Source organism: Eleutherodactylus coqui, chromosome 4, assembly GCF_035609145.1.
Source record: "Eleutherodactylus coqui strain aEleCoq1 chromosome 4, aEleCoq1.hap1, whole genome shotgun sequence".
NCBI lineage: Eukaryota > Metazoa > Chordata > Amphibia > Anura > Eleutherodactylidae > Eleutherodactylus > Eleutherodactylus coqui.
Genome location: NC_089840.1, coordinates 173,769,424 through 173,836,115, shown reverse-complemented (window position 1 = coordinate 173,836,115; position 66,692 = coordinate 173,769,424). Strand labels below are relative to the sequence as shown.

Sequence of the window (66,692 nt, the reverse complement as noted above, 5' to 3'; positions counted from 1 at the left end):
TCCAGTAGCCCAACAGATAACTAAGCCTGTGAGAAGTCATACTGAGTAATTTCTTAAGTTCCAAAGAGAGAGGGCGCGGCAGAGGAGGATTGTGTCTTACAAGTGATTCAACTGTACTGCATAACTGTTTGATCTGTGATCATCTTGCAAAACTGAAATTGTGAATTGTACTATTTTTCAACTATTTTAAAATACTGAAGTAAACTGTGCACTTCCAGTTTCCTAACAAAACAGTTACCAGGACTCGTGTCAAGTTATTTCCTGCGATTGACTACCATAGTCCCGGATGAAGTGACAAACCACCGTTCATCTTAACACTTAAATTGTGTTCATTTTGTGTCACGGTGCTGCCACTGAGTGGGACACCTTTGCTGCCATTGCTGGGAGAGATTGCAGTGCCACCTGTGACATCCATCTTGCAATCCCTGTGGTCTCCCCCACTTTGGCGCGTCTCGCTCGGGTGCTGCACTTGCATAGTATTGTATGCGTCCTCTCAACCATCCTTAAAGGGGTTGTCTCGCGAAAGCAAGTGGGGTTATACACTTCTGTATGGCCATATTAATGCACTTTGTAATATACACCGTGCATTAAATATTGGCCATACAGAAGTTATACACTTACCCCCTCCGGTGCTGGCGTCCCTGTCTCCATGGCGCCGACCGAAGCCGCCTTCTCCCTGGATTAGACGCGCCTGCGCTGAAGGGGCCGCTCCAGAATGTGATCCTGGTCCCCTCCATAACTGTCACACATGTATTGTCTTCTGTAGATGCGCTGTGCAAAGCTTGTCTTGTTATTTACATTATGTGCTGCACAGCTGCAGTGAGTTAACAAATAAAGTTCTGGTCTGTATGTAAATGTACCAGTCTGTCATGTGACATGGTGTGGATGAATCTATAAATATGAGTGATTGGGTTCCAGCAAGAGAGATCCATCTTGTCTGCTGAGGAGCACCCATCTTCCATCTGAGGGTTTGCTACCACAGAGGTGCATGAGGGTACCATAACATCGTATGTTGCTGAAGATGGAAGAGAGAGAAAGACTTCACGTTCAGGGCTTCTGCCCACTAGCGTTTTTTTTAACACGCCGCAGCGTCATGTGACACGCCGGCCACGTCACATGACACGCCCACCGCGTCACATGATGCGGCCGGCCGTGTCATATGACGCGGCGGCGGTAGGCGGAGAGGCGATTTCACGCTATCTTCCACTGTGCTACAGCGGAAGATAGCGTGAACGGACGGCTTCCATTGACTGCAATGGAAGCCGTCCGCGCGTACACCCGCGGCAAATAGAGCATGCCGTGGGTGAGGATGGGTGATTTCACGGTGTGGAATTCCGCGATGGCATTCCGCACCATGAGCATTGAGCTATTAGGTTCAATAGAATCTAATAGCTGCGGGCAACGCAGCGGATTTCCACCGCGAAATACGCGATGGAAATCCGTCCATGGGAAGGAGGCCTCAGATAAATCCTCATCTAAGGTGAGAAAACAGAATTGGGCTAAAGTTCATAGTTAGTGTTGTATGACACAAGACAAAATGGAGTTTAACAGAGCTTCAGTCTTAACATTCCCCCATTTAACCCCTTAGTGACGAAGCCTGTTTGCGCCTTAGTGACGGAGCCAAATTTTGGAAATCTGACATGCGTCGTTCAACGTAGCATAACTCCGTAAAGGCTTTACATATCCAAGTGATTCTGACATTGTTTTTTCGCCACATGTTGTACTTCATTTTGGTGGTAAAAAGAGACCAATATAATTTGTGTATATTTACTAAAAGCGCCAAAATTGGGAAACTTTTGAAAAAATTGTCATTTTTTCACATTTTCAACTGTAATATCTCAAATATGTCCAAACATACTGTACAAATTTTCGATAAGATATATATATTTCCATCTATTTACTTTATTCTGAATGCACATTTGAAAAACTTTTGTGTTTTTTTAACCATTTAGATGACGTACAAATTTAACAATACTTTTCAGCATTTTGAGGAACACTGTTTTCCTGCACCAAGCCAAGTTTGCAAAGGCTCATTAGTGTCAAAATAATAGATACCCCCACAAATGACCTCATTTTAAAACCTACACCCCTTAATGTATCCACTGAGGGGGAGTCAGGAGTATTTTGACCCCACCATTTTTTTTCAGGAATTAATTAAATTTAGAGGAGAAAAAATAAAATTTCATATTTTTGCAAATATGTCATTTTAAAGACATATTTTTTTCCTATAGTGCCCATGAAAATGAGGATTTACACCCCAAAATGGATACCCCCGTTTCTCCCGTGTTCAGAAATATACCCATTGTGGCCCTAATCTTATGTCTGGATGCACAACGGGACCCAAAATGAAAGGAGTAGTCAGTGTCTTTCCGAACATAAATTTTGCTTGAAGGCGTCTTAGGCCCCATAGCACTTTTGTAGAGCTCTTGAGCAGCCAAAACCAAAGAGAACCTCCACAAATGACCCCATTTTGAATACTAGACCCCTTAACGAATTTATCCAGGGGTGTACTACCCATTTTGACCCCACAGTATTTGAATAAATCTAAACAAAGCAGAAGGAAAAAATTACGATTTTCATTTTTTTGGCAATTTCATCAATTTAAAAACAGGTTTTTTTGTACAGTGTACATAGGAATGAAGACATTCACCCCAAAATGGATACCCCCGTTTGTCCCGTGTTCAAAAACATACTCATTGTGGCCCTAATCTACTTACAGGAAACATGGCAAGGCCTATAATGGAGGGAACACCCATTGGATTGCAGGCTACAACGGAATAAATTCCAGGCCCCATTGCCCACTTGTACGGAATAAAAATTGACACCTTAAAAAAATAATCCCCCCACACACACACTCCGCGCCCTTTTCAGCGTTCCCCAAATCTTAGATAAAAGTAATAATGTGAACTGTGTAGTATTTCCGAAGACAGGGGTTGGGATGGGTACATGGGGCAATAAAACCGGGTATCCCCCCTCCTCTCATGCTTTTTGGGGGTATTTCATGACCTCAGTAGCGGGTATGGGGTGTAAAAAGTGGCACTCTGTGAGTCTCCGTAAGCTTGCTGAGATGTGGCGGTCTCACACAGAAGGCGCTCAACAAGGTGCTCCTGGAACTGCAGGAAGGCGAACGTTCCCGGGGGTTCTTGTAAATTACGTATTACAGGTGGCGGTCTGAATAACGCCGGGCTCACGCAGCCGTAGGCGGAATCCGCTTGCGGAGGCCCGCAGAGGATCCCAGCTGTGAGCCGGCCGTGACCCTGCGTACGCCCGCGTAATGTACTGCGCATAGCTGCCTATTTTTTTGTTGTTTATATTTCCCGCACCATCGCTTAGCGATGACATGGGTACCCGCAGTCTGTACACAACGTAGTTCTGTATGGACAGCGGATATATTCACGACCGTAGAGCACAATGGGCTCTATGTTGCGGATATCCGCGGTAAAATAGAACATGCTGCGTTCTCTTTTCTACGAGTGGATTACGCAATTACGACCCGCTAATGTGAGCGGAATTGTGTAATCCAAAGCGATTGATCTGCGTATTACCGCGGATGAGACGCATGCGGAATCCATAATTCCTATCCGGTCATGTGAGACCGGCCAAAGGTAGATCGCTACCTTTTTATCACGTGATCGGGGACCGCTCAACGAGGCCACCCGTCACTGCTCCAGGCTTTCAGCGGCCGTTGGTCGCTGGGAGTAAGGAGATTTTAAATTTCCTGGGCTCCCCGACTCCTGCGCATGTGTCCGGTGTTTTACCGGCGGTCGCATGCGCAGAATCCGGGAAAGTTCACAGAGGAAGATCGCGTCGGTGTGCAAATACGGAGGCCTCCAGTAAAAAGTTTCATCTCCTCTCACCGATCGCATCGGTGAGGGGAGATGAACCTTCACCTTTTTTTACTTTTACGTGATAGCCATTATCCATTGGATAACGGCGAACACGTGATCAGGAATCGCTCACTGCGGCCCCCCGTAAAATCTCCAGGCTCTCGGCTAAGTTTTGTAGCCAGGAGCAGGGAGATTTTAAATTACCATAGCTTTTGCGCATGCGCCTGCCATTTTGGCGACAGGCGCGTGCGCAGAAGCTGAGGTAAAGTCCGCGGATAAATCCGCGGGCCTGAGGTACGTCATTTCATCCTCCCTCACAGATATGTTCCGTGGGGGGAGATAAAACGCAAGCTTTTTTTTACTTTTTTACACTTTTTTTTTTTTTTTACTTTTTACACTTTTTTTTTACTTTACATGATAACTGTCATCCATTCGATGACAGTGATCATGTCCCCAGTGACATCCCTCTGCTCCTGGCTACACATGGCAGCCAGGAGCAGAGGAATTTTAAATTTCCTGGGGCTCGAGCCCCTCTGTGCACGCGCCCGATGTCAATCATGCATGCGCAGACGGGGACATCGGGACATCGCAGAGGACCCGAGGTGAGTATTTTCACCTCCCCTCATGGATCCGATCCATGAGGGGAGGTGAAACTTTACTTTTTTTTAACTTTTTCACGATTGCCGCTATCTAATGGATAGCGGCGATCACGAGCCCGGGGACCGCTCACAGCGGTCCCCGGTAACACCTCCTAGTTCCCGGCTACCTTCAGGAGCCGGGAGCCAGGAGATTTTAAATTTGCCGGGGGCTCCTGGGCTTCTGCGCATGCACGTGACGTCATCATCTGGCGCGCACGCGCAGAAGGCCGGCGGCGGGTCCGGGAGGACCAGATCTCCGGGGGACACCGCGGACAAGCCGGGTGAGTATATTCAGCTGCCCTGATGGATCTGATCCATCAGGGCAGCTGAATATCTAACTTTTTTACTACTTTTATTTACTTTTTTGCGATTGGCGCTATCCTCAGGCAAGTGGGCATTAATCCTAAGAGGACGCATAAAGCTACGTCCTCTAGGATTAAAGCCCACTTGCTGGGGACGTAGTTTCCCGATGCGGCAGTCGTTATGGGGTTAAAACAGTTCATCTGAAGATTCTTGGTGATGTTGCATTAAAGGTACATTCAACTGTGTCTCTGCCATATTCCCACTGTCACCGACTCTTCAGTGGCTGTTGTATTTACAGGTAGACATTCTGAAGTCTCCTTGCTTGTCTCCGTACTCAGCAGAACCAAAATGTTTAACAAACATAAAATTACAAAGAAAAAACAAAACAAAATTACCATAGCGTACAATAACAGATTGCATTATTATTACTTCTGTTTAACGTGTGGTTAGGCTAAGGGTTATACATTGTATGCAGCAACACAGTAATATACAGATGACCACCACCCCGCATGCTTTGTTTTATTGATTGCACTATGTTCTGTATCCCCTGTATCTTTTTATGTATAGATTTTGCATTGTTAGTCAAATTAAAACAGCACATTTCCTCAAACTCCTCACACTGGTGATTTAAGGCCAGCCACGTTTAGTCAACAGTGGTCCTGTTCTGTAAAGTGGCTTTACGCACCCCTTGTACATCTAGAAGCAACAAGTCCAGGACTTGAGAAGTAGCATTCAGAGCCTTGGCCATGTCACATGCTATTCTATTTATTGCTCGTCCGTTGTATATTGCCAAGCCCCATACTCCTATTATGGAGGCCCCCAACGCTATCACCTCAGAATTACTTAAAAGAGCTGGAGGGCCTTCACAGTTCAGTCCTTTTGTCTCTCTTTTATTTCTGTGCAGAGGTTCTGGCTTCTGATACATAAAATACTTAGACGGGACAATGCACATGGTCCTCCTGTAATATTTGCAGGGATGTAAGTATATGTACTATTTCCGCATGAAAAGATCCAACCCGTAGGTAATTTCACATGCCTAATATGGCTAGGACTTTTTACAATGTTGTTACACCTCACACCATGGGTCATATTTTGGCACTTTGTTTGGTTACACTGAATCATTGAGTCATTTGTCGGTGTTCCTATCTGGGCGCACTTCCCTATCCTGGATTTATTGCAGGTAAAGTGGTAGCAGACGTCTGCTCCTGCCACCTGTCTGATTTGAAACGCGGTCATGTTTGCCCACTGGGTATGTTCTACTTGTGGGCAACCTGGGCAGTAATCATAGATATTTACAAAATTCTGAATGTCATTTTCCTCTACCTCGGTGTCATTATGAATTACTGAGAATACACTTTTCCTGGTCGTCATCCCAACGGCCCCATTTACAATGGAGGTTGCCCTCTGACCTCGGTAGGGACAGGAAGAGCCCTTAAAAGCACCTCCCTTTCCACCATTCCTCAGTGTCTTCCTGTCCCTACAGTGGACAGATGCAAGCTCCGGGGGAGATTACTTACCAAGGGCACGTAGTGCCAAAGAATCCCCTGGAGGGAAGAGGTTGGGGCGGCATACCACGGAGTCCCTGCGTCCCTGGCCTGCGTCGCCATGGAGCCGTCAGTCGCCGAGCAGCGCAGGCCTCCATGAGCGGGTCAGCACCTTCTGACCGCCGCTGCCGCGATCGGGTAGTTTCTCCTGGCAGGGGAACGGCGGTGGCTTCCTAGACCAGCGGGGCGCATATTGGTGCATCATCCGGGCGCAAACCCAGAAATGGCGCCAGATTTAAATCTGCTTCCCAGGACAGGCTCTACTCCTACATAGAAGTTATCCTGCAAACTGCAAAGTGCCTCAGCATATCTACACGCGACAGCTCAGCATGTGAAGGAGAAGCAGATGCCCTACAAACCGTGAGTGGCTATATGCCAAAAAAGGAATATGCAAAACTTGTCTCTGTGATTGATTAGATGCATATATGTTCCCTTTTCTCCCCCTTTCCCCCATTCTTGTGTATGGGTTAGACTGATAAAGAAGGTCCAAAGACAAAAGCGGACCCAAGAAAAAAATCTAGGAAGTGTGTTATCTGTAGCAAGAGGCTTGAAGATAGTTACAAAAAGTCTCTATGTGAAGAGTGCACTGGGAAGATCCTAGCGGAGGAAAGGGCGGCTTTAAAACGGATATCAGCTGCATGATTAAGGAGGAATTGCAGGCCTCCTAAAAGGTCAAGGCAGGCAGAATCGGCAAGTTATATCTCCGGGGAGTCCCTGGAACCTCTATCAGAGGGGGAACTAGAAGATTCGCTGACGATAGTTGAGGACGAGAAAAAATACTACTTTTCCTCAGATGACATGGGACACCTCATAAAGGCGGTGTGGGAAACGATGCAAATCGAGAAGGACCGTCCACCCAGAACTGTCCAGGACGAGATGTTCGGGGGACTTCCGTCAAGAAGGAAAACTTCATTTACGGTTAACCAGACCCTGCAGCAGGTTATCACGGACGGGTGGCAGGAACCGGAAAGAAGACTATCTGTCTCAAGAGAGATTAGAAACAGTCTGGCTTTTTCTCCGGAAGATGTCCGTCTGTATAGGGAGACCCCAAAGGTCGACATGCAGATTGCCAAGGTAGCCAAAAAAACTCTGCTACCTTTCGAAGATGCGTCCCAGCTCTCAGATCCTATGAACAAAAAAGTCAGACTGATGAGAAAGACCTAGGAAGCAACCGCCTTCACTATTGAGGCTAATATAGCGGCAACCTCAGTAGCCAGGTCTATGGTCCTGTGGCTGAACAGGATGGAAACCTCAATTAAAGAACGGGCTCCCAGGGAAGAATTAGCCAGCTGCCTTCCCCTTCTGAAAATGGCCACAGTCTGTCTTGCAGATGCGTCAGCGGAATCCATTAGATATGGCGCAAGAACTGCGGTCCTCAGCAACACCGCAAGAAGGGCGTTGTGGTTGAAATCGTGGTCAGCTGATGTGACGTCCAAAAATAAGCTCTGTGGAATCCCGTTCCAAGGCGAATATATGTTCGGACCTGTCTTGGACAAAATTCTTGAAAAAGATTGTATTGGCCCCTCCCTGTAAATACCCTTCTCAGACTCTGGTAATGGGAGGAAATCTCTTCTCTGCGTCGTAGAGGCGTCGAGTGGTCAACAAGCTCTACACAAGTGGAAGAAGAGGTCACTACACACAAGGAGCCTCTGAGAGCCTTTTATAGGCCAAGGGGGAACCACTTTTAGGGTCTCAGGTGACAAGACCATTCATCTAATCACTCCACAGTTCTAATCATTTATATATCTGCCTAAGATGGAACTGCATGCTGAGTTTTACAGCAAAATGACAACTTCTAGGAGCTTGTTTTTTTTTTTTTTTGTTACAAAGTGTGTATAAGTTTGGAGTTTAGTTAAATATATGTAACATTCAAGTATAATACATTCACATTCAGTCAATTTATTTTATTTTTAAAAAGTACACTGCCACCGTCTGTCACCGCCACACCATATACAACCACCACCTGCTTCATGGATTCCCGATTGTGTTACAGCACAGTGTGCCCTGTAGTTCACAACAGAGCACATGACTCTTGGGGATAATAGTCCACACCACTGCCCACCAGGACCAGGCTGTACACTAGTCATCAATCTCTTGCATAAATGCTGTTTTTTTCTTTGTCAAAAAAAGATGAGGCATTGCGGCCTTGTTTGGATTTCAGAAAGTTTAGGCCCCCTGTCCACGGGCGTTGCAAAGTCCCGTGATGAATCTCCAGCGCGGGAGCCGCTGCCCGAGAGCAGGAGACGGCAGACGAATCTCCGCCGGTTAGCCTATCTGACAGATAGGCTGACTGCGGAGAATCGCTCGTAGCAATGCTATGGAAACCTTCGGATGGCTTGATTCGCCGGCGATTTACTGCCACTTCCGTAGATAGGGGGCCTAAGTAAAATTACCAAGTAAAACCTGTACCCATTGCCACTCATCCCAGATCTTTTTAATCAGTTAAGGCAGGGGTCCCCAACTCCAGTCCTCAGGAACCACCAACAGGTCATGTTTTAAGGATATCCTATAGTAGGAACACCTGTGGCAATGTCTGAGGCACCGACAATAATTACATCACCTGTGCAATACTGAGGAAATCCTGAAAACATGACCTGTTGGCGGTCCCTGAGGACTGGAGTTGGGGAACACTGAGTTAAGGGGTGCCAGTTGGTTTACCAAGTTGGATTTATGTAGTGCTTATAATTTAATTCAGTTCAAGGAGGAAGAGAAATGGAAAACGTCTTTTAACACCCTGGAGGGATATTTGAAAACTTGGTTATGCCTTTTGGTCTGACTAATGCGCCCGAGATATTTCAGGCCTTGAAAAATTACGTTTTGTACCAGTTTATTGGTTGCTTTGTACTGGTGTATCTGGACGATATTCTTATCAGGATAGACCCAGAGAAGTTTTGGGCGGTCTAAGACTGCGTAAGACCAGAAAATATTAAAGCTCTTTAGAGATTTTTGGGATTCATTAATTATCCTAAGTTTGTTCGAGGATTTCCTGGTTAAACCTCTGACAGACATGACCAGGAAGGGTTGTTTTCCATCTAAATGGTTTCCAAAGCATTACATTCTTTTTTGACATTGAAAAGAAGTTTTGAAACAGCTCCGGTTTTGGTGCAACTAGATTTATCCATGATATTTGTAGTGGAGGTGGAAGCTTCGGAGATTGTGCCCTGAGAAAGAACAGCCCCCACCCCAGAAACACTGCGGAACCTTTATCCCTATTCATTTTTCTCGCAAAAGTTTTCTGCAGCAGAACAAAATTATGATATAGCGGACAGAAAACTGTGGGGCATCAAGTTTGCCTTTAAGGAGTGGCGTCATCTCCTCGAAGCGGCACAACATAGAGGGACAGTGTTCATTGGCCACAAAAACTTGATCTACCTTGAGTCAGCTAAAAGGCTTAATCCAAGGCAGCCGCAGCCGTCATGATTCTTTTCATGATTTAACCTTATGGTCATGTACCATCCCAGCAGTAAAAACATCAAGGCGGATACTTTGTCCAGGAGCATGGCTCCAGCAATTTTAGATGGATTACCTGTTTTGTCAGTGGTGGCACTGGAGTTGAATCTTCCTGAGAAGCTTTTTGTGCTGGTACATTTGTGTTTGCAAATTGTGTCGGAGGTACATAGTTCGATTCTGGGGGGTCATTCTGGAATCAATAATACTAAGAAACTACTCACTAGAATTTTTTTGGTGCCCTGCTTTAAGTTTTTCGTCTTGTTTTCACATCTGAGATGTGTGTGAGAACTAAAACTGCTCAGACTCTTCCTGCTGGAATTCTGTTACCTGTCGGTTCCTGAGAAGCTTTGGACTCATTTGTCTATGCATTTTATTACAGATTTGCCGCCTTCCGAGGGAAATACAGCCAACTGGGTTGACGTCGATTTATTTAGTAGGATGTACTATTTCATGGCATTACCCAGTCTCCCTAATGCTCAGACTTTAGCAAAATTATTTATTTCACATGTGGTGAAATTACATGGGTTATCGGCTAACATAGTCCCCTCTTGGCCCAGTGGAGGTTGATTGAGATCTTCAATTTGTGATCAGTTGCATTGTAGACTCCTTTTATGTGAGAAACACATTACAGTACTTTGTCTATTGGTGGGTATGTTGGCCAGAAGAAAGTAGTGGATTCCGGCTGCACATGTTAATGCAGACAATCTCATAAAGAACTGGCAGACGTAATCATGGTAGATCAGGGCCTGATGGTCCAGAGGCCCTTTCTAAAAGAGAAGGTACTGGTGTGTCGGTTTGAGATTGACTTTGCTGGTCGTTTTGGATTTCTTTCAATTTGTCTCCTCTAACACTGGTGGGAGTTGTGATGGGTGTGTTTTGCTGTTGGAGTACACCTGAGGGCAATTAGGGAGGGTTTTTATTTCCACTTTGCCTTGGTTCTGTGCTGTTCAATTTATGCCGTCTTCTTTGTTGGATCGGGGTTCTGTTATTCACCCAGCAAATGCTAAGTACTGAGGTTTATTTTGTGGGGTTAGTTTATGTAGACAGTGGTAATCATTTGTTATAGGTTACAGGGTTAAGGTGCATTTACACAGGACGAATGTCGGGCAAATGATGCCAGACACTTGTCCCTGTGTCTCTGCGCTCCTGCGCTGTAACACGGGAGCTAGCCGAGCTGACTCGCTCACAGAGCGGCCAGGAGGGGGGACAGGGGAGGGCAGCAGATTTCTCTCATCGCGCGCCCCCCCCCCCCCCGCCCTTCTCCATTGAGTTAACACAGGCGGCCGTTCACTACTCAATGGCGGCTGTTTAAACTGAACGATAAGCTCATCGCTGATCTTTTATCCTGCATCACCGATGAAAGATCAGTGATGAGCTCATCATTCAATTTAAACAGCCGCCATTCAGTAGTGAACGGCCGCCTGTGTTATTGCAATGGAGAAGGGCGGTGTAGCGAGAGGCGAGAAAGCTCCTGCACTGCCCCACCCCCATGCTGGCCTCTCTGTGAGCGAGACAGCTCTGCTAGCTCCCAGGCAGGAGCATGGGAGCAAGGAAACACAGGGATGAGTGTCAGACATCATTTGCCCGATGTTCAACCCATGTAAAAAGACCTTTAGGGAGTGTCCCTAGGGAAAAAAGGGTGAGTGCGTCCTTATCAGGGCCATTCACTATTAGGTAGGGACTGTCACCATCTAGTGCCTAGTAGGAAAAGTTCTCCTCTTCTTTTGTTTTCTTTACCACATCTAACTTGTTTCCTTGGTAGTGTGGTATGAACAGTGCCAGAGTGGTTATTTTAGTTTACAGCTATAACACGTTTGTAGCGGATGTGACAATACACATTGTAGTATGGATAGCAATATTACAGATTGTTTAGTAGTGATATACAAAGTCTGGGTGCAGCACTTGCCTAAATGCATTTTAGCAATTAACATGTGAACACATTTAGCATTTTTGAAGGAAAAAAAAAAAACTTTAATTGTAAGTTCTGTGATGCCTTCACAATCTAGTCTTGGCAAACATAATATATACATAAGTGTCTCACTCACCTTCCCAGTTTTCCTCAGGATCTTCTCATGTGGTGGATTCATACATCAAGCAGAATTTCTGTTGCGGAACGTGCACCAAATGTTTGCAACAATGTGAGGACAGTTTCATGGCGTTTTTAATGCTGTGTGTGTACATAGCCCTAGTGAGCATGTACGTCGTTCCTGAGAAAGCATTATGGCATTCACCAGTAGGCAAGAGGTGTGATACATACAGTATCACACACAAGCTAGAGGGGGTTAGCTCACTATATGGCTCTTACACAGTGGGAGGTATACTGCATATACATTATATGAAAGGAAAGATGTATTTTTACTTCACAAAAGAAATGCTTTAATTTACGCAATCGATAGCGGGACACTCAAATTCTGCAGCATAGCTACTGCAGCATTACAGAGAACTCTAGCCCAACTGTTCATGGTCTAGGTCCAGTTCTCCATCTAAATAGGCAGCAGCAGTCCGACTAGTCGCTCTGCTTAGTAGAATCTTTGAGGCTCCTGGTCTTCTTGCTTGTAACCTATGGGGAGGGGAGAGGGGTGTTGGGTTTGGCTACAAGGAGGCCCCTGGTTACATCCACAGAGTGACCATTGACCACCAAGCAGACAGGAAGAGTGTGGATCAGGAGGTTGCCAAAGAACAAGCCAAGCATCAATACCAAGTAGTCAGAAGAAAAATGCCAAAGATATACAGGAGGCAAAGTTAGGAATGAAGGAGGGTCAGAACTAGGAGGACAACAGGCAGAAATCCTATTCGAAAACAGAGTGGTCAGAAACACAAGTAGAGTAGCAGAGTAAGGGTGGTTTCACATCCGTGTTGGCACCTCCGGCAGGACATTCTGTCGCAGATCCAGCTGAAAATAATGGAAGTGAAAGAGCTGCATGCAGCACTTTTAGTTCCGTCCACAAATTGGGCAACCGGGGCGGAAAGCAGGTGGACCGCACTATAGTCAATGGGGTCCAACTGGCACTGTTCAGTTCCATCAAGTACAGAACCATTCGGCAGCTGGGATTCCACTTTGTTGCTTCGTGAACGGAGCAGAAAAGTGGAATCCAAAGCGCAGATGTGAAAGCATCTTAAATCACACCAGAACACACAGACTAGCAGCAACACCAGCTGGCAAGAGAGGTCTGGAACAGCCATACAGCCAGGTAGGCTAGCAGAAGGGTGTACAGCTGAGTAAAAGCAAGGAGCAGACTTAACCACCATCAATCTGGAACCCTTGGTGCGGTAACACACATGATCTAGCAAAGCTGAACAGGTAATGAGGGAAGGAAATCTGCGATCATCCACATCGACCACACCAACAACTGCTTGTCAACGTGCGGCTCTTGACACACAACCATGTGGAATATGCACTTCGTGTAATGTCTAGGCTACTCCGACATCCACATGCTGCAATAGTAATATAATAACGACACTCTGTCCATAGCAAAAAATAATTTTATTCCTTCATGTACTTGTGGCGACACAGAAAAAAAATCTAGTCTTGTCTGCAGAATTTCTACAACCATCTACTAAAAAGCAAAAGCTCTTTGGTAAATGCAGGTCAGTCCGGTGGTTATAGACTTCCAGAAATGATGTTTAGAACTTTTAGTCCAAGACACTAAAATGGCAATTAAAAATACAATATAAAGTACAAAACGATCCTTCACGGGACTCCAGTCTTCATTTCTTGCCTTTAATTTTAATACTGCTGTCAACAGCCAGGATACAGTAGAAAGATACCAGAACTCCAACATCATCCCTTCATAGCAGGATTGTGCCAGTAGAAAAGATGACTGTAATAGGATCCATCAGTCTAAGTGTAAAAGGACTCTACTTATATAACTTGTACCCCTCCGTATAGTAATTAATTAGCAGATTACCCCAATATGTAATGTTTTGTAAAACCTGGAAAGTTGGCATAACATGTGTATACCAAGTGTATACAGATGTAGCAGAGCTGACTTTGGCATTCAAGTAAACCTCCTAAATTTTAATTTGGAGTTATGATGGAAGATCAATGCAGTCAAGAGCTGAATAACCAACTGAGCTCTGCTATAAAATCAGTGTGAATGTGGCACTAGAGGAAACTGCCTACAAACATCCTTTAATTCAGTGCTCACATTGCCCACAATGCAAAGTTCCTGGAATAGTTTTAGAAAATAGACCCTGCCTTGAGCAACGAGAACACTTTATGTAGAAGTCAATTGTGACGACACGCCGAACGGTCAGAGTAGCTACGATTATACCTTGCACTACAAAGTAAACTCTTCCTAGACTGGGTGTGACGTTTAGCCTGTCTGGGTGCCCTAATATAGTGTCCAGAACTGACATTTTTTTTTACACCCTGGACTTGTGCAAAGATATAGTAAAACGTGGAAGAAATTTGGTTCCACTTCTAATATTTCACAAGTTGAAACCAAAAAAATTAAAATTCTAGTTTAACAACTCTGTAAATACTTTGCTTTACAGTTTTTGTACATATTATATCCTTCAACTATTAAGTGAAAGCCATCAAAATATCAAGATAAAGCCTCACACTTGAATGGAAAACATTCCAAATCAATACTAGAGAAGTATTTACAAAGAGACTCAACATTGTGTTTTACTAGACTGTGAGCCGTGGCAAACTAATACTGGGCAACAATCAGTTCCTTGCACCGCGATAATTTCCAAGCTTGCAGTGAAACCGGGAAGGTCATTGGTTTCTGGCAAATCCCTTCATCGGTTTGCATGACCATTATATGCAGCCATCATCAATGGCATCTAGGGCTTTACTATTGTGCTTATATTGTGCCGGACTGGGGGGCTTACAATTTGCACAAGTCGGTACAGCAAGTGAAATGTGGAGGGGGGGATTCCTGACCCCAGTACCCTGTGCCAGGGGTGTATGCAGCATTATAAAGCAAAATAATCATATCAATCCAAGGATGTGCAGGTACAACATGATGCGCATGTACAGACACACTCCTACATGTACAGTACACTTCATATACAGCACGGAGTCCACAGACTCTTCTGCATTAAGGCACACGGAAGCCGCAGGCTACCAGGCCTCAAAGTACCATTATGTTCCCTTTTCTGCTTTGATTTATGGCATTCTTAATGTCCATTCCTCATAAAAGAAAGGTGATATGTCTTTATCCTCATTTCAACACTGTTAAATATTAACCATATAAGACATATGTGCACGTTCGGTATTGCTCTAGATAATCCCTGCTCTGAAAGCTTTCCAAAACCATCGAACCGGCATAGTAATGACCAGTACCAGACTCCACTAAATAAAAGGATATTACGATTGGTTCCGCTTTGCGCAGGTCCCACATCCATAAATATATAGTCCACTTATTAGCAGCTTGCAATTTAAGCTTCCATTACAAATGGAATGGCTCATGCATCCGATTCATTATTTGTCCTGAAGGCTTGCTTGCGCAAATGGGCTTCAATTTCCTCACGGAAAACCAGCATGCCGAGGTGCGGGTGGGATGCCTCATTCATGGCCTTGGACTGAATGCACATCCGATATTGCTCCGGGGTCAGTTCATCCACACAATGCTTCTCATGCCACAAGTGGAAGAGGCTAGGCACGGGAGTACGGACTACAATCAAATCCCCGTGCAGGTACTTCCTGTAAAGGTGGACATCCTCTCCTCCCCATCCTCTCACCTCCAAGTCAAATCCACCTGCAACAAACAATATGGGGATATGGACAAGTCAGAAATAGTTCCAAAGTCATGAAACGTATCTGTATGCATGTTCTGCACCTGCCACTAGAGGGAGACCAACTAAGAATACGTCAAATTATTGTTCTAGTTCCTGTACTTTAGGAGACGATACAAAAGAATCCCATGAAAAGGAGTAAGCTAAAATACGTAATAGAAGACAGACATTTGTACTTCATAGAACTGGATTTCAACTTCCACAGTATTTTGAAATTCAAATGAATGTGAATCTTGATCTTTCTGCTGCATTTCGTGGATTACATGGATTTACACTTACAGATTTTGGGTGATACCTTTATGTTGCATGCATTTTTGAATTAAAAAAAAAAAAACACCACATTGGTTTTCTGTGGTTTGCTACTTTTTTCCCTCCAACTGCAGCCCATCTGGTCTGTCCCACCGTTGCTGTAGTTTTTTCCTCTATTGACTTCAGTGGGAAAAACTGTAGCATTGCACAGCGGATGTAGGATTAGATTTACTGAAACGGTCGACAAACAAAACGCTGCTGCAGATCAGATCAGTGCTTCGAGTTACGCCAAATGCAAAATCTAAACTTGACTAACATTCAACGCATCTGATTCTTGTATCATCAAATCAATCCATAATAATCATTAACTTTTCAAATAACTTCTCCTTATAGCTACCAAAAGTAGAAAATATCTTCTTTACCTAAAATGACCTTTTTAGTGCCGAAAAATCACTCTTAGGGCTCTCTTACAGCAGTGTATTGTACTGCGTGCCGACAATCCCCATACATTCTCTTGGCATGTCTGTACGTGTAATATGTGCCCAGGTACCATACGCTCGTGTGAGAGCCCTTAATTGGTGGTCACTAGGGTTCTCCTTTAGCAAGGCCAGTCTCACATGACCGGATTCCTATTGTGGAATCCACGGTCCGCATCTGCGCAGAGGATCCACAGCAAATTTCACGCATTAAAAAAAAAATAAAAAAAATAAAATCGCAGCAATGGAGGCCATCTAATCTGCAGCCCATTCGCAATAAATATTGCACATGGGCTGTGGGTTCCCAAGTCATCACCTGGCGATGGAGCAGGAAATGCATATATTTAGAAAAATATCTGTACTGCGCATGACAGATGGCGAGAGCCTGCGGTCATCCATAATTCAGACTTCACAGGTATGCGGGAGTCGCCGGCCGGAGTTACAGCCAGATTCTGCTGCAGGTTCTGCATGCGAAATCCAAACCGGTCATGTGATCCCTGCCTCACAATTTGCTATCCATTGTGTATTGTCAAGTGATGTCCATCATTTATAACAAAGATAATAAGATGGAACACAAAGCACAGGAGGAGAATGACTCATAGATTAATCACCGTGGCAGAAAAGACCCTAAAATCAATCATCAATTGTCACTGGAAGGACCTACAGATTATAAAATATAACCTTTATTATTGCCACATTAAAAGTGTATCCACGTATATTATTTCCAAATTATTGTGACTGGAAAATGTCACTCACTGATACAGGCCACTTGGCTGAATGATAATATTCTAGTTGGTTGCATGACACTTCATCCCCTCTATGATCCTCGTCTTTGATTGGGTATGTATCTATACCAACATACTAAATAGCTTTATCGCTCACCCACCTCTTATACTGAGGAGGGTATACTCATTCAACCAAATAATAGCGTATGCAATGCCACTTCCAAGTACCAGATTTGATCACTTATCCGAGGTAGCTCAGGCTATCATATACATCAACCCCTAATATTTGGTCTGATTTACAAACCATTCATAATGTCATATGAGATGCTTGTGTATAAAGACTGGTTTTTATTCTTCCCCTGTACGTCATCGGGTCTAAAACTGTCAATCAAATCACCTGTTCCAGCTTTCTAGCTATGTCCTGACCCTGCTTGATAGTTCCTATTGAGGACCATTTTTAATTCAATAATGGTTTCTGACCACATTCATTGCTCCCATCAGAAAACAATGATTTTAAACTGCCCATAGAAGTCTAAGAAGAGGAGAGGGGATGGGAGCTGCTGGAGAGAGAATAACTCTCAAATATGTGCTATTGGAGCCAATGGTGAGTTATTTACTTTGTTACAGCTACTGGAATCACTTCTACACTGCTCAGTACTTCTCCGCTGTCCTCCTGGACGCAGCTGTTTACGTGTGCTTGATACAGAAAGCAGAATCTGCAGTCCTTTTATGTGCAGATATACAGTGAACACAGCAGAACAGTCTCTTCCTATGAGCTCAGAAAGAACTGAAAATATACAGCCTTCTGAGGAGGAAAATACAAGTTATATAATGCTAAGATAAAGTTAGACGTCATGTACAGTATCCTACAAAAGTTTGAACAGGCCACCATTTAACCCTATAAAGGGAACCAGTCACCGGGTTCATGCTGCCCAAACTATGTAGATATGTACACTGCACACATGTAGGTTTTATTCTGAGATGCTGCAGAGTTCCACAATTAACATACTATACTTTGAAGTTTGTCTCAGAATGGTGCTCCGAGTCACAGGGTAGACTGCATTGTCCGCTCCCAGCCCCAATCATCTCAAGCGACAGCTCCTCTTGTGTATAGAAAGAGAGCTGTCACTCTAGATCAGTGTTACTCAACTCCAGTCCTCAGGGACCACCAACAGGTCATGTTTTCAGGATCTCCTATAGTAAGGACACCTGTGGCAATGTCTGGGGCACTGACAATTACAATCACCCGTGCAATACCGAGGAAAACCTGAAAACATGATCTGTTGGGGGCCCATAAGGAATGGAGTTTGGGAAACACTGTTCTAGTTGATCCGGGCAGGAAGAGGCCGGCACAGCCCACCTACGTGACTTGGAGTGTCATCCATAGTCAAACTTCAAAGTATGTTTATTCTGAAATACTGCAGTGTTTCTGAATTAACTACACATGGATGCAGTGTACATATCTGTCCTGGGTTCATGCTACAAAAAACCTAGTGAAAGGTTCCCTTTGACAAACAGAAAAAAAGGAAACACAAAGATTGTCTAAGAGCTACAACTTTTTCATTTTTCCATCAACATAAGCCCATATAAGGGCTTGTCTTTTGTAGGAGGAGTTGTATTTTTTATTATACCATTTAATACACCATATATTCCATTGTAAAAATCTTTTAGGAGGTGTGAAATAGAAAAAAAAAGAAGCATAGAAAAGCAAACACATTTTTGGACAGCTTTTGCAGCATTCATGGTATGGTAAAAGTGGCACGTTAATGTCATTCTATGAGCCAGTTCTATTATAACGATAATGGGGTTTTTTTGTTTGTTTTTTTATGTTTTATGACTTCAAAACAATTAAAAACCTTTTAGAAAAGAAAAAAAATGTTTTTTGTTTTCATATCCAGAGCCCCAAAACTTTATTTTTCCATCAATGGAAGTGTACAAGGTCTCGTTTTCTTTCGGGGCGACCTATAGTTTTTAATGCTAACCATTTTTGGATGTACATCAACTTTTTTGCTCACTTATTTTGAATTTCTACTCTGAGATGGTGGCAACCAAAAAGCCCCACAATTCTGGCATTATGTTTTTTTTTTTACAGTGTTCACCAAGTGTTAAATAATGCAATATTTAGATAGTTCAGGCTTTTTTGGATTTGGCAATATGAATTACATTTATGATTTTTTTTTTTTTATTGTTTAGACGTTTTGTAGGGAGAAAGAGAAAGTGGACTTGAAATTTTTTTTTAAATAAAACATCTGACTTTAAAATAAAAGTGTAAAATTGAAGTTTCCTTTGGGGATTCAAACTTGTGATAGTTTGATCCCTTCTACAATATACCACAATACTTCAGTATTGCAGCATATTGCATTAACATTCACATATTAAGCCCTGTAACAGACAGGGCTTATTATGGATAAGGCAAACTCGGGAGACTTCATTAAGTCCATGTCTACCATGGGAACCACAAGGGACCAACGACGAGGCTGAGGCTGACATCTTACATACCGTGTTCAGGATTAACAGTGCATGTAAGCAGTCAAACAGCTGCGATCTGAGCCAACGCCGATTGTGGCTGTCTGCAGTGGAGGTCAGTTGTTTCAAAAAGCTGGCACCTACTTGCTGGCTATGCAGCGAGCTAAGCTCCTGAGCCTGCCTCATACTAACTGCACCTCTATGATATACAGTATGTCAAATGGCTTAAAGTGCAATTCGCTAGTCAGAAGCATCTCTGGGAGGTCTTCCCACCAGGAATGGAATGTTTCCCAACCGAAAAAAGAAAAACCACCACATACCGAGAGTAATGAAGGCAATCATACTGGCAAAGGGTGGATAATTTTTGAGGATACCAAAATTAGGAGTTATTTTTAAACTCGGCAAGAAGATTGAGCTGTTTTATCGTTTTTAGTTCAATGAAACATCCCAAAGCGTCGATATTTTTGATTATTTCTCCCTAATTCTACATTTTTAAACATGTATTTCCAAATTCCAGAGGTTACTATACACACAAAGCAGCTCATCTAAAACATTAGGCCCACTTGAAGTCATGTATCTTGGAAAGATGAAAACTAAGCTCCACCTTAACTCCCCAACAGCTCTTTCTCAATGGAAATGTTTTAGCTTTAGGAGTAATTAACATTTTACATTCCTCCACAGGTTTCAGTTTGCATACTCCACCCTGCCAACACAATAAATCACCACTACCAGTTAAAGGAGGTCTTCACCACCACAAAGAATCCCAGCTGTTGGAGGCAAACAAATTTACGTCATATACTACTAATTTGGCATGGATGTTTTTGGTGGTAAAACATCTTTGAGGAGGATGGAGTTTATGCATGTTGTGAAAAGTGAAGAACCAACGAAGTCTTGGGTTGCAAGCTATACGAAAGGAAAGTATGACTGGAAGAAGTCACCATGGTGGTCTGGACTGGATAGAAAAGATGGGTAAAGCGAAGGACTAAAGTCAGAGAGGACTGTCATCACTAGATATAACGGCGCTATACTCATATGTACAGTCTAAAGAGTGTCTGGGCAGAACTGGTATCTATCAGTATATAGCCTCTGTATGGTGGTAAAAGCGGCCTTTCTATAGTGTTGTTTATTCAGTAACAGTTTGGTAATATTCAGTCACTATGTAGTGATAATGGTACTGGTCATGGTGTGGCAGTTATATTTGGGCCTGGTATAGTGGCATTATTGCTCTTTGTATAGTGCATTTTTATTCAGTAACATTACTAATGGTAGTGGTCATGGTGGGGCAGTAATATTATTGGCAACATTCTCCTTTGTATAGTGGTTTTGTTCAGTACCAACACAATGGGAATATTTAATTGTATATAACTGTATGGTGTTAATGTTTGGTCTTGGCATAGTAGTAATGTTATGTGATAACTGTTTTTTGGTGGGGGAGGAGGTGGGTGGGGGGTGGACATATGCCTTAGAGCTTGTGCCCCCTGATGTTAAGACCCTCGCAACACCCGGCCAGCGGGACACAGGGTGGTATTCCGCTGCAGGATCCTGCATGCGGAATCCAACCCGTTCGCGAGCAGGCTTGAAGCACTATTAACCGTAAAATGGAGATCCTGCAAGCCCCCATAAAATCCAAGTTTCTTTGTTGCTGAGCCTTAAAGTGAATGTATCCTCAGACTATAATGGTCCAGGAGACTCCATGCTTTGTTGAGGAGTTTTAAAATGTATGTTTATTTAAAGAGATTGTACTGGAAAAACAAGTTCTTGCCTCTCCAAGGTTGTCCACAGGGTAGGGAATAACTTGCTGATCGGTGGGGGTCTCACTGGTGGGGCAGGGTCGCTTCTTTTCCAGCAGTGATGTCATTCTAAATAGCACGCAGATCGAGCATGCATGGTCAGCGCTCCATTCATTTCAATCAGAGTGACGGAAATATCCGGGCCGGTGTCACCCAGGTAACTCGGCAGTCCCATTGAAAGTGAATGCAGCGTTGACAGTGCATGCTTAGCTAGTGCTTCAGTCAGTCAGTCTCCTGCTTGCTGCTGTGGATATCCTTTGGAGCGGGGAGAACTTGTTATTCTGGTAAAACCCCTTTAAAGAAACTTGCATTTTGATGACTGGGCAGAATTTCTTTTTTGCTACGAAAAAATGAATTTGGATCAATTTTTGAATATATGCCACTAAAAGAAAAACAAATGCAGCAAAAAGTACAGAATACATTACCAGACTTCACCACTTCCACCACTCACCAATTGTCAGAAAATCTGATTTGTATTGACAAGTCATTCCAAACCCAAAGTCTCTCCAAAAGCCGGAGTCTTTCTTATGAACCTTGGATATTAAAAAGAAATGAAAAGGAATTTTATTCTAAACATAAAAACTTACATTTTCAAAAACATCCTTCTTATAGAATTGTACATTTTGACATTATTAATGTGATTGTTATTAAAATTGCGGAACAGGAAGGCCAACCTGCTACATTCTACCAGAAACCAGGTTACATGTTACTTACACGTAGAATTAACCCTTTCCAATCCAATTTTTGATTCAGGGTTTCCTAAAAGGCTTTTTTTTGCTGTTATACAACGGTGCCATCTGCTGGCTAAAGTCAGTGTGTGCGCCAGAGAGGCTCCGACAGTGGAGTGGCTGGCAATAGACTGTAAGAATATCCTGTCAAACGTCTTCTGACATCGGAGCTGTACAAGCTTCAATCAGAATGTAGGAAGACGTCAGACAGTGGATTGGAAAGGGTTAAGGCACCTTTACACGGGACGACTGTCGGGCAGATGAGCGACCCTGAATTATTCTGGCCAGCTGAACAGTACATGGGAGTCACTGAAAGATTACGTGATCTGATAGTTGCTTGGATTCCGACAGTTGAGCAATGTGCTCAGTTCCTTGTCGGCAGCCACGTGTACATGGGCCGATTATCACCCGAATCCAGAGATAATCGTCCAGTGTAAAGCACCTTAACTGACTGTATCATGAGACAATTCAGGAGAATTTCCAAAATTGAAGGGTGGAGGGAAGGGAGAATATTTAAAAAAAAAAAAAAAAATGGTGATACATCCGCCTTGACTATCTGGTACAATGACATTCACTCCAGGATGTAGCATTTCACTTACAGCGCTCTTGTAAGTCACATGAGCCAGGACTAACTGTTCATGCTGCAGTGTTTGAAGAGGACACAATGCACTTCCAAGCTAATGAAAGATAAGTTTTCTTCTGGAACTTACCAGTTGTTGCTCCACGGGCGGTGGTACCTCTAGATTGGCATACACAATAGCAGGATTGTAAAGGCTAAACACAACGGGGTAGAACACTTTCTTACCTACAATGTTAAGGTAAAGAGAAACAATCAAATATTAATGGCCGAAGAAAGCGTGGGCTCCGAGACAAGACAATTCTCAGCCCCTCTTCTTGAGTGTGAAGCTTCCATAAAGTTAAGCTAAAGGGCAAGCGTGGAGGGAGAGTAGCATGTGAGAAGCAGATATCCAGGAATATATTATGAAATGGTCCTCAGAATACTCCAGGTTATATAAAAACACAATTTTAATTGTCAAAGGCAAAACATACCCATAGGCAATATCCCCTAAAATATCTAAATACTTTATTATTCAAAAAACACAGACATCGAATGGTATTTAAAAAATAGGGGGAAATAGTGGTGCCAATGAAACGTGACCAGCAGTCATCAATTAGTATCAGGTGTCCATAGGGGGAACAACAAGCAGGAATATAGGGAGTTATAATCAGGTATTAACTATAAAATGCATGTCAATGGAGAGCGACCGCTGCCGACGGCAAATATTTGGCTACACATCACATTCTGATTCCGGATGATTCCAGATGAGCTTTATTCCATGGACGCTGCGCAGCTCCTGCAGAAGAGGTTGATCTCTCTCCTGAGAAGGTCCTTCTCCTATGTCACATGGTTTCATGCAATGTTCCTTCTTTTAGGGCTTCTTCACTCACTATAGCCCCAAGGCAAAACATGTCGGGGTAGCTATAGATTAGATTTTAATAGAGTTTTGGTGGTGCTGATTTACTAATCTCTACATAGGCTTTTAGAAGTTGGCCATCCAGGCCTATGTTTTACTGTGTATATGCACACTATGCCTTTCTGTTGGAGAAACAGAACAAAAACTGAAAGCCAGGATAAGATCTCATCAGCATACAATTAAACAGAGAAAGACAGGATTAGCTGTGGCCCAGCACTTTTCTAGTCAGGGACACGACTTAAAAGATATGACAGTAATGATATGGAAGGGCGGCTTTAAGTCACAAAGCCATAGAAGAATTTGGGAATATAAATTTATAACAACTTTTAACACTTTCAATGGAATTATTAATGAGGATTTATGCGTGAATGGGAGGTGTGAGACATCTATAGCACTATAGCATAGATAAGACACCTGGCCTGGTAAACCCCTTCTTCACCCCATAAAACTTTCACTTCCTTATCGGTGTCTAGTTAAGAATGTTTGCTGCATTCCTTTAAGTGCAAACCAAATCACATCCATGTCTGTGCCTTGTTAGAAGTCTGTGTATATGTGTGCGCCTCTTCGGATCTATTTAATTTACACCTAAAGAACCCTGCGTTGGTTCGGAAGCTCGCTATTACATCACGTATTTTTGTTAGCCATTAAAAGGTATCACTTCTACCAGATTACATGGTTTCTCTTGCTAGGAACAATCACATTTGTTTTCATTATGCACAATTACACATGATACTAACTGATGACTGCTGGTCACATTTCATTCGCTACCACCATTTGCCCCTTTATTTTAAATATTATTCGATGTGGTCTCTGTCTTCTTGAATAATAAAATTGTGTAGGTTATATTTTAGGGGTTACTACCTATAGGTATTTTTTGCCTTTGGCAATTAGAGTTGTAAGAAGCAGATATCCGCTTTCCGCGTCTCTCCAAGTCCTGTGGGACCATGTTTTCAACTGACGTAAGGAAAGAGTACTGGAAGTGGCACCCTTCTGTTGCAATTAAGGCAAACCATTCGGGAAGTCATCCACCGTCATCTGCAGGAGATTCAGGTACCAGAATGTTCCATGCCTGTATTGCAGCAGAAGGAAGCCACTTTGAGTATACTTTCCTTACTTCAGTCAAAGCAGCGGTCCCACGGGACATCGAGGGACACTAAAAGTGGATTTCGCCTTCTTACATGCTACTCTTAGACTTTGCAATTCAGTTTTACTCTTTTTTTTACAGGGTCACAAACTGAAATCAATGTTCTGGGGCCCCCAGGGGCAGTGCACCATACCATCATGTAGCACATCCATGCCTTGCTATTGTTATTTAATATAGGACACCAGTAGTGAGATATGGTGCTGGATCTTTTGGACTACAGCTTGTACAGGACAGTATAGCCTGATGACTGATCCGCTTAAAATAAGCATGGATGGCTACTATGTATAGGTTAACATGATTGCAGAAGGGCAAGGATAAATTAGAACCCGATTACTTGTGATCCACAAATGTTGGCGCCGCTGATCTACCTCCTTCAGATGCATCCGGTGAGTTCAATAGATTGTATTTAGACACAGAGATGTCCAAACTGCACAGCAAGCAGGATCAATCGATGTCTAGTCTATGGTGGAGCTCAGTGGACCAACATACACAGGATATTATCTGGTGGTATACCAGTTTGCCTGTTTCCCATTTCCTCTCATAAGCAAAAAGGAACAGATCACCCAAGCTAGTTGAACATCCAGCCATGTTACGATATGTTGGACTATAGTACTTTGTCATATCAAATCATGGTCCTGATTCTTGGGAGAATTGCTTCATCACCACAATTGTGAAGTTTTTGAAATGACAGCAAGGAGAGATTTGTAAAAGTCCATTTAGACAACGATTATTGCTCAAAAAGCACTCAAAGCTTATAGTTTCAGCGATAATCATTGTGTCTAACTGCACTGACATCATGATGAGCCATGCTGAAAGACAACTATGAGCCTTATCAGGGATTCACAGCAGGATACAGCTGATACTATTGTTTCAGCTGTATCCCGCTCCCCAGATGACAGGCAGAGTATGAAGAATGCACATGCCCAGCTGTGTTCTCCATACCCAGCACGGTGCGCTCGGCTGTATAACAGCCGGGCACTCCATGCAGAAAACAGCTGGATGCACGAGACAAGCAGGGACACCCCGCTTGTCCTCTGCATCCCCCGCTGGGAGTGCAAGGTGTTTGCTCAATGTTTGATCAATCATGCGCTTAAATGACAATGATTATTGCTCAAAAGTCGCTCAAGACATATTTTGGGCGATAATCATTCTGTCTAAATGGGCCTATTGTGCACCCAAGCCCTAGATTACGCTTTTTTTCCACCAGCAATTGTCATTAAAAAAAAACAAAAAAAAAAAAAAACACAGCTATCTCCACTTCAGCAAAAACACATTTTTCCATCACTGCACCACTCATCTGATTGTCAGTCACCCCCTGGATATCTCCTCTGTATACTGCAGTCACTTCCTTACAGTGTAACCTCCTGTTTCATACTTATCAGACACCATCTTGAGGTTTAGATTTCCCCTTGCTTTCTCTTCATCTATGTGCACTAACAATCCCATGATGCATCAGCACAGCATTACAAGACCACCTAGAATTAATACCAACTCAGCCCGCTGAGAGGATGGTGCGATCATCACGTATGACCTTCTTTATTCAGCTAAATGAGCCAAGGACCACAACTATATAGTCAGAGAGGATGAACTGTGATCTTTTTTTTTTATTATAACCTTGCAACAGGAGCCTCTAACCATCCTCAGTAACTGTGATAGAAGTTTATGTACTCCGCTTGAAAAGCTTGTGTGGTACAGTCCATGCAGTTCCATCACACAGGAAGTTTTGGTGACTGAAATAATGACTTCTTGAGAGAGAAGTAAATGTTAGATAGTCACAATAATAATATGTGACCCAACTGAAGAAAAGGACTCCAGGAATCCAGATAGAAATGAATAACTTACAAGGGTAATACTACCAGACGCATATAATGTGAGGGACTAGCTATATAATGAATGTGGAAAAAAATGAACAGTCTAGCCCTGTAATATTAAACAAAATGCATACACTTACCGGATTCTGCATTTAGTCGACAGGTGTCCAGAAATCCAGGTGTGAAGTAGATGTCAACATCACAGAAGAAAAGCAGAACATCGCCCTTATCCCAGGCTCGAGCGCCGACCTCTAGTCCACGTCCCCTGCTGAACTCCTCTTTCAGCGGGATTAGGGTGAAATTATAGAAGTTTGTTTCACTGAAGTGGCAAAAGACAATTTATGGTTATTACATACCTATAATACATGATAAAGACAGAACGCAGACATTGATGTAGCATCCTGAAGCCAAGTTCCATGCAAAATAAATAATTGCCCTTAGATTTTCAAAAGTTAGAAGCAAACCTCTAAGATGCATCATGGAGATCCTGAAACTTCTTGCATTCTCAATCTGTTTGTGACAACCTCATACTAATGGAGGAGTGTAGTAATAACAACTAACAAAACCCCAACTATTCTGGAGCTTGTGAGGTCCAGCAGAGGGATTGTTCCTTTCTTACAGGTGCCTTTACGAGAGTCACGGGAATGTCACGTTTTGAAAGAAGACTAGTAATTATTAGGAAATTCTAGTACCAGTGTTTCTGGTGGCGCACTGCTACATACATTGTTCATCCCATACAACAGGGGTTTAGAAGCAGCACAGCACTGGAAACAAAGGACTTGCGATGACGTCACAGTGAGGAAGTTACATGCTCCGCCCCTGAATGATGGTAACGCTCATCCCAAATTAAGATTTTACATGCTCTGCCCCTGATAAAATGATGGTGACGTCAAACGTCCCGCATCGTTGTGCAGATTACGGGCAGACGACAAACCCCCTGTGGCCTCTGTTGCTACAGAATACTAACGAACACCTAGCCAGGAATAAAGAACCTTTGATGAGGTCACCATCATGTGATCAGGGGTGGAGAATGTAAGTCCCTCACAAACCCACTCACGTACGGACGGACAAGTAGTCGTTAGTATTTAGATGTAGGAGAATCCACCAGGACAATTTGCGCAAGGTTTTAATAGGTAACAGGCTGCATTTGAACTGGAATTTTATATTTTCCTCCCTTTGGTAACATCTTATTGTAGTGCACAGAAAACTGACACAATATTTAACTGATTACATTTAACTGGATTCAGACACTGCTCACGGGTCGTATCTGGTATTTGCAGCTCATCTCCATTCCCTAGCAGAGAATGCAGTGAAATACCAGATACAACCCATGGCCAGGAGGACAAAGAGACAAAGCAATATGATCTACTGCAGATTACATCAGTGCCGCTGCCCTAGTGACTATTGCCACCTCGACAACTACAGGCTGTATGAGTATTTAATGTCAATTTGATTTTACAATATACAACTTTCAACCCAACTTTATAAGGATCGGACTTACCTTTCTACATTCTTAAGGATATCTTGTACCTCCAAGAGTCCTTTCTCACCAAAGTAGACCACAGTCAGGTAGGTCCTTTTATCTTGTCGAATACACACATCTCTAAAACAGAGCAACTATATACTTATAATAGAAACAAAACGGTAAGCATACAATTACTTTACTGGAACTTTTTTTTTTTTTTTTTTTAACTACTATTTAGAAAAATTTTTCCACCCTAGGAGATTATACAAGAACGTCCATAGGGGCTTTGGGAGGAATCGGTTCCGAACAAGAAATCTCAGTTTACATTTGTAAATTCACCACCACCCTAAGGAGCCGAGTGTAATGTAAGGATACCGATTATCGTAGAATTGAACCACTGGTACACAGAATTAGTTTTCAGGCAATGCTCCATGGGGTAAAAACTGATGCAAATTAGCCTTCCTCCAGAAGGAAGAAAACTCTTTTGAGGGCATCAAATGGAACAAAGGTATCCTACATAAAACATAGGAAATAAAGATTTATTGTTTTCTTTAAAAAGTTTTTAAAGTTGTACGTTATTCTGCTCATTTAATGTGCCCGAATCTTAACAGGAACACCTCTGTCTGCTAATAAAATACCTGGTAAATACATTACAAATGATCTTCCCGACGAGAGCCCCTCATAACTCCCGTTTAGTGACACTCAGATACCGAAATTTGATATCAATGAAAGTTAAAAAGTTTTGTTGCACAACATAGAAAAGGTCTTCCCCCCCTCAGAGCTGTCAATGTGACCCCCTTTGTCAATGGACACACATGGAGTCTGTAGTTCCTGCCATACACGTTGTAGCAGATCACAATTGACTGATGCAATGGCTTCTGTGATGCGTCCTCGCAGAACATGAATGGTGGGTGGTAAGGGGGGCAGGTAGACTAAGGCTCAATGTCCATGGGCGGAAATGATGGAAACGCGTGGGTGTATAGCTCAGGTACCGCATGTATCCGGAGAAATGGAGAGCTCGTCTTCCGTTCTAAAGGAAATGAAAGCCCGGACATGATGGGCTGGGCCCAGGCAGGAACGGAAGACGAGCTCTCAGACTCCTCCATGTCTCCAGTCTCTACTCTTCACCAGACAACTTCTCTCACTCTGTCTTGACTAACTCCTTCCCCTCCTAACTATCACATGACCACACTTTTACACCAAATGCAGGACAAAAACAATACCTTTTTCAGACATCCTCAGACATTAAGCCATTCATGCCTGCAGACATCCAAGCCACATAAATCGGACTCATTCTTCATTCATGACAATAGTACAAGACATACATATAACATACTCTCTAAAGTGATGTAGGGGCCCCTAACTCTGGGCCACTACATAATTTCTTGCCCACGCTTGTTTTGACTTGGATATTAGGACACAGCCATGTAGTGTTAGGGCACTTTTATATGGGCTATTGTATGGAAAATAAACAAAAATGCTTAAACAAGCGATTCTGATGGGAAGTCGTCCCGTAGAAAAGTGGGACCCAACATGGCACTTGGCAAGACATTACTCAGGTCACTAGTTCCTCCGTTTCGGCTCACCAAGATGACTAATGAGCGAATTCTCACTCAGTATAAACAGGCAGTAGCTCACCTTTGAGCAACCACCTGTCCACAGTGACTAGAGGCAGGCAGATGTAAGAACTGACGCGTTCCGCCTCTATTCACTGACCAACCATCATTCACCTGTGAAAGTATAGAAGCCAAAGTGGTTAGGACAGCTGTTGGGCACCTAAGTGACTGATGTCTGTTCTGTGCAAAGGTACCCTTAGATGTGTGTATGGGAGTCGGTGGTGGGGGGGGGGGGTTGTTTGTGTTTCTTTAATACCAATAGAGATTTATTTGACAAAAATTACTTCAACTAAAGCGTGTCTAGAATATCTGATTTGTGTTCTTTTCCAGAAGAAACGTATTGGGCAAAATCCCTTTACATTACTGCATGTGGAATATAAAAACTCTTTTCCCACAAATAACCTACATGTTTGTTTATACACTTCTTATGCGCACGCACACATTACGTTATGATAAGCTTAATTGCAACAAGCGGATTCTTGGTGGGGCGGGACAACAATTTTGCTATGGGGCTTCGATTTCCATATGCGCCATCCACATACTTCTTCAGGGGTTTTATTGTTGCCTTCCTCTATAATCACAGGCAAAAACGGATTACAGAAGTTGATTTGACCTTTTTTGCAAAGTAAATAAAAAAACTAAGAAAGGTTTAGGAACTTTATACGAAGCAGCAATTATCAATCCTCTGCAGACCCGTAGGGAGCAGCGGCCATTGCTGTTGTAGATTCCCCGAGCACCAACCATTCGTGGATTCTATATCTAAGTGTCGGCTTGTGCCTGGAAATACTGTATATAACGTTTGTTTTCACAGATATTAACAACAGCAAAGCAATAAAGGAAATTACACACCACAGGCGCTCGGCTTTTATCACTACCATGCTTTATCACACTTCTGTATGTGCCGCAGGAAAGTCTTCTGACCAGCTGTATGTCGTTGTATGAGATACAAGGGGAAGACGTGTAGAGAAAGTGCGAAGTATTAGGTATATAATAGTTCAAGTTTCCGTTAACATGTCTGTAAATAATACAAAGAGGACGTTCTGCCACCAGAACCAGATGAGTATTAGGAGATGGGGGAGATTGTCTATATACATGATTGTAGGGGCGGCCATCTTGCTTTTGGAAAGGTTAGAACGGCACCCCCCAAACAGCACCCCAAGAGTATAGTGATGGGGAGGATGTGAACAATCCCCCCCAGGTGTGTGGTACCCGGTAAATAACCCGCTAAAAATCCAGTGCCAATGTCACCAGTGCCACCTCCAACAGGGTCCAAAGGAAACGACCAATGTAAAGGTCATGATATATTTAATTAATGGGGGCGCTCAGTCAGCCATGATATAAATAAAAGTAAGGTAGATGTATAAAAAAAAAAAAAAAACACACACACAATAATTGACATACTCTGGTGTGAGGAAAACTCCCCTCACCCTCCTTACGAATAATCACCTCCAGAGTCTGCAGGTTATAAACATGGCGTTGTATTCCTAAGCTTAGAGGATACAGCTGGAAAGAGAAACGCGTTGGATGACTTGCTCATAGCCTGCGGATAGGTTTATATAAATAGAGCGCTATCAATACTGGTTTTTTTTGCATGTGTCCTTAAGAAAAAGGGTCTCTCTGGCTGTACCCTGAAAAGCCTTGAAACAAAATATCCTGTTCATAACCTGTGGACTCGAGAGGCAATTGTTATTTAAGGGGATTTTTCCTCTACTCCATGTTATGCAAGTTTTTATTGATTTTCTTGAAGGGGTTTTCCAAGCAATGTCGGCTGTCAGTGTGGGATACACTGGTGTTGGAGAGGAAGCCGCTGCTCCAACCCCTCTGTAGTGGCCGGAGCTTGTAATTGCAGGCTGGGGTCTCACTGAAATTAATGGGAACTGCAATTACAAGAGCCGGCGACTACACAGGGGTCGAAGCAGCGGATTCCACTACGACCCTGGTGTATCCCAGTATGGACAGCCGATGCCGTCTGGAAAACCTCTTTAATATACCCTAATCAATTTATTTATATCATAGCTGATAGAGCGGGGCACTCAATGTACATATCTAGATTTTGGTGCAGAGATTTGCTTTAGGCCGCCTGCAGACGAGCGGGTCGGATCCGGCGGCGAGAATTCTCGCCGCGAGACCCGACCCGAGTGCTTGCAGAGACGAGCGCGTACTCACCCTCGCCCGGCGGCCCCGGCTCTTTCATGTGCCGGCTGCCGGGCAGCCGGCGCATGCGCAGACCAGAGCCGGCGGCCGGGTGAGTGACGTTCCTGTGCGAGGCTCTGCGAGCCCCGCACCAAAAAAAATAGGACATGCCGCGGTTTGTTTGCCATGCCAGATTTCGCGTGGCCAAACCACAGCCGTCTGCATAGGAGTGCGTATTGTAATGCACTCCTATGCAGATTTCCGCGGGATTTCCGCCCGTGTGCAGGCGGCCTTACAGATACTTTACAGCAGCCTCATGGAAGACTGCTAGAAGCAGGATCTATGACCTGTAGAGACTTGATTGTGCAAGGAGGGGGAAGATAAACTGATTATTGCCTATTGTGAATGTAGATCTTATGTTCTGTATGCATACAAGTTACCCTTCAGTGTAATCCTCCCTGTGAAGATTATGGGAGGACTGCTGAAATGTTTCTCTACAGAACATGAAGTGTGAGACTTACGGGCCATTTAGGCCTCCCTCACACAAACGTTTTTTACCACATTTATCGGCGCTTTCAACACTGTGCTAATTGTGGTATAACACTGTTTTCAAAGGAACCATGCAGTCAGTCGCTCATCAGAAGCACTTTCCAGCCCTGCGATTTTCGAGCGGTGTCGATTCTATTTTTGCCCCTTTAGTGCACCTCATCACTGTTGAGGTATGCTAAACTCTGTTGTCTGCCGCAGTTCCCTTGGGCGAAAGCGAAAAGTAGAATCATAGCACTTATCGCTCAAAACTCGTTCAAACAAATGGGGGGGAGGGGGAGGGAGGGGAACGCTCACTATTAGTTCACAGGTTTTTCAACTGATTTTTCAGTCAGCATAATAACCATCCCTGAATCGCTGGCTTGTCATTCCGTGTAAACGCTCCCCACTCAGCGCTTCACGTAGGTGAAACACGAAGCGAGAAGCCAGCGACAAGACTTTCAGTGTAAACAGTATGCACAAGCACCGACGACCTTAGCGGTGATGTCAGCGCTCGTGCAGTTGTTTACCCGACTATCGGCCCGCGTAAAGGGGACACTAGGGCACATTATTGTTCAGATTCTCGCTGGATCGTAGAAATCTGAACGATGATAGTTCAGTGTAAATGCTTGCAGCGATTGAATGCTGATCACTAATTTGTAGTGTTATCATTTGTCGTTTAGTTTATGTATGCATAAAAATTGAACAATGATTGGCCCGTATAAACAGACAAGTGTTCCTCTATTCCGGCTCCGCCTCCAATAATTTAGTGATGATCGCTCCTGTGCTTTTACCGCTGGGACAGTCCAATAGTTGTCCAGTATTACAGGGATTGTGACATCGAAATTAAAAGTATTTATAAAATCACCATACATTCTTTAAAAATATATTTACCATCAAAAAACGTAATATATACAATAGGTTATTTTCTGATGACACATTCTCCTTTCCATAAATATGTTCTAACATTCTTACTTGTAATTCTCGATGAACTGTGCAAAGGCTTCCGTTCTGTCTGACAACGGGACGATAATGTTGACAATTGTCCTGGAGATATCTTGGGTCTCCACCTTGACTTTCATTAGTGGCCCAAAAGGTCTGAATAAAGTGATGTGGTGATAACTGGCAGACTCAGTTTTTTTGTAGAACAGCTCGTAATGGGATCCTTTATCCCTTTCAGTTCGATAATAACCTAATAATGAAGAGGGCGGAAAAAACATGAAATAAAAGACGGACAATATTCATCAAAATTACCCATTCATAAAAAGGTAGAGGACGTCCAAAGACAGCTGTTGAAAGGGACAGTCACTTTAGATTACTAGCTATATTCAGCCCCGATAACCCTTGATTAGAAGGAATGCCCTAGTAGAGGTTATGTTAACCAGTAGCACGATCGCAGTGGAAGTCATGGCTGCATAAGTTCCCAGGACCTTTACAGTAGCACTTATAAACAATGAAGACAGCAGAAAGAGCCCATCTGGTGCATCCAGTCTGTCTTTACATGATTTCCTCTCTATTTTTTCATTCGAATAGATATTATTCTTATCCCAGGAATGTTTCCAACCACATCTGGTGAAAGTTAGTTCCAAGCCTGTTCTGTTACCACTTCCCTCCAGTGGCGATATCTTAAAAGACTGTGCTCTACTAGGCTAGAATGGAGTTGGCGGGACAGCTGGTAACAGCTCTTCAGTGCCTGCCCACCTGCTCCATTCTGATATGGCAGCTTGGAGGAGGAGTTATGGGGAATGGAGCCCAGACATGTAAAACCTCTGTAATCCAACCTACACATTATCTGCTCATTTAAGTTGTGAATATTTTATTTCTGAAAGTCTCTGCACAACTACTAATAACTATTGTCATGCATGAAAGAACATACCTTCCACAAAGTCAGATTCACTAAATATCAGTTTTTCCGAGCCTCTGTTCTCTTGTTCTTCATCATCTTCATCAGGGTTATTAATAACTTCAAGGCCAGCTTCTACAACTTCAACCAATTCATCTCTCCTGTCCTTTCTAATGGGTTTTTCCTCTGGATGGCGTGTTAGCCCCATCTCCAGCTGGTAAACCTTCATGGAAGTAAAACTTTCAAATGGCACAACTGCATATTCACTGGGAAGTTTAGCACCCACCACAACCTCTGCCTTGTCAATCTGTGAATGTAGAAACTCAAGTAGGTCATTAGGGGGCTGCTCTTTGGTACTTTGGTGCCCTGCACCATTGGCAGCCAGTTGTTTCTTCTCATGTGCCAACCTCAGCTTCTCACTCATTTCCTGAAGTTCCTGCTTGAGTTGGGCAATCTGTCTTTTTAGACTCGTTGCCCGACTTTTGTAATGCTCTTCCTGCTCCTGAAGAAGAGCTTGGTAGTACTCTTTGCTGTACATCTCTCCTGCAATCCCAGGAAGAGAGCCATTGCCTTCAGGAGTTGGGGCACATTCTAAAAGATATGTGAGAAGCATTAAGCTGAAAACCAGCGCAAGTCCTACAAATAGCCATCGGGTCCTGCCTTGGAGATACAACCCTCTCCTGGGCATTCTTTTGGAAATCAGTATTTTTCTTGCGCATGAAGACAATTTAGATAATCATTCAATGGAGTTCAATCTTTCTATCCAAACTTTTAAATCTCACGTCATTGAAGTAAAAATAGGTTTCCAGCAAGATCGGACCACACATGTCCGTTTAATCTGATAGCTCCATGAACATCACGGAAGACCTTGTAGATATCCACAGCAAATGAAACACTGTTGTCTATAACCTGCTGCTTGATGAAGAAAAGCTTCAAAATTGTACATTTCACAGTGTTGATTCAGTGTGCATCGATGCTCCAGCCCGTCAAGATGTAAAAGGAGTCATTTACTTCAACCTGCAGCAGAATGGATGGTAGAATTAAAGAGTATACCAAATACGAATACAGGTTATTATATAAGAAATATACGCTAGAATTTAGAGATAAGCGAGCATACTCGTTAAGGCGATTTACTCAAGAGAGCATCACCTTTTTCGAGTAACTGAAGATTCGGAGGGGCCGTGGGGGTTGCGCAGGGGATTGGGAGGGAGATCTCTCTCACTCTCCACCCAGTTCCCCTCCGCCGCGCCGCCCCGCCCCCTGCACCCCCCTTCCCCCCGGATCTTTAGGGACGAGCCAGCAATTACTCGAAAAAGGCGATGCTCTCTCGAGTAAATCGCCTTAACGAGTATGCTCGCTCATCTCTACTAGAATTCAGTCAAATCACAGTAAAAAAAAAAAAATGTCCCATTACAGAAACATGTAACATGTAACAATTTTAATGTTTTTTTCTATTGGAAAACCAGTAGCATTTGCATGCGTTTGGTAGTATGGGGGCGAGAAAGCTGTAGGTATACAAAGAAAAGTGTTGTTTCTTGCTTTTGTAGTCGCTCCTGCTTTTGGATCAATAAAGTTCTTGCTTGATTCTTGCGCAGTAGGTCTTGCTGCAGAAGAAAGCATCCGATTAAATAATAGAGACCGATCCAGTCAATGCTAAAATTTAGACCATTGCAAAATGTGGAAGAGAAATAATAAAATTCAATGTTCTTACAGTAACAAGATCTACGACTTTAGTTACGAACACTGTTGCTGATTTTTAGGCTTCCCCCGTGGCATTAACCAGTAAATGATGAGAATATAAAGTCTAGGAGAATAAAAGGGCTCATAGTTAACATAATCATGTTCCTGGGACTCATCTTGCCAGCAATGTGAAGCGCTTAGAAAACCTTAAATATCCCTTACAGACTTCAAAGCACACAATATTATTACACCATGGACTCTAAAGCCACATTTATGCAGCTTTACTCACTGTCTCCACATATGGCGGACTGGTAACAACATGGCATTCCACCAAAAGAATGGGCAGACACGCAATACTCAAAAGGTACGGAAACAGAAAGAGTCATATGGGAGATTAAATCACTTTACCAGAAGTCGAGGAAGGGAAGGAACAACAACGTAATATATTAAATGTCTGCCACAGTGTTTAAGAGTCTGTGTAATGTGAACCCTCCTGTGAGTAAATTTTTAGTCTATTGCCATACATGGAGCTTTTCGAATATGATGTACTCCAATTTCAAATACAAAAAGTTAATCCAACATGCAGTTTGGGGCCAAAAACAGGAGTAGATAGCAGAAATGCAAGTCTTTCCTTTATATACTGCATTTTTCAGACTACAAGAAGGTCCCTGCGTCTCAGACCACAATCAGAGGGACCCAACAGTGCCATACCTCCACTGACTGCTACCTTTACCTTGGCCTGATCTAACTATTGGTGCCCGGCTCGTTACTGCTACAGTGGATAAGTTGCTGCTCTTCTACCTGCGCTCTACAACCTTCATAGGAGGTGAAGTACAATCCAAACACCCTTCATAGAGGTCAACAGCACAATCCAAACACCCATCATAAAAGGTCAACAGCACAATCCAAACACCCTTCATAGAGGTCAACAGCACAATCCAAACACCCTTCATAGAGGTCAACAGCACAATCCAAACACCCATCATAAAAGGTCAACAGCACAATCCAAACACCCTTCATAGAGGTCAACAGCACAATCCAAACACCCTTCATAGAGGTCTATGACAATCCTAGCACCTATCATAGTGGTAACAGCACAATCCAAACAGCCATCATAAAAGGTCAAAAGCCCTCAGCAGTGGGGCTATGACGTAAAGTCCCACAGAACCAGAATCCATGGACCTAGAAGACAGCTAAGTACATAAATGTGACAATATCCCAGGTGAAGTAAAGAACAACCTTTATTACTCCATACGTTATACGTTTCAACCAATAGGTCTTTGGTCACATTTCTGTACTCGGCTGCATTTTCTGGTCATATTGCCATCCTTGTAGATAGTATGAGTACTCGTATAAGTACTGCAAAAGTATGCACGTAGCCTGGAGAACAGGTTGGGGTCCGGTATTTCAGGATCTTGTTCATGAAGGACAGTGGGAAAAGGCTATATATTTCACTTCATTTTTTTGTTTACTCATTATGGAAAAAAAGAATAGTCCTATATGGTTAGCCGCACCAGGCGGATCCATGTGGATTTCCCACAGCAAACTGCACAAATCTGCAGCGCGAAGAAACAAACCGAATGTTGCAGGTTTTTTCACGGATTTTATTTTGGAAAGGTTGTGGATTTGCGACAGATTTCACCGCTTCGCTCAGCACCGCAATATGTGCTGCAAATTTAAAGTCATAAGAGCCCTTTCACACAGGCACATGTGAATTACGCCTGAGATTCTTGGGTGCAGCTTGTACCAGGCAGCACACAGATACCCTGTCTGTGTGCCATATAGTCACAGGCAGTGGACATTACGTCTGATTCTGGTCCGCGATACAAGGCAGAATAGGACATACTGAGATTTTTTTTTATACAGACCATCAATTTACGTTAAAAAAGCTCCCGTGTTAATAACTTAACGGGCTGTGAGGAGTCCATGTGCTGTCTGTGAAGGTCACGGATGGCAACTATACCCATGTCAACGCAAGGCCAGTTTCCAATGAGCATATTGTAATACATCCGTAATATGGATCCATAATACAGACATGCTACAGATGACATTGCACCATGCGTCATCGGTACTTCATTGTTTATCTGTATTCACAAACATTGGTTTTATTTTCTACTGCACATAAAGCCGGCTGTCTCCTTTCCCTGCATTTTGCACAGTGTCACATTCTTTCCCTTGCGTATTTGCGCATGTGCCATAGACTTCTATGGGACGTTTGCTGTGCAAAACGCAGAAAGATAGAGCAGGTCCTACTTTTGTGTGCATGCGCAAAATGCATCTTTGAGAACAAGGCTATTGAAATCAGTGAGTTCCATTCTTTGTTTAGGACATGCTCGTGTGCCCTTAGAAGGACAAGGACAGCCTTGCTTCGGCATTGGACAGCACACAAATTAAATACAAGAATGTATAGAAATTAATACTGTATAAGTAACCATCACGTTATGGGAGTTATAAACAGCAGCAGTAACAATAAACATCACATTTGTTACTTTTAAAACAAAGATTGCAACATCTTGTTTAAATAAAAATGTTACAATTTCTTACATCTACAAGCAATCCAGTGATGTTACAGTTACCGTACACGGATGCCCGCCGCACTCGGTCTATCCGCAGTCAGTGATATCTCCAGCAAGTACCCCAACATCACCTCCCTCCCTAAATACCCCTCTGGTAGATCCCACAATTTCCGATCTTTTATATCACATCCAGTAACTACAAGTGCCTGGAGACACCCGCTCTCACCTTTGGGCGTGCTCAGATTGCCCTGTGATCCAAACTTTTCAACCTTTTATGGCGTCCTTTATTAAACACAGAGATACTATCCTAGAGATACCTGAGAGAGTCAAAAGACCTTCTGCAGCGAGTCAGTATAATAATGATTAGATACAGCCATTGATAATTCCTAGAAGGTCCACTAAACACAAAACATACATGTTTATGGCAATGTTCCCTGTATCCAAATGGTATGGCCAACTTTCAGTCACACGTCATCAACCTTCCCATGGCCTGTCACATAGAAGTGGGGAAAGCGGGCTGAGCGTCCCAGACAGAAGGCCCATTGGAGCTGGTGGGTTTGTGCGTTAGAATAGGGTATAGGTGAACAGACAAAAAAAAAAAGTGTGGATATAAGGTAGAGCAGCAGATGCCGGGTTGGTCACTGGGGGACTAAAGGTCTCAGCAGCAACTGGAAAGGAGGTGAAGACATTAGGACGCAGGTGCGTCCTCTGGTTGGTGTAGTCTTCTAGAACTGACAGGTTTGGACTCTATTGAGTCCCAGCAAATGTATTTGAAGCCAAATAAAGGTTTTGTAGAGTTTAGCCAGAGGTGTAGAACCCAAATAACATTTTATTTTGTAAAATCAAGCCAGCAATTTAACACATTTCGAGACACACCGACCTCTTCCTCAGACAGCTGGGCAATTTATCTAATGCTTTATCATCTTGTCCCAGATTAAGAGGAACAGAAGGACAGTTGGTCCACCAGAGTTTCACTTAGCGGACTTTGAGTAAGAGACCCATGTAACACGTTTTGAGGTACATTATAGCCTTCCTCCATTCCCAGTAAACAGGCAGTCGCTTAGAGATTGAGGGTCTCCTGTTTACACGGCCTCAGAGTCACTTGGTGTATAGTTTTGCCAAAAACCAAGCAACTCAGACGAGAGGTTTGTCACTCAGTACCCTGTTGGTGGCCGCTTGTACACAGATTTTGTTTCCAGCGATTATGAAGGCAATAAATCGTCCTGTATAAAGGTACCTTTAATAGATACATACATAGGGGGCTCCACTTGTGTGGCCCCTCATCAATTAGCAGAAGTGGAGAGTGGTTCTAAAAAGCACCATTGCTCTAGAGGACTCAGCGTGTTCAAGTATTAGGCAGCGTTCACACGTGGCGTTTTTTTGTTGCACTTTGCAACCACAATTACAAACCACATTAATAAACTGCATGTATTCTTCAGAAACTGTACAGGGATTTAAAATAAAAAAAAAACTAAAAAGCTTTATGAAACGCCACGTGTGAATGCAGCCTACACAGACAGCCCACCAATTTCAACGAGTTGCACACTTGAATCAATGTTCTCCGCAGGTTACAGCTAATCACAGGAGATTACAGCAGAAGACCCCCTTATGTCCAAAGCAGACAAACCACGTAGACCGACCCGACTGCACAACACTGGTCATTTTTCTGCTTTCTCAAAAAATGAATAAATGGGCAAGAAAAGCCAACAAAGCAGCCAACCTGCTCATCGCAGGTGTAGCGCGTGCAGATTTCACAGGCCTTAACACGATTGAGGTGTTTTTTCCTCAGCGGGACCCTGTTGGCTGGCAGATGGGGACCCCAAGGATCTGTAATCACGTTCCAAAGATTTTGCACAACAAAGGAGTGCTTACATTTTTTGGTAGTTCCTTTTTAAAACTAATTACTGAATGTTGGAACTTCCGCATTTCCCATCCCGGAACCTCTAGTACTTGAGCTCTAATATACCCGAGAGAAACTCAGACCGATAACGCACTCTTAAACTTGCGTTTTCTAAGCAAAAATGCATCGTGCTGGCACCTAGAATAGCATTTATATACACGCGTTTTCACCTGCATAAAAAGAAAAATTGCAAGCGGTTTCAATGGTAAAAATATTTACACTTGAATGGTATGCAAGCATGATGCAATTTTTTTTTTTTTTTAAGGTTTTCATAGGAAATAATGGCCAATTCTTTATGAGGAATCACAAAAAAGTGGGAGATGCAGGGAGTTATCAATTTTGCAGCGTTGCTGCGAGAGAAAAATTGCTCATGTGAATACACATTGAAATCAAGGTGTTATTGTCACACACAAGTTACATCCATATTGCCATTGGATGGAAAGCGCTAAAGGTGCATTCACACGGTCGAAAAAAATAGGCAAGTTCTGTGCATTGTGAGATATACGAAAATAGAACCCATTATTTGCAATAGGTGTATTTACACGGGCGATTTTTCTCTCGCAGCGATGGTGTAATGTTGGGCGTGACTCGCCATCGCCTGTACGAATGCATCCCGAGACCTGTGAGGAGCAGAATGCTGCATGAACATTAAAGGGTTAATCAGAGATTCTCACCAGTCAGACAGCTTGTGACTCAGCATTCATATGTAATCCGCTTTCCTAGTATGAGAGAACGGATACACATACGTGGCCGAGCAGAAAAAGTGAGCAGCACCATCTGTTTCCAATTACTAGTTCAGGCAAAGGGGTGCAACTCTGAGAGGAGACCCCCCGGAAGTGAGAGATGGGTGTCACCTCCCTATAGTGGCCGATCTGGAGTGGGAGACAGACTGGCGGTACAGTGACAGCGTAAGGGCAGCCCTCATCCACCCATACTGAGGATAAGATCCAGCGTGTTAACCCATTTAGTCCATGGAAGTTATCAGTGCTGGATTCATTAAGCTGCTTTCCTTGTACAATGCTTCAGGTTAAAGCAATACCGTACGTATCACGTGCGCGATCTCGCAACTAGTTGGGCTGTATAGCGTATTCCGCCATTACGATGGAGCGATACTGAACCTACAGTTGTAAATTGAGGCACACAGCAGGCGTTATCACAAGCCGAATTACCGCGGAAGACTCCTAGAGAAATTACTGCTATCAAGAGAAGTTCACAATGCAGTCACGGTCCCTCCGGTCTCATGCATACATCGTATTTTGTATAGAAGGCACCCATAGAGGTAAATGGGCACCCTGTTCTACTTGATATCAAAATACTTCGTTTCAGGCAACCACAGTTGTTTCTTTCTATTAGTTCCCTAACAGAATGGCAGACAAGAAAAAGCTCGGGATATTTTATCAAATGTTGTATTTTGGGGCTATTTTTCCCCTTGATGCATTCCTTCTACAGGGGGATCGCTCCCTGATAACCCTATGGAACATGAAATGGAGCAGGAATCCTCGTAGTCCATGAAGCCTAATTATGGCGAGTCATTCCTACTGGTCAATAGAGTAAACCAAACTTCTGCATCTAAAACTACCTTTGCACCTAAAAAAAACTTGCAAGCGGGTTATCAACAGGCATGCACAGCTGGAGTAACAGTAATCTGATAGCCAAGTGTGTTGCAACAGGCTTTCTTGCACATTTGCCTTTAACTACCAGAAAAATCATCCGATCCATAAAATGCAGAAGCTCTGAGACAAACAATAGCCAGAAGTCTCAGTGGAAGCAGTGCTGCTCATTAACACAAATTAACATCATAGACTTGTATGTATCAACAAAACTCAGCATGACTGATGATGGCTGGCACACTAAGCAGCCGCAGGTGGCAGTGCCAATGAGGTCCATCACATTTACCTTCTTGCTTCGGCTGCTCCTCTCATCAGGTTGTTTGTTCTCCGAGCCTCCATCGCTGCAGCAGCTTCTGTTTCTGTAATTCAACTCTACAGTGAAGTACGGAAAGTGCTGGTGAAGCATTTCTTCAGGCACACAGACCATGACCACAAAGACCAGCCAGAGAATTAACCCATTTCATGTCCTTTACTACATACAATCCAAAGACATTTTTAAAACGCAGATGAGGAGATGTTGGTCTCCTGCACAAGGCCACTCAAGAAAGGCAGAGGTTGTATGAAGATGTAAGACACTGCTTAAGCATATTATGGGGTCATACTGCCCCTCCATACACTTTATACACTGTTGGATTGTATATGAATACAACACAGTATATTATGTTCCACTGGATGCTGTGGGGAACCGAATGCTTCCATACGAGCTCAGCAAGTATCACTTCAATCTTCACAGGTTCTTAGACAGTACAACAGGGTACTAGAGCCTCCATGTCCGCCCTGTATCAGATCTTAAATCCAAGCTAGAGACGGTACAACAGGGTCTAGAGCCTCCATACCCTCCTGTATCAGATCTTATAACCAAGCTAGAGGCAGTACAACATGCTACTAGAGCCTCCATGCACGTCAGTAACACATCTTGTAGCCCAGCTAGAAGCAGTACAACAGGGTACTAGAGCCTCCATGCCCCCCCTGTATCGCATCTTATATCCAAGCTAGAGGCTGTACAACAGGGTACTAGAGCCTCCATGCCCACCTGTATCACATCTTGTATCCAAGCTAGAGGCAGTAACCAGGATACTAGAGCCTCCATGTCCGCTCGTATCATCTTGTATCCAAGCTAGAGACCGTACAACAGGGTACTAGAGCCTCTATGTTCACAGTATTATATCTTGTATCCAAGCTATAGGTGGCCCAACAGGGTACAAGAGCCTCCATGCCTACCTGTATCAAATCTTGTATCCAAGCTATAGGTGGCCCAACAGGGTACTAGAGACTCCATGCCCGCCTGTATTGCATCTTATATCCAAGCTAGAGGCAGTACAACAGGGTACTAGAGCCTCCATGCCCGCCCGTATCGCATCTTGTATCCAAGCTAGAGGCAGTAACCAGGATACTAGAGCCTCCATTTCCGCCCGTGTCACATCTTGTATCCAAGCTAGGGGTGGTACAACAGGGTGCTAAAGCCTCTATGCCTACCCGTATCACATCTTGCATCCAATCTAGAGGTGGTACAACAGGGTGCTAGAGCCTTCCTGCCCGCTTGAATTACATCTTGTGGCCATTGTAATGAATGGACAGATTGGGTCAACCAGAACATACTGCTACCAGTTTTCTGCTTTGGTTCAGAGAAAATGGTCTCCAGCAGACTGACACCTCTTCCCCCCAGGAGGACATAAGGCGTGTGCTTAGTTGTCATGACACAACCCTCTAATGACGGAAGGGAAGCTTGTGATGTTTAGTGACATGTTATATAACAACTATGGTTCAGTCAGGTTGTGCTGCTGGGATCTGTTGTACTACTGGGTTCAGGGAGCACACTTTCACAGGTAGGGGTTAATTGAGCAGGCTGGGTGTGGTAGTCTCCAGCAGCCAATCCCCTTTTAGTCTGCAGCATATAAAAAAACAGCATCTCTCAGTAGTTAATGCTGGTCTTTGTATTGTTTGGATATATCTGTTTTGGTCCCACTCAGAGCTGTGTTTGCATGTAGGTGTGTTGCGCCTCTCTGCTTTCCAAAGACGGTTTGGACGCCTATAGTCCTGGTCTGTATCATATGCAGACCCCCCCTCTTCCCTTCCCCGAGACAGTTGCAGCCTCCAAACGTCTTATTTCTCATTTGTGTGTCAGATGGGTGAGGTCTGACTCAGTTTCCTATGTCAGCTTGGTTGCTGACTGTCTATCCTCCTGGTATGAAGACAGTTTAGGCTTGCTTTGGAGTTTCTTCTGTGTGCATGTGAGTTCTGGTTGGGGGTCCATGTTGTATGCACTACCTGTTAGTCTGGTGTGAACAGTGACTTGTGTTGTATGTCTGTGCAAGTGCCAGACATGCGGTGTGAGCAGTCCTGTTCTGTGTACAGTGTGCGTGTCTACAGTGTCATGTCCATGTGTGTTTTAGTGTCTTGCTAGAGTAGGGACTGCAAGACACGAGGAGCCTTGATGTGGCTTGCAGCTTAGGTTCATTGGCCAATGCACGAACTAATTCCTCGCTTTTGATATTCACCTTTTCCATCTGCTGTAGAGTGCAAGGTTGGTGTGGCGAGTTTGTGCATTTTCTCAGTTCCGCCTGGTTGTGAGTGTTCCCCCTTTCAGGGAGAGCAGGGCCGAGGTTCCAGCGTGGGGCCGTCTTTATAGAAGCAATCGCTCTGCTTTGTTAGGTAGGGCCATGTTACCCTCCCAGCAGAATAGGGCAAGTTATCCCTAAAACCCGTCTTTTTGGGTCACGTTCGTGTGGGCCCGATGCTTAGTTGCCCACACGAACGTAACAGGTTCCAACTATTTGCAGCAGAAAACAAAATCCACTGTGAATTCACCACTAAGTTTGTAGTGAAAACTATGGCAGAAATCTGCAAAATCCACAAGTAGTCGCAGATTCTGCAAAGACATTTTGTGGTGATACAATCTGCAGCAGTCTGTCTTCACAGGTTTTGTCTGCAGCACACGTCTGTTTCTACACGGATTTATCTGCAGCACACGGATGAGGTTTGTTGGCAGCATATCTGTCCCAGGTGAAGATATCATTTCAGTGACAAAAAGTGGCAGTTTAAGACACGAGACAAATCCACTCGGTGGTAATTCATAAATGCACCCCATTAAGGTAAAAAAAAAAAATTAAACTGCACCCCAATATTTAACCCTAAAGCCTTGTGAATCTTAGCTTATTGTGAAGGCATCCACAGAGAAGTTTCCATACAGACAAAGTAGATGGTGACATGAGTAGCAAATGTACCAATGCATGCCACCACTTCTGAGGACTGCAGATGCCCCCCACCTGTGACTTCTGTACCCCAAAAGTGTCTGCAGAACTTCCTGCCAACCAAATGATATACAGAACTACAAGTCTAACGCCGGGTTAGCACAGCCCTAGGATATACAAAAGGCACACTAGTATTCTGCAGGGAGTTCTCCCTCCGACGGTTTTACTGGGATTTTCCATTTTTCATAACCTCATAAACAGAAAGAATAAACATTTATTATAAAAGCTAATGAGTAGTCTGGCAGAGACCATAATAAAGCTGTTACATCAGCGGAGGAGGTTCCCTTTACAGCTTCTGGAGCCAATTACTAAACTGCTGGATGATAGTGTTGCATGCGGCGCAGGAGGAAAAAAAAAACCAAAGCGCTGGTGTGAACAAGCCGGTAGTAGTCCTCGTGCTCAGTGTAGTCAGTGTCCCTTACAACATAGATGTAGTTAAGGTACATGTATTATGCTACACTTCTGGTTTCTTGCAGTCTTGGATGAGATGACGCTTTGTGCATAGGAAGAACTAGTAAAACAGTGGGTATTAGTGTATCTTGACGCCACCAGGAAGTCCTGGTGGAGTCAAGATTGACGGGGGGGGGGGGGGGGGGTTACGCCCCCTAATGCTGATTGGCTGCACAGTGCTGTGGGCTGAAGGTCCTGGCAGCGCAGTAGACACCAAAGCAAAATCCAAGGGCTTACTGTGTGAAGGATACATCGGGCTGCGGTTGTAGCCACGCAGCCCCAGGTGCAAGTCTTCCCCAGCGCCGGCACACAAGGCGGGCCCCCTTCCCCCCAATGTCAGTGTGACACTTTGGCCAGCAGCATGGAGGCCACAGCACTGGCAGGGGGATGGGGTGACTGTGTGAGAGCCGGCTGCTGGTGTGTGCACCAGCAGAGCAGCAATGGGGCACAGCAGCGGGGAACTGCGGTGTGACAGGTGCCGATGTCCACTCTGCAGGCAGCAAGGGGGAAACATACAGGCTGTGTCCGGGATGAAGGGGTCATGCGGTGGTCGTCCGGGAGCTATGCGGTGTGACAGGTGGTGGAGTTGACTCAGCACACAGGCACAGTCCGGGACTAAGGGCTCATCCGGTGGTCGCCAGCGACGCATCCTTCTGAAGTGCCGCGGGACCCAGCGGTGAGACTCCATACTGTTGTGTGTGCGCATTGCTTTTTGCCCGGCCGTGCTGCCTTACCGTGAGGCATACTTTACTTGTTGCCATAACTTTCTTCACTGCTCAGAAAGTAAGGCTAAATGGAAAAGCAATCCTCAGCGTAAGGCAGCATGGCCGGCAAAAAGCTAGCTATGCACACTGTGCTGCTAGGACCTTGTAGGCTTGACCCAATTGGGAGCTGGGGTGTGACAGGGGCGTTCTTCCTGGCAAACTCCTAGTTTCCGGTGGTCTCAAGATACACTAATACCAAAACAGTGTTGGAGCGCCATCTGAGGCAACAGAGGCGTGTTGCAGCAGTATCGGGGATGGCTCGCAAATTTTAGCATGGGAGCAAGCACAGAGCACTGGCCTCTGAACAGCAGACCATCCTCAGAGCTTGGGTACTGGTGTATCTTGTCGATACTGGAAGTTGTGGGTGTCGACAAGGGTAAGGCTGTTTGACAGCCAGGTGATGCCCCGTTTCCGATTGGCTGCATAGCTTGCTCTGAGTCGTCTGCTGCTCAGGTCCTCAGAATCACCACTCCAGTCACCCTTCTTTGCTCAGAGCTAGCTTTAATGGTCGGGCTCTCAGGTCCTGCTACTCACCACACCCCGTCTGCCTTCTCTGCTCACGGGTCGGTGGTGCTGAGCTTATCATAGCTGCTGCAGTCCTCTTACTGTAGCCATGAAGCAGGGGCCGCTGTCTGCATAGACCCATGGGCCCGGTAAGAGTTGGGCGGGGGGTTGTCCTGCGCTGCGGATAGGTGCTCCTATCCTGGTAATATGCCCATGAAAGGGGGAAGGCTCTCTGCAGCGGTCTGGTAACAGCTTGACGTTGGGTGGGTGGGGAAAATGATGTTGAAAGGCCGGCAAAGTCCTGGCAGCAAGGGGAATCATGCAGGATTTGTTGGCTCGTTTTGAACAAAAGTAGTCAGGTGGCTCCATCGCCCGTCGCGGCTTGGTTAGCTTCGGGAATGTTGGGTAGTGTGCAGAATGGGGGGGACAATGCAGGGGAGTCAGAGGATGACGACTGCTCCTGGGACTTTTGGGGTAACGGTCGCAGTCCAAACCAAAAAAGATGGGGCCATGATTAGATTAGATGATAAAGCAAAAGGGAAAGTTTACATTTGTTTTAAGGAACCTTGTGGGCGCATTTAAAAAAAGGAAGTAAAAGAAACAATTTGGTGGGATGACTATGTGGAAAGGTTTTCCCTTCTGCCACTGCAAAAATTTAAGTTAGAAAAAGGGTAAAGGGTGGAATCCAAAAAGGAGGATGAGAAAAAGAAGAGTCGCTGGCGATTCCGCAAAGTTTTTAGAACTGGTTACAGGCTTTTGCAATTTTGGCAAGAGAAGAATCGGGATTGTTCTGTTATTTAGACGCAATAGGTGAAGCGTATCAGACTTATGGTGGGCAGACGTGGCTACGTTATGATAAGCAGTTTCATCAGTGGAAAGTAGTTAGGCCAAGTATTAGGTGGGACCATAACGATATTAGGTTATGGCTAAGGCTGGGTTCACACAGGGCGGATTTGCCGCGGTTTTGCCACAGAAGAACTGCTTCTGCGGCAAAACCGCTTCAAAGGTTAATTTTGGCTTGCGGAGCTTCCTGCGGATTTTCGTGCGGAAAAATCCGAAGCGTTTTTTTTCCGCAGCGCTTTTTTACTTTTTGCCGCGTATTTTGGTGCGGATTTTGCTGCGTCCATAGAGGTCTATGGACAAAAAGCGCTGTGGAAAAGACAGTAGAATGGACACGCTGCATCTGAAAACCGCGCCACAGTTGCATTTCGGCACTGCGGCTGTGCGGAAAAAATCCACACTGAGAACAGCTTTTTGGCAAAACTCATTTGTGCTGCATTGCACTGAAAATGCAGAGGTTTTGCTGCAGTGCAGATATGCAACCGCAATCCGCAGCAAAACCGCAGCAAATCCTCACTGTGTGAATCCAGGCTAAAGGTGATGGCCCCAGCACGATACAGGCATCCCTTTCAGGGAGGAGCCAGCTCAGCCAGCTCCAGTGGTTGCACGGGTGGTCAACATGGAGGGCAGACAAGTGAAAAAAACCATGGGAGTTTGTTGGCAATTTAATGATGGGAAATGTAAATTTGGGACACCATGCAGATTCAAACAAGTCTGTGTGATATGCAAAGGGACATCTTATGATTCAGCCCATTGTAACAAGCCAATGGATCCATTTGCGGAACTCTGTTAACAGTGCAATGGGTAGCCGGTCATTTTAGTGTAACATTGGCTCTGGAAAAGACAGAGGGACTCAGGACGTGCTTGAGTTTTTTAGGGATCATGATTGATTCCTGAAGCAATAGAATGTAGGAAGAGGGTTATTTTAGGGAAAGCGCCAGGGGTGGTAATGTGTCCAGTGGAGTGTATTAAAATGTTTATTTTAAATTCTCCGACTGTTGGTGGTCCATTATTGAGACATGGGGATGGGTCTTTATCCAAATTTTAATTTTGGGCAGTGTTGAAAAAAAGTTTTGGGTGTGTTGGGTTTAGAAAATGTGGGTTACTCTTTACATTCATTTAGGATTGGGGCGGCAACAGAGGCTGCTGAATGAGGATGGAGTCCAACGGTGGTGCAAAACGTTGGGATTCAAACAGATATTGGTTGTATGTGTGCCTGGAGGGGTGGTTCAATTGTGTGGTTTAAGGTTCTTGATTAGTAGGTAGTGACAGTAAGGAGGGTTGGGGGTTGTTGCAAGGTTACATTGTAGTGTCACAGTTTTTTTTTTTCTAACAGGTCAAGGTCCAACTTTAGTATGGATCATAGGACATTTGTTCATCTTCTGGGCAGCAGATCATGTGTAGGTTTGACCAGAATGCTGTCAGCTAGGTTTATCTTGGAGGGATGGCATAGTTCGATGGGTGGGTATTAGGGGAATGATGTGGGGAAGGGTTTGCCAGAAGTGACATCATATGCAGATTGGGACAGGGCTCCGGATATAATTGGTTCTACACGTAGGGGGCAATGATTTGGATGGACGACCTGCAAGAGAAGTACTCAGGGACATTCAACATGATTTTTTGAAGTTGCGCAGACTGTTTCCAGGGGTGGTTATAGTGTGGTCAGAGATGCTCCCCCAAAAAAATCATGGAGGATGGTCAGGTCCGTAGAAAGAGTAACAAAGCTTGGGTCAAGATAAATAGGCACATATCTGCATTTGTCGTGAGAAATGGGGGGTTAAAGTGTGATTGTCAATTTGGAGGTGGGAGTAGGCGGTTTCTAGCTAAGGGACAGGTACACTTAAATGATCTGGGAACTGATATGCGGACGCCGGCCATACAAGAAGGGATCGAGAGAGCGATGCAGTTGTGGGGGGGGCTGCGCAGACTTAGGGTATAAGTCGTGCTGGCTGTGACGTCCATGGAGGCAGGTTTTTTTATATGGGGTGGAGGGAGTTTTGGTAGGTACGGCCTTACCTGTAAGACTTTCCACCCTGTTGGTATATAGTGGTTGGTTCTGGTGCATTGGGGAAGGCCAGGGAAGGGATCCCGAGTGGCCTTCATCAATCTTTGATTTTCTAGCTTCCCAATGGGGTGGGTTGGGGGGGGGGGCAGGGGGTGCTAGTGGTGTCAGTTGGAGGCAAGGTTCAGTTTTATGTGGAAAAGCACCAGACCCTTATTTTTGTTGAATCTCCAAGGGCCTCGTCTTCGTAATTCAAAAAGTGTTCAATATGCAATGTTGTTTGTTAAATAAAATGTCTCACCTACAAGGTGAAACCCCAGTGTGAGAATGGTACCCATTGCCCGGGGGGCTCTAACAATACCTGAGATACAACAGCGGACGGCCTTGGCCAGATGGCGGCGTCTGTGTCACGCTTCAATATTGTAAGACAAAGCCAGGAGTAGAAACTACACAGATGAGGCACAACGGAGAGGCTTGTACGTCTTAGGGGGGATTCAGATGAAAGTATTTGCAGAGGCATTTCCACACGTGAAATTCTCGCCCGTAAAATGCGACAAGGCGATGCCTTCAATTTCAATGGATTTGTTAAGACAAACTTTTTTCCACGCAAAATATCAGTCTGTGAAATGTTAGGTCCTGCTTTATCTTTGTCAGCGTTACACAGAAAGCTGCCATAGAAGTCTAGGGCAGCTCAAAAACAAGGAAGTGGGAGGGAGTTACCCTGCAGACAACGAATGGAGAAGATGACAGCTGCCCAAATTGACGCTAAAAATGGTCACAGATCGATTATGGCAACTCACTGGTGTTTGGCACAAAGGTTGCCCCCCTCCAATCCATCCTGAATGCAGCATCCAGGCTCATCTTTCAGTCCAGTCGCTACTTGGACACCTCTGCCCTGTGCCAGTCACTGCACTGGCTGCCCAACAAATACAAATTTCAATTAAAACTCACTAACTTTATCCACAAAACCCTCCCACAGCACCACAATACCCTACATTGCCTCCCTTATCCTCAATCCACCACCCAGACCGCACCCTCCGCTCACAAAATCAGATTAAGCGCCCCTTTAATTCGAACCTCTCAATCCCAAGACTTTTCCAGAGCAGCACCAGTCCTCTGGAATGTGCTACCAAAAACTATCCGAGCAATCCCTGACACACAAAACTTCAAGCGTGCGCTAAAAACGCACCTCTTCAGGGAGGCATACCATATCCCCTAAACCAAACCCCTCTTTAGTCTGCCTGATAACATGCTCCCTGTCCTACTGACTGCAATCCCTGCTAGCTGCCATCAACCACCCCCCTGCAGTCATACCGATTCGGCCACTCTACCACTCAATCCCTCAAACTCCACCTTGCCATACCATGCACATCTCCAGCTCCTTTACCTTCTGTATCACCCCACTATCTGTAGTATGTAAGCTTGTTGGAGCCCCTCTGCCCTACTGTTTCCATCAACTGTTTTCTACATGCAAGGGCTACGGCCGGATTTCCACTGTGTGAAATGCAGCCGAAGTCCGCGGCGTTACACCGCAGCTATTAGGTTCAATTTTCACGCTGTGGAATTCCGGGGGGGGGGGGGGGGGGGGTGCAGACTGGGCTGTGATACCACTAGCAGTTTAGGCAGAAGATGGCTGTTCACCCTTCCATTAGATGGGATCAGAAGTAAATCGCACTTTAGTTACGGCTCCTGCACACTTGCGTTTTTCTTGCGAGTTTTTTTTTTTCTTTACGCAATATTAACGCCATTGTCAATGGGATTTTCTAATGTTAAAAACGCATCGCACGAAAAATGCAAAGCACAAACTTGCGATGCGTTTTTAACATTAGAAGGTCCCATTGACAATCGCATGAAGAAAAATGCAGCGATATCGCGTAAAAAAACGCCCAAGAAAAACGCAAGTGTGCAGGAGCCCTTAAGGGGATGGCCCCGATGCAGTACAGGCAGGCCCATTTTTAGGGGGAAGCTGAGTTGTCAAGCTCGGCCACTGGTTCACAGGTGGGAAGCTATTTTGGACGGTTGAGGGACGTAAGCCAGGTTGGTGCTAGCAATTTCGGGAAGGGCAATGCAAATTTGAAGTGGGGTGCAGATTTAAAGATTGTAAGGCATTGTTCCAGATTCCGGGAAGCTCAGAAGACCTTCACGAAAATGAAACACCCCATGTTGTATGTTCTATTGTGTATAGAACCACCAATGTGCTTACTTCTTAGACGGCCTGCACATGGCAGAGCCAGATTTTGCATCGGGTTCCCGCAGTAGATTCCGACTGACCGCGGTCAGCGATCCTGCATACGTGTCTTCTTTTGACTTTATCTGTACTACGGATGGACCCAACAGCTCATCGGATGATACACACAGTACAGATTTTCTTTTTTAAATGTTTATTTCTCCCGCGGCGTCGTTAGGCGATGACGCGGATACCTGCGACCTTTCCGCAATGTCACTTCCGCTCGTGTGCAGGAAAAAGCGATTTTCAATAGCATGCTATGAACGGTATTTTCTGCGGATTCCAATGCAAAAATCTGTTCATGTGCAGCCAGGCCTTAGGGTCCTTTTAGACTAGCCAATTCTCATTTAAACAAGTTAGTGATGTCATCAAAAGATAAGCAAACGAGCCATTGATGGATTTTAGGCTGCATAAAATGACTGACAAATGAAAAGCAAGCGATTCTCGTTCAGTCTTTGGCTCGTGTTTAGACTGAACGATCATTCACTTTCATTCGTTTATAATGGTGGGGTCTAGAAGCTCCTCAGACTGTGAATTACATCAGATGTAACTCCGAGTACCAGATGTGGCAGCAGGTGACAACTGTGACCTAACAGCCAGCTCTCCTGGGGACGCAGCGCCCGGCCTCAGGTATGAGTCACTCCATCTCTAGACAACGCCGCGATTGTCCGCCAAAATAATAACCCACCAAAATAATTCTGGAGGTTTAGTAAATACTTGTTCACAGAGCATCTGGCCGGCTGACGAGCGCCGCGGATCCGCCTGCAGCCGGGAAATCCTACAGACATTACAAACAACCTAAGCACGTTAACCCCGAAAAACATCACTTTATAGTAGTTTTTGAATTCATATCACATGTAAATATATTTGACGCCTCAGTCGCCATAAGTGCAGGAAAAGAAACATCTTGAACTCATTAGACTAATTAGTCATTTCAATGCTGACAGCATCGGTGCTTTTTTTTGTGGGCGCATGCAAATGCACAAGCCTTGTGCGTGAAAAAAAAAAAACAGCTAATATATGCTGATGCGCACACAAAAGAGGATCATTCATTACCGAAAGTATGCGGTGCTAGTTTGCACACAAATACATGTATACTCGTGTGAAGCTGGTCTTAGAGTAATTTCACACGAGTGAGAATGATAGCGGGCCGTGTAACTTGGTCCTATATCATGCTTGTGCACATGTAATGTTCCCGCGAATGAGGGGCGTATTTCTGTCTAATACACCTCCCATCACTTCAGAGAAATAGCGATCCAACAATGTAGCTTTCAGCCGCCCCAGAAGATCAGCAAGTGTTTCCCATTGTTTTCAGTGGGAAACCTCCCATTGCACGCCGTGCAAGGTTTTTTCCAGCCCCATTGCAAACAATGTGTGAGGTGTTCCGAGGGAACGCCCAAAGATAGGACAGAACACAATTTTTCCCGCACTGCGATGCAAGACAGATTTGGGGTTCATATTTGTGCGTCTTGAAACACACAAGTCTCACGCGGTTTTCTCAGCCGTGTGAAAGCGGCCTTAGTGACATAACTAATTTAAGCCTTATGGCTGAATTTACATGGACATATGTGTTTTTACATTCGCTTAGGAGTCTATGCAGCCACGGCCAGCGTAAAAGCACCCAGCTGAAATGCCCCATCTTGGTCGACTGGGCGCTTTTACGTCACAGAAATACGCCCATGTACACTGATGCATTGTAAACCAATGCATCAGAGGGGCAGCGTATATCGGCCGGGTGTGAATCCAGCCATATACACATACATACATACACACACTTTTTGTGTGGAGCCACATTTCAGGACCACAGCCTTTTTATTTTTCAATGGACAGAGCAGTATCTGTGTGAAAACCACCTAGCATCACTTCAGGGAAGTACAGATCGTAGAGCGCTTCCCATTGTTTTAAATAGATAAACCTTGCATCACTCACGTGCGCCTAGCATGCAGTGCGAGGCTTTGTCTGCCCCATTGAGAACAACGAACGATGCAAGGGCACACCCAAAGATAGGACATGTGATTTCTCTTTTAAATTTATTGTTGTGGATAAATAGTGTAATATTTTACAGAACGGGTTGTTATGGATGTGGCGATACCAATTATGTGTAGGTTTTTTTATTTTTTAATATTAAAACCTTGTGTAAAGGGGAAAAAAGTTTTCCTCAGCATTTCACTCCTTTTCTTGTGAAAAAAACCCATATGTGACAATCAGAGAGCAAATCTGCTCTTTGATTGATGAGGATGATAGGGCGGGGTGGGGTGGGGGGGTAGGGGAAAATGATAACCTCAACAAATACAGGAGAATCACAGATCTACTTTGCTGCCCTGGTCTCCCCTCTCCCTCTCCTCTGCACATTGACTAAACATGTAAATTCTAGTTCTTTAAAGGCTACCAACATGCTGTTGGTGTCATTTTAACGCCAAGAATCTTAACTTGTTGGGAGCCTTGATAAACCCGGGGTTACAGTGGTTTAAATTAGAAGGAGTTCTGTTCGTCCTAAACTGTAATGTCCTTTATCTGCAGAAGGAACAGAGCTCCTCCTAAGCTGCTGGGGGTTAAACTTGGCTTGAGGTTTCCAAGATCTGCAAATGCTCCTAGTAGCTTTGGTACAATGAAGCCACATGAACAGGAATGTAACAGTTTCTTTCGAACAAATCCATGATAAAATATACACAACCCTAGTTCTAACACAACGCATGCAGTATTCCACAGCTATTCTCTTGTGGGGCACCTTCATGTGGTACACGTAGTAACTAGAGGTTGTCAATAATGAGGACTCCATGAGCTTCCATGCAGAGAGCATGCCGTGTGCAGGAGGGCTGGTACAGTTCACCCCTTCCGGACTGCGAGTGAGTTTTAGAAGAGTGTAATTGCCAACATGGCCTGCTCAGGGTTTCCTAGACAATAAGGACCTGAGGACTCACAATTGCGTATGTGGCTCGCGCATTTTTCACACTCATAACACAGTAAATATGTATGAAGCATGCGTATTTGCTGTGTATGTTAATTCCCCAAAACGAATACTGGAATGTAATACACAGCAAATTAGGGCATAGGGCTCCTTCACACGAACCAATTAAAAACTCACTAAACTCATTAAAATTATCGGCTTTATTCACTGCGTATTATGAGCAAAAAAAAAATTGCCACTAATACGATGCACATTTACACCCATGTTAAAAAGCCCAAAGTCAGAGCAGCTCCTGCGTCTCCGGTGGATAAAGGACTATGAAAAGCAATCATCATTTATGTCAGCCAGAGATGTGACTTTGTGTCCCTGAAGTATATTCAGTAGTCGTACAAATCTGATGGCCATTGTAAAGGCGGCAAAAGAAAAAGTAGACCGCCATCTGATAGTATCCGCGATCGGCTCTGGTCGCCCTTATCTTCTGCTTGAGGTCAGTCTCTCCTCGATAAGCCGTACTGCTGATAATGTTTAGTTCCCTGTGGTGATGCATGTAACAAGACACAATGCAGAGCGAGTTACGGAAATAACTCCATGCATATTGGATTCAGTATTTTCGTACGCTGATGCGCCATTGGGCTTCTTCTTCCCACTGATTGTTTCACACGGTTCAAAGAAAAAACATCAAGAGCCTCTGCGGTTTTAGATGCAGTTTTTGTCCCGAATACAGGAGTGGATCTGGTGGGATGGAGAAGCAGACGTCCCTACCTTTTACATCCCATACCTTCACGATTCACCTGTGGATTAGTCCTCTTTCACACGGGCTACAAATCGCATGTATGTGAAGCCCATATTTGTGCAGGCACCACTTGTTTTTACGGTCAGGGGACTCATCCCACACCGATTTAAGAGGCTAATTAGCTTAACGTGCTGTCGTCCGTGTTTGTCTACCTCCCATAGACATTTATCGGGCTCTTTGGTGCATAAACACACACAAGATAGAGACGGTCCTTTTCTTTTTTGCGCAAAAATAAAAAAAAAAGTGTAAGGGTGCACCCATTGAAATCAATAGGTTCTATTTTCGGTGCGCAAAATTGCAGCTTATCACACTAATTAGTTTAAGCCCTTAAAGGGGTTTATTCAGGGAGAATACTATTGATGACCTATCATCAGGATAGGTCATTGATGGTTGATCGGCCGGGGTCTGTCGCTCGGGACCCCAACCGATCAGCTGAGCGAGTGCATGCTGTCAGCGCCGCAAATACACAGCATTCGCACTGAGCGACAATCTTCAGATTTTTGCTGCATGTGGGAATAAGAACAATATTTAATTGTATGTTTTTGGATATATTTAGTAGTAAAGGGTTAAAAGAGTCCTCAGAGTATATAAAAAAAAAAAAAAAAAAAAATGTAAATGGCCAGCAAGATAAAAATGACAAAAGATGCAGCACATATTGCTCTTCTTCCCCTTGACAGAGTCCTTGCTTTCAGCACAGACCAGTAGTCAGGTGACTGCTGCAGCCAATCAGTGGCCACCGCCTTACCGCCCATCCTCCTGGCATCAGCACTCATATCCCTGGTGCCTCGATGCCAAGGGAACGGGCTGTGACACTGTGGCCTCTGACTGGCTGCAGTGGTCACCTGACATCGGGATCTTCACCCACAGCTGCTCCATTGTTTGTACTTCTTGTATTATTTGGTATAACTGTCCATTCTTTTCCCTTTCCTATACTCGGACAATCCGTGGTAAAACACGAGCAAAATTCATATTCACATAAGTACCAAACACGTAAAAAGGGAGAAAGCGGATGTCACACAGACCGAGCATCAAGCCAACATTAGCAGCAGTAAGTCAGAAAGACGTAGCTGGCTACATTGTATCACATGCTTTGTCGCTGCTGCCACACGACCGGGGCCTAGAGAGGCCTCACCTAGGTTTCAGTCTGGCACATGGAGGCGCCACCAGATGTGATACATGTATTAACAGGCCTGCGTTTTAATCCATCTGTCGCACTTACACCGGGGTCTAGTGAACTTGGACCGGCGTACAATACACCAGTGCAGGAGATTGCAAGTTCTAAGACCAGTGGGGAGGACCCGCAGACCAGTGGGCAGGTGGGCAAACGGAAGTAGGTTGATGGGCAAACGGTTGCTGAATGAACAATTGTCTGGTGAATGATGGTTTTGCAGACACGTTAGTTCATGTTGGTTGCCAGTCATTCAGACTGCAAAGTAGCCAGGCAAGTCCGGTGAGAGCAGACGATCATCCCAAGATCTTCCCGCGAACTTTCCTCCAAAGAATGAATGAAAAATCTTTCAAACAAGGCTTAGAACTTCCCAGATGCTGACAGGTTGTCACCGGTCAGCCGATACAATCACGTGTTGCTGGTTTTCACCCAGTGAATGATCACTATGGTTTGAATTGTCCATTTTCATCAAATTGAATGCGCTTGGGCTCCTTAAATGCAATAGTCTCGTTAGTCTCACAGTTACGCTGCATACACACGGGCGGGTTGGATTCTGCATGCTGAAGCCCGCAGTGGAATCCGCCCCTGTGCCTGGCTGGCATCCGCGTGTACCTGCTTTATTTGATCTTCATCTGTACTGTGGATGGCCCGCACGGCTCACCATTCGACATGTGCAGTACAAATTTTTAGTTTTAACTCATGAATCTGTGGCTCGAGAGCAATGTCAATTGCAGACCCGCCGCGGGTCAGATGGCTTCCATTGACTTCAATGGCAGCCGTCCGTGCGGGAACTGCAGAAAAATTGAGCATGCTTTGATTTTTCATCCGTGAGCGTTAACCGCAATTGGTTTCCACTTGTGTGCATGAAGAATCCTTTTTCTATAGCATGCTATGTAGGGTTATTGCTGTGGAATCCAGAGGCGGACGCCCACTCCGGATTCCGCAACAAAAATCCACCCGTGTGGGTGAGGCCTTAAACTCCCCAAGCTAGACTTTGGTACCCCACACTTGTGTATCATGTGACTATACTTTTTTCATCCCAATATCGAGGAAGTGTCACATGTAACCAATCCGTTAGTAGTAGAGAGATGTGCAAGATAGAACCCTCTGAACCGTACGCATTATAGAAGGACATCTTATGCATATGGAAACCTCGCACTTTCCACTCACATGGAGCATCCCGATCTGCTCACACTGCTTTAACCAAATTGGTAATCTGGGTGGCAGAAATTGATGGTTTATCCTCAGAATAGGCCATCAATATCTGACCAGTGGAGATCTGCTCCCAAGACCCCTGCTGATCACTGCAGTAAGAGTGCTGCGGTTTACTTTTGACTATGATCTTCTTTGTATTCAGAATGCAATACTTCTCACAGTGGCCAAGCCGAGTATTGCAGCCTTGTCCTGAAGAAGTAAACGCAATGCAACAAGGTTGCTAACAAAAGTACGCTGTTCAGAGTATGAACAGGATTTAACCCACCATCAGATGCAAACACTGAGGAGGACACAATACTGTCAAGAGGGCTGCAGCTCCTCCAATCAGCTGAACGGTGCCACTCCCAGACAGCAGACCCCCAGGGATCACACACTGATGGACAAGCCCAAAGACAGGCCATCAATTTCTACAACCCAAAGGCCCCCTGTCCACGGGCGTTGCGGTATCCCGTGGCGGAGCTCCACCGCCCGGGAGCAGGAGCCGCCGCCGATTCTCCACCGGTCAGCCCTATCTAATAGATTGGCTGACCGTGGAGAATCGGGGCAATTCGCAGCATGCTGTGAATTGCCTGCTGCAAGCAGAGAATCGCAATGATTCTCCGCTCGTGGACAGTGTGTCGGCGCTTTCCATAGCAGCGCTATGGAAAGTTTCAGAGGGAGTGACTCGTCGGCGGCTTACCGCCAGAGAAATCACGGCCGTGGACAGGCACTTTAACGCTAAAAAGAATTTCCATACACTTTATGCAATGCCAACCCTTGTACAGCATGCGGTAGACCTAACAACAGGGCTTATACAATCGGGCACAGGGTACAAGCGATACAAGGCGGTACCTGGCATGGCGTTATAACTTTGTTAGGAAACTTTGACAAATGAACCCCACTCATTTTGACTCTGTTCAGCAGACAATGTTTTTTTCAGGTTTTCACCAATCCACTGATAGGTTGGTGGGGGGGTTATTTCCTGGGAAACCCACTGATCCCCAATTTGGGGGTCCGGTTAGTCTCCAAGTGGATAAAGCATAGGTCGAGCTGGCACACTGCTGCTCGATTCATTTTAACCAGGGTGCCGGAGATTGCCTGACGCTTGGACTCAATCTCCGGGCCTCTCATTGAAATGAATTGGGCGGCAGAGTTGCACCTGAATGAACTCCCTATATTCACTTTGTCTGGACCCCCGTTCTTGGGATTAGTGGGGGTCCCAGCAGTCAGATCTCCATTTTCTTCTATCCAGCAGATGGGTGAAAACTTGAAAAAATTAATAAGCGGGCTGTCCAGTTACCAGACAACATTCCTCCTAAAATCAGCTGCAATTACCCATCCCCCCGCCGCGGTGACCCAGCGCTCAGCTGCACCAATCTCCTGGTGTTTGTTGTTGAAGATGATGTCACTGGATCTTAGGTGATCACCGCAGCCAATCAGAAGCTGTTCTCCTGGCAGCAGCGCTCATATCCTGGGCGCCATGATGCCTGGAAGTCACATTATAGCCGCCGACCTCATCTTCAACAACTGGGAGATCGGTGTGGCTGCAGTGTTGAATCCCCGCATCAGAGGACGGGTCAGTACAGCTGATTTTGATATTTTAGTGCAGTTGGTGGTATAGGAGGAATGTTGTATCATAACTGGACATCCCCTTTAAGACTCCAGAATTACCCTGTAAGTGATGCCCACTGTATTCCACAATGTGAGTCCAAAAAACTGAAGCCAAGGTTTCAAATCTACCTCGGTCACCTCAAACGGAAGCTTTTTAAATATAAGAACACCAGAAAACATTAGTAGATCTGACAGTCCGGGCCACAGCGCCGCCACAACCTCCAGTGAGGAGAACCATTGTGAAATACAGTCCAGGAGCCAGGAGGTCCATGACAACCTGTACACGTATGGAGCGGTGTGCAGGATGACCTCCCTCTGTTATATTAGAACTAGTAGCCAGAACAATGTCTTACACACCGCAACAATGTATCACCCAGCATCCATCCCAGCGGGCATTACCTGAGGGCAGGACTCCTCTTCAGCCAGGCAGACACTGCAGTGTACTCTGCTACATCCACTGTCTGCAGGGAGCACACAGCACTGTGTACACTGCCAGCTCTGCTACATGCTTCATCCACTGACCGAGCACAAAGCACAACCTCCAGAGCCGACACTTCCTGTGACCGAGGAAATGAGAGACTGGGGAGGAGCAGACTGTCAGAGACAGCCCCCAGCTGCTGACATCCAGCGAGACCGCACCGATATACTGTCTAATATACAGTCAGAGACAGCTCCCAGCTGCTGACATCTAGCGAGACCGCACCGATATACTGTCTAATATACAGTCAGAGACAGCTCCCAGCCGGAGACATCCAGCGAGACGGCACCGATATACTGTCTAATATACAGCCAAAGACAGCCCCCAGCTGGAGACATCCAGCGAGACCGCACCGATATACTGTCTAATATAGAGCCGGAGACATCCAGCGAGACTGCACCGATATACTGTCTAATATACAGCCAGAGACAGCCCCCAGCCGGTGACATCCAGCGAGACCGCACCGATATACTGTCTAATATACAGCCAAAGACAGCCCCAAGCCGGTGACATCCAGAGACAGCCCCCAGCCGGTGACATCCAGCGAGACCGCACCGATATACTGTCTAATATACAGTCAGAGACAGCCCCCAGCCAGTGACATCCAGAGACAGCCCCCAGCCGGTGACATCCAGCGAGACCGCACCGATATACTGTCTAATATACAGTCAGAGACAGCCCCCAGCCGGTGACATCCAGCAAGACTGCACCGATATACTGTCTAATATACAGCCAAAGACAGCCCCCAGCTGGAGACATCCAGCGAGACCGCACCGATATACTGTCTAATATAGAGCCGGAGACATCCAGCGAGACTGCACCGATATACTGTCTAATATACAGCCAGAGACAGCCCCCAGCCGGTGACATCCAGCGAGACCGCACCGATATACTGTCTAATATACAGCCAGAGACAGCCCCCAGCCAGTGACATCCAGAGACAGCCCCCAGCCGGTGACATCCAGCGAGACCGCACCGATATACTGTCTAATATACAGTCAGAGACAGCCCCCAGCCGGTGACATCCAGCAAGACTGCACCGATATACTGTCTAATATACAGCCAAAGACAGCCCCCAGCTGGAGACATCCAGCGAGACTGCACCGATATACTGTCTAATATACAGCCAGAGACAGCCCCCAGCCGGTGACATCCAGCGAGACCGCACCGATATACTGTCTAATATACAGCCAGAGACAGCCCCAAGCCGGTGACATCCAGCGAGACCGCACCGATATACTGTCTAATATACAGTCAGAGACAGCCCCCAGCCGGTGACATCCAGCGAGACCGCACCGATATACTGTCTAATATACAGCCAGAGACAGCCCCCAGCTGGCGACATCCAACAAGACTGCACCGATATACTGTCTGATATACAGCCAGAGACAGCCCCCAGCCGGTGACATCCCACGAGACCGCACCGATATGCTGTCTAATATACAGCCAGAGACAGCCCCCAGCCGGTGACATCCAGCGAGACTACACCGATATACTGTCTAATATAGAGCCGGAGACATCCAGCGAGACTGCACCGATATACTGTCTAATATACAGCCAGAGACAGCCCCCAGCTGGCGACATCCAACAAGACTGCACCGATATACTGTCTGATATACAGCCAGAGACAGCCCCCAGCCGGTGACATCCCACGAGACCGCACCGATATGCTGTCTAATATACAGCCAGAGACAGCCCCCAGCCGGTGACATCCAGCGAGACTACACCGATATACTGTCTAATATAGAGCCGGAGACATCCAGCGAGACTGCACCGATATACTGTCTAATATACAGCCAGAGACAGCCCCCAGCCGGTGACATCCAGCGAGACCGCACCGATATACTGTCTAATATACAGCCAGAGACAGCCCCAAGCCGGTGACATCCAGCGAGACCACACCGATATACTGTCTAATATACAGCCAGAGACAGCCCCCAGCCGGTGACATCCAACAAGACTGCACCGATATACTGTCTGATATACAGCCAGAGACAGCCCCCAGCCGGTGACATGCCACGAGACCGCACCGATATGCTGTCTAATATACAGCCAGAGACAGCCCCCAGCCGGTGACATCCAGCGAGACTGCACCGATATACTGTCTAATATAGAGCCGGAGACATCCAGCGAGACTGCACCAATATACTATCTAATATACAGCCGGAGACACCCCCAGCTGGTGACATCCAGCTAGACTGCACTGATATACTGTCTAATATACAGCCAGAGACAGCCCCCAGCCGTTGACATCCAGCGAGACCGCACTGATATACTGTCTAATATACAGCCAGAGACAGCAAGCTGGTGACATCCAGCGAGACCGCACCAATATACTGTCTAATATAGAGCCGGAGACAGCCACCAGCCGGTGACATCCAGCGAGACTGCACCGATATACTGTCTAATATACAGCCAGAGACAGACCCCAGCCGGTGACATCCAGCGAGACCGCACTGATATACTGTCTAATATGCAGACAGAGACAGTCCCTAGCTGGTGATATCCAGTGAGACTGCACCGATATACTGTCTAATATACAGCCAGAGACAGACCCTAGCTGGTGATATCCAGCGAGACTGCACCGATTTACTGTCTAATATACAGGCGGTGACATCCGGCGAGATCTCACTGATATACTGTCTAATATACAGCCAGAGACAGCCACCAGCCGGTGACATCCAAACTTCCAAATCCCAGACTAGCCCTGACCTTAGTCTTGTCAGCACTGCATCTAGCTCCTGCTCACTGTCTGTACTCAGACCAGCAACAGAGGAAGAAGTCTCCAAACTGCTCTTCTCTGCTCGCCCCACCACCTGCGCTAGCGATCCTCTCCCCTCACATCTCCTCCGATCCCTCTCCCCAGTGATCATCTCCCATCTCACCACTATATTCAACCTCTCTCTGGCCTCTGGCATCTTTCCCTCTTCTTTCAAACACGCCATCATATCCCCACTGCTAAAGAAGCCGACTCTTGATGCAACTGACGTTGCCAATTACCGACCCATCTCAAACCTCCCCTTCATCTCCAAACTACTAGAACGGCTGGTTTACTCCCGCCTTGTAAGCTATCTATCAGAGAACTTTCTCCTCGACCCCCTACAGTCTGGCTTCCGACCCCAACAGTCTACAGAAACTGCCCTTACAAGGGTATCAAACGACCTACTATCAGCCAAATCGAGGGGTGACTACTCCCTACTGATCCTCCTCGACCTCTCCGCAGCATTTGACACTGTTGACCACAAACTCCTCATCAGTATGCTTCACTCCATCGGCCTAAAGGACACAGCTCTCTCCTGGTTCTCCTCCTACCTATCTGACCGCTCTTTCAGTGTCTCCTTTGCTGGCTCTACCTCTCCTTCTCTTCCCCTTGCTGTTGGGGTCCCCCAAGGCTCGGTCCTTGGCCCCCTCCTTTTCTCTATCTACACAGCCCCTGTTGGACAAACCATCAGGAGCTTTGGCCTCCATTACCACCTCTATGCTGATGACACCCAGCTATACACCTCTTCCCGTGACATCTCTGCACCTTTCCTCCAAAACATCACCAACTGTCTGTCTGCTGTCTCTAACACGATGTCCTCTCTCTACCTAAAACTAAATCTCTCTAAAACTGACTTACTGGTGTTTCCTCCTTCCACCAACCGACCTCATCCTGACATCTCCATCTCAGTGTGTGGCGCCACCATAACTCCCAAACAACATGCCCGCTGCCTTGGGGTCATATTCGATCTCTCATTTACCCCCTACATCCAATCAGTGGCCCGAACCTGTCAGCTGCACCTCAAGAACATCTCAAGAATCCGCTCTTTTCTCACCATAGACACGCTGAAAACGCTTACTGTTGCCCTCATCCACTCCCGGCTCGATTATTGCAACTCGTTGCTGATCGGCCTCCCCTGCACCAGACTCTACCCTCTCCAGTCCATCCTGAATGCGGCAGCCAGGCTCATCTTCCTGTCCAGCCGCTACTCAGATGCCTCTGCCCTGTGCCGGTCACTGCACTGGCTGCCCGTTAAATATAGAATTCAATTTAAACTTATTACCTTAATCCACAAAGCCCTCCACAGTGCAGCGCCCCCCTATATTGCTTCCCTCATCTCCATCCATCACCCAGCCCGGGCTCTCCGCTCGGCAAACGAAACTAGACTGAGCGCCCCTTTAATTCGAACTTCTCACTCCCGCCTCCAAGACTTCTCCAGAGCAGCACCGGTCCTCTGGAATGCACTACCAAAGAACATCCGGGCAATCCAGGACTCGAAAAACTTCAGGCGTGCTCTAAAAACGCATCTCTTCAGGGAGGCATACTGCATTCCCTAAACAAACTCCTCTATACACTGCCTGATAACATGCTCCCTGACCTACTGACCACAATCCCTGCTAGCCATCATAAACCGCTCCTGTAGTCATATTGATCTTGCCGTCGCATAGCTAAATGTCTGACTGTTGTCTGTATATAGCATCCCTCACTCTCCATCACGCGATACCGTGCACACCTCCAGCCATTTTACCTTCTGTATCACCCCATTACTTGTAGTATGTAAGCTCGTTGGAGCAGGACCCTCACCCCTATTGTTTCCACCAACTGATTACGACTGTAACCGTGGTTCTGTAATTTTTTGTACTTTTGTCTTTCTGTATCCCCTGTCTATGTAAGCGCTGCGGAATATGTTGGCGCTATACAAATAAAGTTTATTATTATTATTATTATCCAGCAAGACTGCACTGATATACCGTCTAATATGCCGTCAGAGACAGCCCCCAGCTGGTGACATCCAGCGAGACTGCACGATATACTGTCTAAGATGCAGCCAGAGACAGCCCCCGGTCGGTGACATCCTGCGAGACCGCAGCGATATACTGTCTAATATACAGCCAGAGACAGCCCCCAGTTGGTGACATCCCGCGAGACCGCACCAATATACTGTCTAATATACAGACAGAGACAGCCCCTAGCTGGTGATATCCAGTGAGACCGCACCGATATACTGTCTAAAATACAGCCAGAGACAGCCCCCAGCTGGTAACATCCCGCGAGACCGCACCGATATACTGTCTAATATACAGCCAGAGACAGCCCCCAGCCGGTGACATCCAGCGAGACCGCACTGATATACTGTCTAATATACAGCCAGAGACATCAAGCCGGTGACATCCAGCGAGAACCCACCAATATACTGTCTAATATACAGCCAGAGACAGCCACCAGCCGGTGACATCCAGCGAGACCACACTAATATACTGTCTAATATACAGACAGAGACAGACCCTAGCTGGTGATATCCAGTGAGACTGCACCGATATACTGTCTAATATACAGCCAGAGACAGACCCTAGCTGGTGACATCCAGCGAGAACGCACCAATATACTGTCTAATATACAGCCAGAGACAGCCACCAGCCGGTGACATCCAGCGAGACCACACCAATATACTGTCTAATATACAGACAGAGACAGCCCCTAGCTGGTGATATCCAGTGAGACTGCACCGATATACTGTCTAATATACAGCCAGAGACAGACCCTAGCTGGTGATATCCAGCGAGACTGCACCGATTTACTGTCTAATATACAGCCGGTGACATCCAGCGAGACCTCACTGATATACTGTCTAATATACAGCCAGAGACAGCCACCAGCCGGTGACATCCAGGAAGACTGCACTGATATACCGTCTAATATGCAGCCAGAGACAGCCCCCAGCTGGTGACATCCAGCGAGACTGCACCGATATACTGTCTAAGATACAGCCAGAGACAGCCCCCGGTCGGAGACATCCTGCAAGACCGCAGTGATAAACTGTCTAATATACAGCCCGAGACAACCCCCAGCCGGTGACATCCAGAGAGACCGCATTGATATACTGTCTAATATACAGCCAGAGACAGCCCCCAGCCGGTGACATCCCGCGAGATCGCACCGATATGCTGTCTAATATACAGCCAGAGACAGCCCCTAGTCGGTGACATCCTGCAACACCGCGCCGATATACTGCCTAATATACAGCCAGAGACAGCCCCCAGCCGGTGACATCCTGCGAGACCGCACCGATATGCTGTTTAATATACAGCCAGAGGCAGCCCCCAGTCGGTGACATCCTGCAAGACCGCGCCAATATACTGTTTAATATACAGCCAGAGACAGACCCTAGCCGGTAACGTCCAGCGAGACCGCACTGATATACTGTCTAATATACAGCCAGAGACAGCCCCCAGCCGGTTACATCCAGCGAGACCGCACCGATTTACTGTCTAGCATACAGCGAGAGACAGTCCCCAGCCAGTGACATCCAGCGAAACCGCACGGATATACTGTACCATCTAATAGACAGCCAGACACACTGTAAAATACAATGAGAGACAGCACATATATACCATCTAATATACAAGGATATACAGCACGTATATATTATCTAATATACAAGGCTATACAGCACATATATACTGTCTAATGTACAGTTGACGACAGCACGTATACTTCATTTAATGTACAGCCGGAGATAGCACGTAAATACCCTTTAAAATACAATGAGAGAAAGCATGTATATGCCATCTAATATACAAGCATATACAGCACATATATACCATTCAATATACAACAAGAGACAGCATGTATATACCATCCAATATACGGTGAGAGATAGCACGTACATTCCCTCATATATAATGCAATATACTGTACATATATACAATCTAATAAACAGCTATAAACAGCACGTATATACCATCTAATATACAGTGAGAGACAGAACGTATAAACTCTCTAATATAACATGGTATTTGCCCTGTAAAATGCTACGAGAGACAGCAAGTATATACCATCTAATATACATCGATCTATAGCAC

The 66,692-nt window shown here is 45.2% G+C and overlaps 1 protein-coding gene across 2 annotated transcripts; it reads right to left on the bottom strand.

Annotated features, from left to right (window-relative positions):
• Positions 1-13,229: 13,229 nt before the first annotated feature.
• CSGALNACT2 (chondroitin sulfate N-acetylgalactosaminyltransferase 2) lies at positions 13,230-59,923 on the bottom strand. Of its 2 annotated transcripts, none has more exons than XM_066600402.1 (8): positions 59,771-59,923; positions 33,987-34,970; positions 33,086-33,302; positions 27,873-27,974; positions 26,512-26,690; positions 22,652-22,746; positions 21,665-21,746; positions 13,230-15,470 (listed from the first exon to the last, which is right to left on the bottom strand). In XM_066600402.1, exons 2-8 carry the CDS (start codon positions 34,639-34,641, stop codon positions 15,178-15,180), a joined length of 1,623 nt encoding a protein of 540 aa, XP_066456499.1. In that variant the 5' UTR covers positions 34,642-34,970; positions 59,771-59,923; the 3' UTR covers positions 13,230-15,177. The 2 variants fall into 2 exon arrangements, with proteins under 2 accessions (XP_066456499.1, XP_066456500.1); XM_066600403.1 differs by lacking the exon at positions 59,771-59,923 and adding an exon at positions 41,946-42,031.
• Positions 59,924-66,692: the final 6,769 nt, after the last annotated feature.

Coding starts and splice junctions, on each gene's coding strand:
- CSGALNACT2 (XM_066600402.1), bottom strand. CDS start 34,641: ATGCCCAGGAGAGGGTTGTATCTCCAAGGCAGGACCCGATGGCTATTT. Junction 27,975..33,085: donor CAGTTCATCGAGAATTACAA/GTAAGAATGTTA, acceptor GCTCTGTTTTAG/AGATGTGTGTATTCGACAAG. Junction 15,471..21,664: donor ATCAGATTTTCTGACAATTG/GTGAGTGGTGGA, acceptor TGTTTGTTGCAG/GTGGATTTGACTTGGAGGTG.